The sequence below is a fragment of the Barbus barbus genome (assembly GCF_936440315.1).
Source record: "Barbus barbus genome assembly, chromosome: 16".
In the NCBI taxonomy this organism is placed as follows: Eukaryota; Metazoa; Chordata; class Actinopteri; order Cypriniformes; family Cyprinidae; genus Barbus; species Barbus barbus.
The window spans coordinates 24666587-24738675 of NC_136744.1; the positions used below are offsets into that span (position 1 = coordinate 24666587).

The 72089-nt window shown below is 36.0% G+C and overlaps 1 protein-coding gene and 1 pseudogene across 2 annotated transcripts in view; one reads left to right on the top strand and one right to left on the bottom strand.

Moving 5' to 3' along the window:
- The first annotated feature begins 20787 nt into the window (after window positions 1-20787).
- Window positions 20788-47045, top strand: LOC306882574 (golgin subfamily A member 7B-like; annotated as a pseudogene). Its single transcript has 6 exons — window positions 20788-20795; window positions 25315-25452; window positions 39611-39736; window positions 40554-40706; window positions 43439-43540; window positions 46962-47045. The product of its transcript is annotated as a golgin subfamily A member 7B-like (transcript).
- A 15486-nt stretch (window positions 47046-62531) lies between these two features.
- LOC306882291 (cartilage acidic protein 1-like) overlaps window positions 62532-72089 on the bottom strand; it is a gene marked incomplete at both ends in the record, with an annotated part of 18994 nt that continues 9436 nt past the window's right edge. The window contains 8 exons of the mRNA XM_079436824.1: window positions 62532-62647; window positions 62992-63135; window positions 64393-64435; window positions 64519-64664; window positions 67082-67250; window positions 68413-68513; window positions 69769-69851; window positions 71024-71160. Of these exons, the coding sequence (XP_079292950.1) occupies window positions 62532-62647; window positions 62992-63135; window positions 64393-64435; window positions 64519-64664; window positions 67082-67250; window positions 68413-68513; window positions 69769-69851; window positions 71024-71160 (939 nt within the window). The remainder of the gene's footprint in view (window positions 62648-62991; window positions 63136-64392; window positions 64436-64518; window positions 64665-67081; window positions 67251-68412; window positions 68514-69768; window positions 69852-71023; window positions 71161-72089) is intronic.

The following is a 72089-nucleotide window of genomic DNA, read 5'->3' on the forward strand; positions in this document are numbered from 1 at the left end:
TTTGTACGAGTGAGGTCGTACGAATTAGCCACCTCGTAAAATATGTACAAATTGCCGTGAGATCGGGGTGACAAAGATGTAATAAATCAAAAATAATATATCATTCACTCTTACTCAAGCACGTGCAGAAGTGGGGTCTTTGGGGGCTCGAGCCCCTGCCCTTTTTCAAAACTATTCAAAAGTGCCCCTCTGGGACAAATAGCAATGATATTGTGGTCAATAAAACAAAATGCATTTTAATTCTAATTAACATGACAATTTGTACAAAAAGTAACTAATCGCTCAAAAGTCGGTAGAAAATTACATGGGACCGACGAGCTTATTTGTGGAGCGATCTGGATCTGCGATTTGTCTCATTTTATAAATCAAATTACATCACTGAGAAAATGTATGCTAAATGACTACAAAAGCACTGCACAAAACCGTGCAGCGCCAAAAGTCGCAATAATGGAAATCAGTAGGCTTATTCAATTCACTTATATTTATGTGTGATATACACAGTTTACTATTTGATGAAACTACCATATTTATTTAAGCCCAAGTGCCACCTACAGGCCTATTATGTGAAGTGTAGGCTGGCGAAATGGTGACGTGAAAGGATTTTATTATATTACCATTTTTGATAATTATGCAGCATTATGAAAGTGTCTTATGCTCATCAAGCCTGCATTTATTTGATCAAAAATATAGAAAAAATTGTAGTCTAATATTGTGAAATATTATTACAAATTTAAAAGAATGTTTTTCTATTTGAATATAAATTTATACAAATGTATCACTGTTTCTATCAATTTAACAAATCCTTGCTGAATAAAAATTAATTTCTTTAAAAATAAATAAATAAGCAAAAATACTGACCTCAAGTTTTTGAACGGTAGTGTATATTGTTACAAAAGTTATATATTTTAAATATATGCTGTTGTTATTTAACATTTCATTCATCGAAGAAGTAAATAAAGTAAATTAATAAATTATATTACAATTTTGATCAAATAAATGTAGGCTTGATAAGTGACTTCTTGGAAAAATATAAAATAGTAATGTGTCCAATCTTTTGACCTATATATATCTTTTTTTTTCTCATATTGCCCCTTTTTTACATTTGAGCCTCTGCCCCTGAGGAACTCTCTGCACGTCCCTGCTCTTACTTCACCAAGACAAGGTTGCATGTTTTTTTTTTGTTTTTTTTTTGGCATGCATTCCCTTTTTTACTGCATATGCGATTTTGATTTATTTAATGAATTAGTATATAATGCAATAGCAATTATAATCAACTGGCATTTATTTTCTTTTTCCTTTTTTTAGGGTCAAAGGGATATTTATAAAAACTCAATAGTTTTATGGCTGTAATTTAATTCCAATCTAATAATAAAAAATCCTTAGTTGAATATAGCTCCTTACTATCAGATGTAGTCAGTGGAAACTGCTGTGTGAGCAGGTTCTCATTAGATGGACATGCTTTTCATTGTTGTTCAGTAAAATACAAACTCCTTCAGCAGGCTTCATCAGCATGCAGGGCTGTGTTAATTGGCTATTCAACTCTACACTTCAACTTTCTCCAGCTTTGTGATTGGCTCAGCATTTGGAGATTAAGTTCAAGCACCACTGGAAGTGCACTTTCAGCCAAATGCTTAAAGAAAGGATTTGAAGTGACTATTAAAAGGGTTAGTTTCAGGGTGCTGGAGAGGTGGCCCAATGCCCAGATATGCTCAGTAAATTCTTGATAAACCGGGCAAGGAAACCCTGAAGAATGGACAGAACGCTCTGGTCAAATGAGGGCACGGGATGTTTATTTCTTCATAGTAAATGTTATTTTAAAAGAAAATGTAAATGTTAACACAGTGCACAATAGAAATATGTGTACAAACAGGGCCACATTTGTTTCAGTAGGGAACAATAAAATCCATGGAGATTGTTTTCTGTGTTTTAGATGGAAGTTCTTTGCTCTGAGGTTAAGTTAATGTCATTTGGTTGTGATGGGCAAACAATCAGAATGACTGTGATATGTTAGTTCATATCTGCCATGTCAGTAAAAGCATAAGCTTATAGAGCACTTCAAATGCCACACGTATAGCTGCATGTGCTTTATAGTTTGGTTTGCCTTTACATTCCTTATAAACTGATATAATATATATTTCTTCAAGTGTTAACTGTCACAAATGATCCCATGTGTTTTGTGTATTGCAAAGTATTGTGAACATTTTCATATGCAAATAATAACCATTAAATGTTTATAGGCTACATTTGAAAACTATTGGAGTTTCTGGATTGGACAGATTGTGGGGTCCACGTTGAAAGTCTGTGATACAGAATCTAATTTAAAGCATGAAAATAAACATTTTTGTTTTGTGCTTTTGACAAATTTAAAACAAAGGAGCACTGTGTCATAAAATGAATTAGAAAAATCACTATTTCTAGGTCACTAATCTAATAAGCAAATTTGTAACCATGTGAACTCCTTTGTGCAAAAGGTCAGATTTTCTTGCATCCACTACCTACATGTTCTGCTTAATGATTGTTTTTAATTATCTGCCACATGATCAGGTAAATCCAATGCTTATTTGTATATAGAGTTTCTCAAAGTCTTGTTAAAAAATGGAAGGGTCCATGAATTAAGGCCTTAAAGAGCAAAACATCTTAAATTAATAAAGTCATGGGATTGCAAATGCTGCATGCATTGCTAAAAATGTAAGTCTATCACAGTATTTTTGTCTTGCTATCCAATACAAATATCTAAACAGCTATTTGGTCTTAAAATAAGTCCAAATATCTATCAATGAGGTATGAAAACGTATTCCCTTTGAATTAAGTAGATTTTTATGAGCCCATTGGCAGATCTACAAGACTTATTATCTCATGCCATTGTGTTTCTCAAGTAAATGAATCAAGATTTAAGAATCTCTAGGCATTTGTAGTGGAAAATAAGACAAAACATTCTGAGGAAGAACAGCGCTTTTTTGCAGTGCAGTCAGAATTCACATTAACAGTTGTTTCCATATTAGGAGCAGAGCTGAAGCTTAAGCTTTTTTATTATTAAAATGATTTTGAATTAAAAAGTGATGGAGATCGGTTGGAAGTTGTATTTTCAAACTTTTAAGTGTTCTCTAATATTGTGTGTCCTCTTAACATTTACATTTTGAACTTGACGAATTATGTTCCCTTCAATTTATTCCTTACATTTTCTTTACTTTAAGTCTTATAGAAAGTTGTTTATAAGTGAGAATCAAGATCTAAAAGATGTTTGTTTTCTTGTCTACGAGGCCTCTGACTTCTTATACATGGCTTGACGATGTAAAAAAATTTTTTTGGAGTCTAAAGATTGAATCACAAAATGCATTACCACCGACAGTATATCTAAAGGGAAGTTTGTTAGTCGCTGAAATATGATGAAATACAGGGGTACATTTCTTACCGCAGATTTCACTTCAGATAGACCCAAAATAAGTACTTTCGCTGGCAAATGAGTTCCACAAAAACCACTTGGACACATCGGACTGTGAACCAATTTATTTATTATCCCTGGAAATGCAAGATCACATTTTCACTGTATTAGGCTCACTACCTGGCACGGCTGAAGGGACGCCACACTTGCAAGGCAGCCATGGAGTCAGGCATGCTTGTGGGAAACGCACTTCAGTTTGGATTGCGCTTCTCCCAATCACAGGCGGGTCTTTAAGAGGCCCTTGAAAAGATTGTGGTCATGGAGCAGAATTCAAAGGGACAGATCAGAGAATAAAGGGTCCTCAAAGCCAGGTTCTGCAGAGGATAGAGGGGTCCGGGAGTCCTGGGGGTCTGCAAATGCAGGCGATGATGTGAAACTTCCACTGACATGACCGAGCTGCCACGCGAGAAACAAAACATTAAAAGAGATGAAAATGAAGTATAGTTGAAGTGTATTCAAGATTTATATGTCAAATAATAATAATAAAACGTTTATAAAAAGGCTTAGTTAGACTTGCACAAGAAGGTTTTATGAAGAACCTCCAGAATAGAATAAAATGTGCCATGTTCAGCTTGTATGGAAGCTTGTTTGCCATAGAAAAAAGAAAGAAAAAAGGGAATTGCGACTTTTTATATCACAATTCAGAGTTGTCCTTGCTATTGCTAGTTTGTCTCACAATATGCAATTTTTTCTCAAAATTATGAATTTATATCTTGCAAGTTTTGTGAGGGAACGCAAACATCTTTGCGAGAGAACGCTAAGTTTTGCGAGGGAACGCAAAAGTTTTGCGAGAGAACGCAAAATATTTGAAAAATATTTTTTCCTCCCACCCCGAATTTTTTTCACCCACCTCGAAATCTTTCCCCCACCATGAGCTCTTAGGGGCTCCTTATTTTTCCTCTTGCAATTCAATTTTTTTTTCTTGAAATTCTGAGTTTACATCTCACAGTTCTGTGTTTTTTTATTTGTTATTCTAAGTTTGCATCTTGAGTTTACGTCTCACAATTTTGACTTTTTACTCTAAATTCTGATTTGTGTGTGTTTGTATGTGTTTAATAATTTATGCCACTGAATAAAACATAATAATAAAGGTAAATGTGAATCTTTTTCTCACAATTCTAACTTTTTTTTTTTCAATTGTTTTTTTTCTTTCTCAGATATCTAAAAAAAAAAATCTGAATTGTAAGATATAAAATCAAAATTGCAAGAAAAAAATAAAAAGTGCAAGATAAAGTGATCAATTATGTTCTTTTTTTTCCCATTAGCTTGGCATCTGTGTTACTTTGTCAGCACAGGGTGGAAGAATTGGGGCACTGTAATAAATCACACTACTGCCATTTCCTGTGCACATTTAACATTTATGTAATGTTATCATAATAAAATGGGGTTTCCAAATGACATGCCGTTGGAAGCTGAAGATATTTAGGAAATACACAAAGAGTCCCTACAGATCAATCCATCACTCCTTAATGCTAGTTTGCATGTTGCTTCTGCATATAATAGCAAACTAACTTGGCAAACGAATGACAGTTTGTGTTGGGCAAAATCTCTGATATCTAATAGTCTAGAATGTGTCAATTGATTAATGCCAAACCTAGAGTAATTATGAAGTTTTCAGCCTTCTTTTCACATGGCATGTGTCAGCAGTGTTGAAACAAAATGGGTATTCAGACAATTCCAGACTTTCCTCAACTGTCTCGCTGGCAAAATGTTTCTGCAAAATGTGGCTTTTGAACAGGCAGACTCAAATTCCCTCCAGAGGATTTTTTTTAATCATCTTATATGCCCTGCAAGGATGCCCGTGGCTCAGCTGCCATAACAGTCTACAGCAGAGGAACGGAGAGGGCTTTCAATGTGCTGTAAGCGATGTTAGTTATTCAGGAACTCCACCAAAAGAGGCTTTAACACTAGTCTTAGTACTCCCTTCTCTTCCATTCATAGGCATGTCATTGTGGGAGAGAAGAAATGCAAGCACATGCAGAAAAGTTTTTACTTCTGCTGCATACCAAAGTTTGGTGAACTCTGACTTGAAAATGTGTATGTCGAAACGACATTTGACCAAAGTAGAATGCAAATGTCACAGACTGACCTCTAGGCTCAGTTCTACAGTCCTCAGAGTCCCAAAACCCAGAAACTCAAATAGCTAGACTTGTGACTTGTGATTGTGAGAATTTTTGAACTTCCATTAATAGGCTTCATCAATACCCACTCGTGATTTTAGATGTTTTTGATAAATGGTGCTACAAAAGCTGTTGCTGACATTAAATATTATCCCGCCAAGCATGTAAAATCATTTACTCACTAGTTTTCCTGTGCTGCTATTTAAAATATCCTTACAGAATTGTATAGCTATAAGAAAGCAAAGTGATGAAAAGCCAGTCAACAAGTTTTGGATGGTTCAAGTCTTGTTTTGGCTGCTCGGTTTTTCTTCTATTTCCGCATGCAGTATTCATCTGACCTTAAACTAAATTCTGTTTCTTATGATCAGCAGCTAGCTTCTGCTCTGTTTGCGTTTGCTCAGTATGTGGCGTTACCCATATCGACTCCAAGAGGTGTTAAAGAACTTGGTGACTCGTCTTCATGAATCTCCTCAAGATTCTTCTCATATGACTCCTAGTTTTCCTAATAGTGTTCCAACACAGCAAGAGTAAAAACCATGTGAATTATTTACTCTTGTGCCCTATATCCATACTGATCTACACTGACCAACTTCGCACGTACATACCTACCTCTATTCCAGTAGGCAGATTCTAAAATTATGTAGGGCAAACTATTTTAAAATAAATGTTATAAGTTGGGTTCATTTCTTAATTTCTTCTCTTTTTTTTTGAGGCCCTTGCAAGGTTTTACTGTAAAATTGCTGTAACAGAAGAACTTGAGTTGGCTACTTTATTGTCATAAAGAGTTATTATTATTATTAATAATAATAAAATAATTTATGCTTAGGCAAACACAGCTTCTTTTTGCAGGTGTCAATTTAGAACCAGTTGAAAATATTGTTTCTTAAATATGAAGCTTAGTGTATTCTTATAACAGTTAACCACTATTATGATGCATTTTTGTTAATTGTTGAAGTTACTTTTATAATATGAAAACAGCAGCAGAAGTCATTCTGCAAAATAATTAATTTTGTGTTCCACCAAAGAATTATATCTGTTATTTATTAATAAACTGATGGAATCCTGAACGGAAAATCGTTCTTTTTTATTTTTGGATATGGATAAATTGCTTTTTGATTTTGATAAATCACCTACGGAAATCATTTTGTCCTTGTTGGAAAGGTGTTGGAGCATTTGTTTGAGGGAGACATCCTTGTTCTATACATGGCTGTCATATTCTGTTATGAGCTCAGATGCAATTAAACTTCCCTGTTTGCTAAAAAAATTACAGGTGCCCAGAGGTCTGCCAGATCTCATCTGTTTCCCTTCACCACACAGAATCACCCTCATTCTATTGTATTACTAATGTCGTTGTTTTCCTTTTCTTGAGGTGTTTTGTTATAGCTGCCAGGTGAAGCAAGATCACGCGGTTGCCTGTGGTGCGAGGAGCCAGAAAATGGCAGTGGGGATGATTTCAAGTTGCACTTTCATATTAAGTCACAAGCATTATGCACTCAACACCAGAATAAATAGATTTAGCCCCCAGATGGCACAGCCCACTGTGTGTTCACTAACCATATGATGCATATTTAACAGAAAACTGGCAAGTACTACTAGAAAATAGGCAGTTACAATTTGATTGGCTAGCGTTTATGCAATTTCCAGTCTTAACTGGAAAAGCCATGTTTACAAGGTACTTGGTTTATACAAGTGCTTTTTGATAAATTTGCCAGATTAGCGGAATAAAATATTTGGCCGATGTTTAGTTTTGTTTGAGGCGCTTAGTTGCCAGTTAACTAGACATTCACGAGCGGACATAAATTCTGATCATAATGTTTGCACTCATGTTTGTTAATTAGTTGGGTTTTGAGTACAATTTACTAAAGAGTTCTTTGAAGGTTTTTTTCACTGCTAGTCTATTATTATGGCGTCAACCATATTATATAAATGGAACATAAAAACAAAGTGAACTGTGATTGGTTGCTTTAAACATGGGTAATTTTTGTGCAAGTAAGCTTTTCTTGGACAGAGTAACATGCAGTTTGGACCAAACCTTGTGCCATTAGTCACAAGTCTAGCTATTTGAGATTACAGAATACACGTCCCAACCACAAGAGGGGGTCGACAGCATGAAGGGAAACAGGACGGATATAGCAGACCTTTCTTGACATTACCAGGGGACGGCTGCTCCTTCAAGGCAAGGTTCATGTGCTGGACAGAACTTTTGCATAAATTAAGATTAAATTTGGTCAGGCTCCAGAGCAGGTTACTGCATATGAAGTCATAAACTTCTACTGAATCTATTATGTCCCAAGACTGGCTAAAGCCAGTTTGACATAATCCAGGAGTGTGCAACAGGATCTGTCCCCTTGAACATCAGCATAGGAACTCTGGCGTATAATTACTGAATATGCTTTCATACGGCATTTGATCAGTCACAGCTGCTGTGCAATCATGTGCACCGAGAGCCAGCATTCGGTGTAGTTTTTCTTAAACACCAGCAGGAAACTGGACCCAAACCAAACCAGCCGGTTCTGATGGCTGTTCTAAACTCCATCTTGACAGCTTATATTCAGAAGACACAGGACCTTATTGATGAAAATGTGAATGCTCTTTTATTTTTCCCTTTGCTTTGCTAAACTGGCCACCTTCAGGGTGATGTTTTTGTCTTCAAGATGTGTGGCCTTGTGTTTCAATGATCCTTTTCCTTTTCAAAATGCAACACTTTCCAAGAGCAGCAACTGCAGAGGTTGATGTATGGACTTTTAGACGAGAATACTCTGAGCTATATTTGAAGCTCAGTCATGTTTTATGATCTTTAAAAATATAAAATCATGCTTTTTAGCTATTGTTAGTCAGTTTTGGATGTGCTACTCAAAATATGTAGCTAGCTCTGCCACTAACATGAAAGTTAGCTAAGCTAAAAAATTATCGTTGTGACATTGGTTTTCGTCGGTACCTGAAAGTTTTCAGAAAAGCAAAGGAAAAACTGCATGTGGACCCTTTTGCACCCTCACACAAAACTTCCGTTTGCATGGATTCCTATTGAAATAACTGGATTTCACCAAAAGAAATTAGCCACTAGCTTACATAGTCTAGTTACACTCCAAGCTGAAAGCTACATAGCTTGCTACTTCTACGCTACTTTATTTTTATTTACTATATTTATTAGCAGGGTTGTGTGCCATTCAGAATTCATTTGAGATTGCTTTTTAAATTCTAATTCAAATGTTGAATCTGAAATTTAGAAATTTATAGTCTGTGATTTATTTTTTAATTTCTTTCTATCAAACTTTGAATGTTGGTTTGACAGTCTATTTTCAGTTTGAAGGTCTAAAGATTTTACAAAGACACTTGGTGCTTTAAGAGCTTTTGTGTACTATTAGTATTTATATTCACATTTAGAACTGTTCAGAAGCTTTACATGCATGTGTTCTTCATCGCTGGCAGCCAGAATTCAGGTTTGGATTCACTGACTGTAATATCCTGTTGCTGATTTATGTTTTGCTAACCTATTTGATCACTGAAAAGAACTGACTCAGAAAAAATGAACACATTAGCCTTGCTTCTGAGAAATGCAGTTAAACTAATAACAATTTGAAACAATGCTACTGCCCACACTGTTCTTTTTTAGTCCTTAACCATGTTAAAAAGTATTTTGTTGACATTATTAAATCTACAAGATCAAATTTTGTGTCACAGTTGGAATTCTAGCCCTAACTAGTCTCTGCGCTGAGGCCTTGTACTGTTGTCGCATTAACATGGCTATCCCATACTGCTCGGTCTGAGGTCTTTCGTATCTGATGAAATTTCTAAAATATTCCCAGCAGAATGAAGTGTTTCTGGGATCTGAAACTGTAATGTAATCTCTTATTGTGGAGTGAGAGCATCAGTCAATGTCTCGTATCTCAGCAGGACCATGACTGAGACGGGGTCCTAATTTAGAGCTCTTCGTGAAAAAAATGAGTTGAGCACTGCAATATAACGCAAACACACTTCCCCCCATCAGAGCTGGATCTGTGCCCAACATTGTAATCATCTTCATCCTAGAAGTTCATGTTTGGGACTTGTGCTTATCTTATCAAAGATCTGAACTGTGGGAATGGACACATAGTCCTCCTTAAATCCAATGAAGGCCATGGGATATTCTGAGATAAAGAATTAACTCAGAGACAAAAAAGATCATCCAATGTCCTGGATGACACACTCAGAAGAAGCAGATGTCTCATGTGCTGATGAGTTTTTGTTATTTTGGAATTTCAGAATTGCGTGTAGATATTTTTACATATTTGAACCTTTTTTTTTTTTTTTGGCTATATTGTCTATTGGCGGCAAAGCATATTTTAATTTTGTGGAGTACAAAATTAAATAAACTACATGGATGGATGGCTATAATGGACCAAGAATTACGTTGACGATCAATGCTTTGTTTTGCTTAAGCGTCCAAAATGCATTTTGAAGATTGATTTCTTAAACTTATAATCGCTTGTTTGGATACAAATTGTCCAAAGGTAATCAGGTCTAATACATACTAAAAAGGCCAAAGAGAATAGTTTAGGCCTTAGCTTAAGCCTTTCCAGTATGTTTTTGGACAGTAAAACAAAACTTTTTTCCCTCTAGAAGAGGAGAGTTTATTAAATCTGATGGTGCTGCATTCTGTCAGTATTTTTCTAAAACGCCCCAAGGGTTATTATATAAGCCTTCTGTTTAAAAGAAAAACTCCTTCATTAGAAGGGGATCTGAACTTCTATAAGCACAGTGTTCATCCAGACTTTAGCCCCATATTCATGTTCCACTTCCATTTAGACTTTCAGCTCTTTCTCAGCACTTCATTTGCAATTCCATTTAATAATTGTTCAAAAAACAGGGGATTTACAGTAAGTATGTCATTGAAAAGCTGTCAAATACAATGAAACGTAATGACATGTTTTGTTTCCATGGCAAACTTTCTTCAAGACACATGGTTATGCATTCCAATAATAGTATGTGCTTTGAAAATTAAGAGAGTTAATTATTATTATATAGATTTTGAGTTGATGTCACTATGCTATTTTGCTGTCACAGAATAAAGCGATGACAGTGCCGTGAGGGGAACTGAGTGACACAGGACATTAAATCTTGTTTTAAACAAGACAGACTTTGTGTGCTAACTCTGGGGCCTTGACTAATGGGTTCATTCTACTGTTACAAGCAATTCTAACACCTCAGTCAGTCTCTAACATACACAATTAACTGAGGATTAGAAGAGATATTCCTATGAAAGCAGACGCTTACATAGATCCATATTTCCCTAAATCTGGCTAGTATTGATACTCTTCCAGGTATTCCTTGTGTAAGCCGACACCTGGTAGAACACAAGAGAGGGAGTCATTCTTCTCTAAAGACACATCTTTGTTTTAAGTCAGGAGAATTATGATTGTTTACATTTTAGGCACATTTTTGAGAAATTATTGTTGCTGATGACTGTAATTTATTAGCAGTGATTTTCAATGAGCCACATTTAGAGGTTCTTCAGGAGTCAGATAAGATTCGGTAATTATTGATTAGCGTAAGTAAACCGGGAGTCAACTAGTTCGGTCACCAGTTTGCTAATTCTACTGGTTAGTTAGTTAGTTAATCATTTTTTCCATGTTTGGTAGACTAAAATGTATCACTAGTTGTCTTGCATTGGTTACAGTGTTTCAGTAATCTGATGATTTAGTGTTGTTCTCAATGTTTCAGACTTGCAAAAATTCTGGTGTTTTTCCAATCATCCAGTGTTTTTATCTTTCTGGTGTTCCAGTATTTTATATTTCTAGTGTCATTGATTCAGTATTTTTTTCAGTGTTGAAGTGACTTTGTGTTTCAGGATTTTTGTTTTCAGTTTCCCTAGTGTTTCAATGATCTAATGCATTTCTATCGTTCCGGTAGTCTAGTGTTTTGTTTCATGTGTTTCCAGTGTCTTAGTGATCCATTTTTTTTTAGTTTTGATGTGTTTCAGTGTGTCAGTAACCCAGTGTTGTCATGTTTCCCATGCTCACAATTTTCCAGTGTTTAAGTGACTTAATGTTTCCATCCAAAGTTGCAAATTTAAATGTGCAAAATTGGAATATTGCATAAAACATCTGCAAAAATGACTTCCTGATAAACTGGCACTAAATATTACTAAGAAAAGTAGGAGAAGCCACTCAATTTTATAATTTTCATATAAAATAAATGACTTGCTCCTCAGAGCGCAGATGAAACACAATAAATGTAGTCACTGCTTTCAGAGGTGGATGCCTGTTGTTTGGAAACGCAGTCATGGATGACAGTTCTGGGAGGCAATTATGCAGAAGTACTTTGCTCAGGCATTTCAGAATGACCACAACAACATTTGAGATGCTGTGCAATGAGATCAATCTGCTGGTTAGTCAAGTTATGCTGTCCCATCGCACAAAGTCACTTGACTTTTTCGATGCGCATGTATTTCCATGTGTTTCCATCTCCCATCATTTGTATACACTCTTTTTTTTACACAAGTCAAAAACCACCTCAAGTGAGCCTAAAAACATTTTTGCGAATTAAGGGATTTCCATCACTTGTCTTACTTCAAAATGTGCATTAAAAACAAGGTGATGGAAACTACTAGAGTTTCAGTATTGTTTGTATTTTCAGTGTTTCAATGTTCGTATGTTACCAGTGCTTGCAGTGTTTCAGTCATTTTATGTATTTCTGTTTCCAGTGTGTCACCGTTTCCGTGATTCCGTGATTTTATGCATTTTCCTGTTTCCATTCATAAAAGTGACAGTGTTCCCAGTTTTTCAGTGCTCCAATGATTCAGTAGCCCCTTTTTTCCGTGTTGTGGTGTTCCAGTATTTCAGTATTTCCAGTGATTCTCACCCTCACTCCACACAGAAGACTTTCGCTCCAGTCCTATATAACTGGCCTAGGGTTTGCCTCCGTTAAATCACAAAATAATTCACCTCTGCTCAGGACATTAACTTTCCAGCAAGCAGGACAAACCCTTTGCAAACTTGCTCAGGTAGTCCTGCAGCTATGGAATCTTGGCAATAGTGTTTGAAAACGAAACAACCTGATAACATTTTTTCATGTTTTATTATGCTTTTCCATCCAGAACTTGGCTATTTCCTGCTGAAGGCTAATTTGCTGTGCTGAAGCAGATGTTTAACAGATATAAAAATTGGCAAACCGTTGGATCTTCCCCTCATATTACAGTATGGAGAATCTTAGTCCATTGACATCAGTGAGTGATAGCACTCCTGATATTGATTACTGTGTGGCCTCCAGATGGAAAGACAGCGGCAAAGAGGAAAGTTTAGTCAGAAAATATGTTTTAGATGACAGCATACCTTCAGCATCTTCATTTGTGGGCGTCTCTAGCTGATCAGGAACATAGGACATAGTCGTGTGAGCCCATAGAGCAGGATGAGAGTTTCTTGGTGTTATTTTCCTGCGCTCACATTGCTGTGATTATCAACAATTTCGCCATAATGAGGCCCCACAGATTCTGGCCCATTGTGTGCAGAATAGGGCCAAAGCAGGGTGGGATGTGCTATAACAGTTTGGAAAACAGACATGACTTCAAAGCACCAAGACGTTGTCAGATCTTTCATAAGATGGAGAGAGGGAGAAGGAAAGGGAATGTCTGACAAGTTAATCCAGAGCAGGGGGGAGTTATTATTATTTTGGCTGTTCCTGCAGCACCCCCTCACCACCACCATCGTTCATATGGTGTTGAGGCTCCTTCTTGATTTTTAAAAGCATAAGGAAAGGAGAAATAACGCAGCTTCTTTTGTGCAAAAAGACCAGTAGGAGTGTGCAAAACATATTCAGCTCATGATTAGGTAAAAAAAGAAAAAACTGGTGCTTCCGAGAACAGGGAGGAGATTTGGCCCTTGTGTAACTCTCGCAAGGATTCAGTGTTTAGAATCCATGATGTGAAGTCCAGCTCTGAGTTAATGAACCATGACTTACACCTTTTGTAAGGAATGGATATGACATCTAATTCGAGAGCAAAGCACAAAGTTCTCTTGGTACCTCATTACTGAAAATTTCAACTCACAATTGTCTCATCTGGGTTGGCGTTGAAACGGTGCTGTTTCTGTTTGATGTAAATTCATCCGTGCTCTAGCACAATATATTCCATACGTTTTCAATGAGAGTATCCGGGTGGATCCTTTTGTTTAGATCCATCAGTCTGTGGAACGAATGTCATTTTTCATATTTCAAAATCTACACAAAGCATTCCATTGTTGTGATGCACAAGAATTAAAGTTGTGCTCATATTGTTATAGTTTTGTTTGAGAGGTTTGTATCCCAACTCTTAATATTCTCTGGATTATATAATTTGCATAATTACCAAAAACACTGTGAAATGCATGCAACCTCCAAGCTTTGTCAGCAATCCATTAATCATGTCACTGTGAATAGAATAATTATTGTAATTGCATCGACTTATTATGTGATTTGTAACTAATGAATCACAATTCATTTCATGTATGAACATTTTTTTTAATACAAACACCAAAATTAAATTAATGCATAGACAATGTATATATTATTGTGGCAGATACATTTATGGTAAACGATTACAAAAAGGGGCTTTCGAAGTCAATGTGCTGTGTTTTATTTCCATATTTTTATCACATTTTGGCACAGTAGGTGTGCTTTTATTCATTTTTTTGTTGCATTTTTAAGAAACTATTTCAAGATCTTATGAAAGTTTGTATTATGCATGAATGGTGGAATTTACATATGAGTCAGAAAGAAATGATTAATTATGTGTAGTGTATTTATCACATGATTTATTTTATAATTAATTGCATTAACTCAATTGGTTAAAATGACAGTTCTGATTAGTAAAGATCAAAAACTTGTGCATTTGGTTTGTTCCAGCTGTATATGCAGTTTCTATGGATTTTAAATATATGTTGGTGTTATTTCACTCCCCTGTGAAGGAATATTAATGTTACACTTTTACTTTATACTTGAATAATGAGTGTTTTTTCTTCTTGCGTGAACTCAACCAGCCTGAATGAGATTAATAAGGCCCTGTCTGTTTGTCGCTGCAGGGTAAGCAGCTCGATGTAGGCAGTTTGGATGTGTTCCAGGGCTGGATGTAAACTTTGCAGCTTATCTCAAACAGCCTTGCCTCGAGTTTTCTCTCAGAAGCCTAATTGGGTTTCCTTCAACCTGGTCTCATGCCATGAGGTAGGTTTCCTTCTAATAGTTTAAAATGTACCGTTATCAACAAATATTGTTTTCCCTTAAATTGAAACTGTAATTTTAGTGACTGTGATTAGAAAGTAGACAAATTAATGCTATTCAGTAAGAGACTGTGAATTGAGATTATTTAATGAACCTTAATTAATTACATCATGACCTTCTTATTAACATTGTCAGTCACTCCCTGTATTTATTATAATAAATAGAACATTATTTGAATTAAAACCAGAGCAGAAGTCTAATGCAGTTAAGAAATGTCAAGCTTTTCCAATGTTATATTTAATTTTATTTAATTTTATTTAATTTTATTTTTTAGGACCACAAATAATAACATTTTATTAATTTTTTTTATTATTTTATTTACCACACATATATTTATTTTATTATATTTTTAGGCCCACACATACAATGCAGATAATAAGCTTTTAATTTAATTTTATTTTAATTTAATTTAATTTAATTTAATATAATTTAATTTTATTTTATTTTATTTTATTTTATTTTATTTTATTTTATTTTATTTTATTTTATTTTATTTTATTTTATTTTATTTTATTTTATTTTATTATTTTATTTTATTTTATTTTATTTTATTCTTAGGACCAGTCGTATGATGCAGATAAGAAGCTGCTTTGTTTTATTTTATTTTATTTTTCACACATAAATTTATTTTATTCTATTCTTAGGACCACCCGTATAATGCAGACAATAAGCTGTTTTGTTTTATTTTATTTTATTTGCCACACAAAAAATATCTATCCTTGCTAACAGCTAACAGATATAACTATAGTTATTTTTTTTATTTTAATTTTTTCTCTCTTTTTTCTCATGTCAGCTCATGTCCTTATCTGTGACATCCTTCTGGAAGCAGCAAAAAAAAAAAAAAGAGTTGGGGCCCATGCTATTCTATCAAATCTCGAACGCTCTCTGCCTGTCAATTATTTTACACATTCAATTTAGCTAACATGTCTTCATCTAAATGTTACAGAAGTTATCAAAACTCGCTTATACTGCCTTTAATTCCTGACTAAATGTATAATCAAGTGAAACATTATGAAGCTTCATTCACTGGATCTAAATGTCTCACGATGCCATGATGTTTTTTTAAATGTTCTATAAAATAGACAGCAATACGATATAAAAGTAATATGAGTTATAATGTTAATAGCCTATGTTACAGTAAGATTAGACACAACTTTACTGTGATAGGATATACTCTGTCTAATATAGCCATATATGTTTATAACTATAGTTTTTGTATTGTATAGGCCTACATACAAAGCATACTTGTGTTTATGACTGTAACTAAGCTTCTGTTCGCGAATATCTGCTCTTGTTATTGGCATTCTGTTTTCTCATCAAGTAGGTGTATGCATATACTAAGGAACTGTGAAAAATAAATGCTGACGATTGTTTATAAGATTCTTTTAGGACTGTGAATACATACTCTCGCCTTCACCTGCATCTCAGACAGGAAGGGGACGCAGGCCTCGTTCAGTTTTCATCTTCATTCAGAATCTTACAGAGTAAGTGTGCATTCACTATTTTAAAGATTTTACTTGAATTTGATTTATTTACTGAATAGTAAAATATGTGTGCTATGTGGTAATTGTGTTCTTTTTTTCTATAAATTAGTACTAGTATAAATGACCATCACAATAATGTTAATAATGTAGTTTGTGTAAACAGCATGCTTACTTTTTATTTCAGATGCGAGGATAACAGGTATGTGATGTTCATTTATATATTTCAACCTGACACACTACTTATTATTTAAAATAACTGCTTTCTATTAGAATATATTTTAAAATGTAATTTATTCCTGTGATCAAAGATACATTTTCAGCATCATTACTCCAGTCTTACTCCAAGTGTAACAATATACACTATACAATTCAAAAGCTTTGAGTCAGTATATATATAAATTAAAACTTTTATTTAGCACACAAGTGATGATAGAGACATTTATCATGTTACAAACGATGCTGTTCTTCTGAACTTTCTATTTATCAAAAAAACCTGAAAAAAATCTTCTCAGCTCTTTTCAACATAATAATAATAACGATGATAGTAATATGTTTTTTGAGCAGCAAATCAGAATATTTGAATGATTTCTGAAGGATCATGTGACTGGAGTAATGATGCTAAAAAGTCAGCTTTGATTGTTGCTAATAAACTGTTTAACTGCACTCACAAGTGAATCTCAAGTTATTTTGTGTGATAGCTAAATATATTCTAAATAAACTACAAACAAAAAATATATAAATTTATTTTGTCCTCACATTCTTTCTTGTAACTCTTCCCTCTCAGTCACACACCTGACTGAATGGCTCATTATGTGGGTCTTTGTCTTCTCAGGTGTTAATCACTGCATTAATAATGATAGTTCACGCCTTCTCGCATAGACCCTTTCTACTCAAAAAAGTGTCTTTAGAAAATTTTAATCTATACATTGTTTTCTGTGAGTGAGTATACAAGATGATTTTCATTATGTTGAAGCAAAAACTCTAGACTACAAGGTCCAGTTCTCAAAAGTCTTGTGAACAATGTTTTTATGGCCTTATTTCAGTGACTTCAAAATTTGAGTTTTTCACTAACCACACAACGTTGCTTTCTCAAAAACACAATCGTGTACATAAATGCTTCTAACATATTATTGTAGTCCAGTTTGTGCTGATTACAGTGTTATTATTAGACTTTAGCCATTTATATATTTATAAGCAACTGAAAAAAGCACAAATGTCAGGGCATGTCAAAGCTTCTCCAGGCCCCCAAAACACCCTCAGACTCCAGAGGGGAGCATGCATGTAATTTACTGTTGGCTCTTAAACTTTGCTAAAATACTTTTATTCCACTTGAGGGCGCTGTTCTCACAGACTGTTGTCCGGCCCTCCCTGTGCCCATCCTTTGATCTGCCCCATATTTAGTCACTCCCTGGATTCTGTCATGTTGTGCTTATATCACTGCTGGACAATGGACAAACTGTGGCTCTGACACACTGACTCAGGAAGTATCACTCATGCTAGAGCGTCCACGCGGGATGGTGGAAACCCGCCATTGTGGTGTCAGGATAAGCACAGTCCGTCATTTCTGCCTGGAGGGCATGTCCATCTGCCCTGCCATATGATGACAGGAAATTAATGATGCTATAGTTGACACACTGTGCTCATGTTGAAATTTTGGGCAGGATTTCTTGGAATTGTGCAATTGCGATTTGAGAGACACTACAAATGAAGGGTAAAAATATTTAAAATGGTGGTAAAATATGATATATTCCTATGAAACTCGAGCAATTAAAAGGTATTTTATGGTTGTTGTTTTTTTTTTTTTCATTTTAATTTTGTATTTATTTATTCATTTACATTTATTTACTTATTTTTGGCATTACAAGTCACATATTTTTTTTTTTTTTTTTAAATAATATTAGAGAGAAAATTGTCAAACATCTTTTTTGTGGTCTACAGAATAAAATGGAATAGCAGTAAATAATTTTTTGGGTACATTCTACATTGATTCTGTTGCATTAAAAAGCTCTCATCGGCCAAAAAACACACTCTTTAACAGGTTGGCAGTGATGCCTCAGTGGACATACTCTAGCTTTTGACTGATTTATGACAAGTTCTGCCAAGGGTATTGTTCCGTGGTGTTACATGTGAACTGCATCTGGCACATGACCTCCTGATGAAATAATGATTTCTTAATCTAAAAAGGGTGCACTGGGGTGCACTGGCTTTTAGAAGATCCTACTGAGCCAATTTACAGAACATAATACAGAAAGTTTGGCCAGATATCTGTAAGCGAAATGTCTGTCCTCCAGAGTTGAGACCATACTGTGAAATTGTTTGAACAGATATACCAAATGCCTCATCAAAGACATTGAATATAGATTTTTCTGTTTTAAAAGACTATATCACCTGAAAATGTAATACTGCAATCATTTTCTCATCCTCATGTGTCATGTAATCTGAAACCTAAATGACTTACTTTCTTCTGTATAACACAAAAGGAGAAGTCCTGCTGCTCTTTTACTTGCAATGAAAGCATGTAGTGACCAAACTTAGATGCTGAGCTCCAAAGACTGAGAAGGTCTAGGTCCTTTCTGCTGAGCATTTACTCATACTCAAACCAAAGAAATTTGTCGAAATCTGATGAAAATGTAGCAACATGAAAGTACTTGTATCCTAATAAATCTTTGCTCTTTTTATATAATGGATAAAAAAATGTGTTATACAATGAGGAATAAAAATCAGTCTTGACAAACACGGAGCCATTTCATAAACTTCCATCCTAGAGAAGATTGCGGTCTGAGTTTTCAAATGAACATATAGTTCTGAAGTCATCGGTTTGGATTAAACAGAAACAGACAAGAAGCCGTTTGGCCCGCCAAAAGCTGCAGCAAACACAATAGCGTCCCAGCACAGCTAAACCACGGCTAAACTCATCAAAACAGCATAAGTCATTTCTTTAACCACATTTTTCTCATCTTTCCAGCTATTAGCATGCTCCAAATCACTAAACAGTGTGTGCGTCCACATGTGATTGCTTTTGTAATGTCAATTACAGAAATGATTTGCTCACTGTTCTACTTATGGAAACATTTTTATTTGATTTTTGTACCGGTAGAAATTATTATTTTCACTGAGTTCCAATATCTCAGCAAAAAGATATTTGAGACGCGGTGTCTGTCTGCAAAAGTATGGAGATGTTCTGATCTAAACCCCTTCCTCCGGCCTAATAGATACAGAAACCTGCATGCGAGTTCTGTTAGCCTTTGAGTTCCCTTTTAAATGGGCCGTAGGGGCCTGTGAAAGGCCCTGAGTTTTATGATGCCTCAGCTTTGCCTCACCATCTACAACTCTGATTTTCAGAAGGAATTCACAGTTCATTGAGGTTTTTTTTTTCCCCAGTCACAGCAGATGTAATGATGAATTATTTTTCCTGGTAAAGATGCTTGTCACTGTCTGGTCAGTGCTGATTTTAATAGGTTTACAGCTGCCATATAATATGTTAGCATGTCTGCCAAAGTTCCTCCTAGACCTTTACATGTGTAATTGACTTTTTACATTTTACAATGTGCAACAGGATTGTGCAAAGGACACCGTCAAAGCAAATGATTAAATATTTCTCATTTCTCCTGTATAGACTGGATAAAGCACCCCATGACATCATATAAACACTTTCGCTGTGTGTTTCTTTTTAGTGGTATATGATTCAATGGAAGTTGAAATTTTGTAAATGTTGCAATACAGAAACACGTAATACCTATTGAGTTTGTTGCTTAGTAACTGTGTGTATATATACACAACACTAGTTCAAAAGTTTTGGGTCAGTAGGCTTTTTAATGCTTTTGTGATGTCTCTTACATTTAATTACAATTTAAAATGACTGTTTTTGTATTAAAATAAAATATATTTTAATGTAATTTATTGATGTTACAGCAAAGCTGAATTTTCAGCAATTACTCCAGTCTTCATTGTCACATGATCCTTCAGAAATCATTCTAATTTGTTGTTTTGCTGCATAAAACACACACACACACACAGTTGTGCTTAATATGTTTGCCAGGATTCTTTAAAAGAACAGCATTTATTTCAGATAGAAACCTTTTGTAATACTATATACGTTTATTAACATTTTTATCAATTTAATGTACCTTTGCTAAATGCAAGTATTCATTTATTTGCCAAATTTACTTGTTTATATCCTACTGGCACCAAACTTTTGAAAATTAGTCTTGTATAGTTTGCTCGTAGTTATTTCATGCATGTGTGTGTGTGTGTGTGTGAGAGAGAGTTCATTATGTTAGAATACATTAAGACTAAAAGTTGTATAAAATTGTACTTTGGAATGTTTTTTTTATTCTTAAAAAATAAATAATTGAAACTTTTTTTTAGATCTTGAAGAGGTGAAACGATCTTTTCCATGCAGAGATTACAGTAGAGTTGTATAATCCACCCGCTTCGGATGTTATCACTCTATTGAATATCCCAGCTCTTCTCCTAATGGTAAGAGATCATGTTTGTGATTATTGCTGCTGCAATGACGAGGTAGGCCATTAAAAATATCTAATATCTCATGTAATATCTTTCTACTGCTCCATTTATCTCTAGTGTTTTACTCCTGCCAAATGTCTTCTCTTCATCTTACACTGATACTTTAGCAACAATATATTCTGCCAGACTTGACTTTGACTAATCAAATCAAATCCCATTTATCGAATAAGTGAAGTGAAGTGACATACGGCCAAGTATGGTGACCCATAATCGGAATTTGTGCTCTGCATTTAACCCATCCAACGTGCACACACACAGCAGTGAACACACACACACCGTGAACACACACCCGGAGCAGTGATATAAGGGCTTTAAGTTCACTTGACCCCTGTGTTCTAAAACTATGATAAATGTCTATTTGCTTTTCTAACAATTCCAAGTTAATAATATTTTATTTTTGCATTTTCAGAATTCTCATTTCCTGCAATCCTGGAACAGAACATGATTTTGATCACATTCCAGCTGTCTCCTCCTGTTGTTAAGTCAACATTTAGGCAAAGGACATTTTTGGTGGCAAAGAGCCTGACCAGTCCTGCAGAACACACATACACACACACACATACACACACACACAAATAACAATTGCACAGACTTGCAAAAATCCCTTAATAAATTAAAATCAGAAAATGTGCCCTTGAAGCATATGAGTACTAAGAAATCTGACAAGGCATATGTTTTCAAAGTTGTAAAGAGACAATTTTGAGGTTTTCCTGAACCTTCTAAGGGCAAACAGTAAATGTGCTGGACAGCATAGTTTGAATGGCCACATACGTTTGTGCTGTCTACAATTTTGTTTTTCCATTGTGGAAAATGCCAAAACTGTTGTTATTACCAAATTACAGATGCACAAACTTCACTTTGTATGAAAATAAAACTTGTTTACAGTATTAACTGGCACCACCTTCTGGTTTATTAGTGGGATTCATTTAATTGAAAATGTCAAATATGGTTTTTGAAATAAAATTAAATAAAACACTCCTACACTTACTTAAACCATGCAGTTTACTAGAAATGCTTTATTCGCATGAAAACAATACATGCAAATATAAATGGAATAAAAAAGTAATTCCATTACATTCCATTTTCATATTTAATCAAATAAAATTTGCATTATAAATATATAATTTCATAATCTGATTTATATTAAAGTACAACTTCTCAGGAAGGAGTCAAAGACATTTGGTGAACATTCCCCGGAATAATTGTGCTTTGTCATGATAATATCTTCCGACTAAAAGACAGTAACACTAGCTGTACATGTCAACACCAGTCTAATATTACAAAAAGAAATGCCAGATTTCATAAACAATATGCCAAGAGAATGGAAACAACCTTAGGAATGCACGTCACACACCAAAGTCAATAATTCCATGGTCTGTGAAGTGTTGCAATATGTTTTTCTCACACGTTTCTCCATCTGAATGTGCCTAAGGATCCTACTGAGAGTTTGGTGTGATCCAAAGATCATTCCAGGTGGTCAGATAAAAAAAAGAGGAATCTGTTTTTGTTCTGTTTCCTTAGCAACAGTGACGTTCTCATTGTCCTTAGACACATCTTCCTAGCAAGTATATACAGTGAGCTCCAAAAGGCTGAGTTCACAATGAAAATCTGCATTTAAACCGGGAAATAAACAGATGGTTTGAAAAATGTTATTCTGCTAAATGAATGAGAATGATTTGATGTTCTGTAGTATTTGACTGAATATAAAAATGTATGAACTCCTTAGACTGCCAGATTTTTTTCAGAAATCAGCACGCATCAGATTTCATAATCCATTGCATTATTTCATATTAAAGCAATATTCACAAGAAAGCATGTTGAATAGAGAATAGAAAGAAAAAGAAAGATCTGGAATAGTTCTATAAACATTCACTCAAGCCTAAGTAATAAACATATCAAATTCACACTCTAATGTTTTTGATCTTGTGATTAGTTTAATATATTATCCATTGCATTAAGACATATGATGAAGGCATACAAATGTACTGCATAGTAGGAATGGTTTTGCCGCTATAGAAATCTCTTCTGAAAGGTGCCTGTGTGCATCTATTTAGGGAGTTCTATTTTAGCTCCCTTTCTGCAATGTTAGTAACAAGGCATGGTGAGATTATGCACTTTATTTTTAACACCTCTATAAAAAGACACAATAAACTGAAACGCTTTGTTTTATTTATATCACAGATCAAACCCTCTTTTTTTCTTTCCAGTTCCCTCCTATGAGACAGACGTTTCTGTGCCAAGGGATGGTGGCATCTGCACAAGACATTTTTGGCCTAGATGAAAGACAAAGGAGGAGATTCCCATTCTCCGGCATGCCTGGGATTTTCCTTCACACAATCAAGAGTGATTATCAAGTAAATGCTCTTAGTTCGGCATGCTTTCCGATTCTATTTTCATTCAGGAAAGATTTCTCCTATTTATGAAATCAAAAGTGCCCATTATGAAAAACTGGAGTCATTTATAATCTCCTTTGATATAAGAGAAACAATTATTTTGGAAATTAAATAAAGCAGCTTTGCTTCCCACGTTTTGCATGCTTGTTCAAATTTGACCTTATATTATCTGACATTCCCAAAGGCGTTATGCTGTCTAATCAAATAAGCTGTGATTAGTGTATACGCTTCCTCTGTTTTTTCTCAGATGTATCATCTCTGAACGTGTGCGCGATTGCGTGCATGCCTTGGGCAATAAGCTTTTTTGATTATGTCAGCCCAAGTGGGCCTGTAATGCTAATTGTTTTACTGTTTGGATGCAAGGCGAAGTTCTTTTGCTATGATTATGTAGCATGCAGTTACAGTCTTCAGCCAGAGACAGGAGCAGATGGTATTGTCCTGTGCCCAATATGATTCAGATTAGCTATCTCTAGTTCCAGCTATCGAAAATGACAAATGTTCCTGTTTGGAGAGAGAGTTGTTCAATGATATCTTATTTTCATGTCAAGTCAAGTCAAGGCTGTTAGTTAAGGTGCGCTTTCCAATAGTCTTACACTGGGCATTCCACCAGATTTGTGCTTTGAAATGTTCATTTAGAGCTCACTTTAACACGCATATGCTGCATGCAACTTGCTTGTTTTTACTAGGCATGTTCATGGTTAAAACATGACTACTCTCCGGTCCACGTATTGGTCGAAGCCCATGAGCGTCCAAACATCAGCAGCGCCATCGATACATTTTTAAGAGATTTTGCTTTTCCTGTGAATTATGCAGTCTGTTTCATGCATGTATGACTCAGGCTGAGCCACCTCAATGATCGCCAGAGAAAGATATTTTTGCAACAAACAGACGCAGGGAAATGCCAGCACAACATAAACCTGTCATAATTTAATTTCAGATGGAATGTTAAGTGTTTATTAGGCTAAAATAAAATATTTTTTATACTTGGATTTACATCAGACATCAGTCCATCCAATATGATATGCACACCACTGCCTGTATATCAGTATGTACAGTCCTCCATCCACAAGTACTGTACATTGTGAATACACTCATGGGTCGCCTTCATCGTATACTGCACAACCCATTAGACCAATATTCAATATATATCTCAGTGTTGGAGATCTTAACAGCAAGAATGAATGATTGAACCTGTTTAGCCTTGGGGGAGCCTGCATTTTCTCCAGAAGGTACAGTAGCTGAAACTCACCATGGAAAACATGAATATTGAATCTTGAGTGTCCAGCAATGACACTGTAGTAATATAAAATTTGTAATATGTTATCAGACATTTTGGCTAATGTTCTGGCAAAATTCTCTAGATGTTATGAACAAGTTAACAGAATTGAACATTTCTTCAGTCTTATCTGGTATTTAAAAAAAAATACTTTTACTTTTTTACATTTTACTTGCATGTAATTGTTTTATTTTATTTTTTAACTATATTTCAGAACTTTCAATGAACATTTAAAATTAATGTCCCCATAATGTTTGCAAAATTATTAAATGGAACCTTCTCTTAATGTTTTCTATAACAGTTGCATAACCAAAAAAAAAATGTTTTTAAACATAAAAAGGTTACATTTTGTACATTTAGAGAACATTAATAAGTAAAGCTTTAATTCAGAAATAACTTAAAGAGATGCTATCAAAACATTATTAGAATATGTTTTGTTAGCTGTATACTGTAAACTTGTTTAAATGTATAGAATGTATAAATCTTGCATCTATACTGTAAAAATGCAAACCTTCAGGAGCTCTTTCTACATAATTTGTCTCATAAATAAGGATTTTAATATTTTTTTCACTTGAATAAAACAAGTTAAACACCTTCTGTGTTACATGACTTTATTTTATTTGTTTTATTATTATTATTAGCTATTATTATTACAGTGTAGTCACTGTAAACGTCTCAACATCTAAAAATGGAGGGTCTTTCGTTATTGATTAAGTACTTTTTAACCTCAGTGTTTATGTGGTAATATACTCCTCTGGTGGTCCTGCTCCCTCTCTCAGAGTCTCTAGAAGATCCAGTGTATCTACAGACATGAAGTGAAGCACATCTGTACTTTCTGTACCAGTCACGCCTCCTCCATCAGTAGGACGCTGCTCCACCCTCTCCAGCGCGTTCATCTCTCCGTCCGTTACTGTCCCACGAGTGGAGAGGATTTCAGCACCGGGACAGATCCACCACCGTCTCATGCATCATGGCGACAGAGGTAAGAGTCATTAACGCATTCATTTGAGCTTCGTGCGAGATGAACAGACAGCGGAGAGCGGGTCCGTTTCATTCGCGTGGTTTGGGTGAAGTTGTTTTGACACCTGCTGTGGGGTTGAATCACGATGTTTTCTGTAAACGCTTTAGATGAGACGCGTTCAAGGAAGCCAATTAAGAAATGGAGACGATGTTTCCTTTAAAGGTTGATTTAGTCGATGTGACACAGAGTTTTCCAATGAAACCAGCCAAAAGTGAAGCATTAATATTTTGTGGTCAGAAAAAAAGACGCTCTACCGAAGAAAGTGAATGATACAGACAGACTGATGTGTAAATCAGCACCCTGGACAGAGACACAAATATACAGACTGAATAAAGAACCAACAGATGCTGAAGTAGAAGAATTTATTACGCGGCTCTTTGGAAAACTTGATTCTGATTGGTCAGCTGCGCCATTCATATAATTTCGATTAATGACCGTGGTAACAGTATAAATAACAGTTCATCGGGGAAACCCATGTTTCCTGTGCTCCTGTTTCTCCAAGTAATCTAAATAAGTATTTTTTTGTTGTTGTTGTTTATTTTATTATTTATTTATTTCAGTTTATAATTTAAAATAAAAAGCTATGTAAAAGTTGGACTTCAAAACAAGCACGGATATGTTGATCAGTTTATTTTGCAATAATGACCTGCTAAGTGTATTATGCCTTGCATATAAACCAGTGGCTTTCCTTCACTATAAGCAATTGTGCAATTATTGTAATTATAATAATTAGCAATTATTTTAATGGTCATAGTCTTATGATTATCTGGTGTGAGATTTGTTTCACTGATATATTTTGTGTTGGTGAATGGAGAGATTCTGACAAATCCTTAATTATCAATAATATTTTAAGATCAATCTGACTTGTATTGTTAATACCCGCATAGCAACACCCTGGCAACCATATGCAATACTCTAGCATCATAAATGTTTTAGCAACTTCATAAATTTAAGGTTATTTATTTTATTTTTTTCACCCTTGTTGCCATCATATGCATCATTATTCATAATTAAACATAGAATGCAAGCATGGATGGGCATATTTAATATGCATAAGCATCCACATCTCTTTTCTCTAAAGGCATATGTTCCAAATACCATTTATTTTCTCTATTTAGGAATAATGTTTGTATGGCTGCCCTTTATCCTTAATGCATCATCAACTCCTATCCAAACAGCATAATACATGGTTTATATTTAGGCATCTGTATAGATTGCATGCACTTTCTGTTTAATCATCTTGTTTACAGATTTATTCAGAAGGTAGCAAGACAAATCCCTCCAGTGAGAATACACAATGAGATTCCACGGTTTGTAATGTATTCAGGGAAACAATTGTATCCCTCAGCAACCTAGATTTTACTTTTACTAGGATATTGAAACTGGTTGTTGACTCTCACCTAGCCAACATTCACTGGGCAAAAAAATGTTTTTGCTGTCACAAGAAGAGTTGTCATGCACTTGCTCTAGGCATCTTGTGGTCTTTTTGTCCTGCATCCGGTTAGTTTTCATTAAAATATATTGTAATGAGTCATGGGAATGTTCCAGGAATGCTCCGAGAGTGTTTCCTTCACTTCACTGGTCAATTTAGCATTTGGTGCCATAAACTCTGAGGCTTCTTTAGATGGCTCTCTAGCTTTTTCTTTGACATGCACCTCAAATTAACTGCAGTTAATCCTTAAAATAACTACTGCTGGAAATAAATCAGGTCGTTTTATGTTCTGGGGCTACTGTGACAACTGATGTGTGATGTGTTTCTGTTTTTATGCAGAGCTGCTGCATTAGACAGTCCTTGGAGGTTTGCTTGCTATTTATCTGTCTAGATGAGAATCCAAAGTCAACAGTGTTTTTACCCTTGTGAAGGGGCTCATAGCATGGCTATTAAAGACTCCCACATTGATTTGTTGTGTTTTAAGGGCCTGGTAGCTACACAAACACACACATGTTGGGTGCCATGTGTTATGGGGACATTCCATTCCTTTTATGGTTTTTAGTGTGCAGTATTTTATCTCCAAATCTCCTATTTATCTCCATACCCTAACACTACCCCTAAACCTACCCCTCACACAAAACCTTCTGCTTTCTACTGCTTTGTTTGTTTGTTTTTTATTTTGTTTTTTTTACTTTCTACAAAAAACTTTATTCTGTATGATTTATAAGCTGTTTTCCTCATGGGGACCAAAGAATGTCCCCACAAGGTCAAAACGTACTGGTTTTTCTATCCTTGTGGAGACATTTGGTCCCCATAATGTAGGGAATACCAGGTACGCATACACCACAAGGTTACCGTAGATTTTAGTCATTTTTTATAAAAAGCCAACTATAAACAATGTAGACTAACCATAAACCTACCTAAAGGAATATTTGTGTGTGTGTGTGTGTGTGTGTGTGTGTGTGTGTGTGTGTGTGTGTGTGTGTGTGTGTGTATGCAAATACAGTATATAAGCAACATCACACGAGTAGGCATGAGATATGGCTGTATATCGGCAGGCCAAGTGCTGTAGGTAATCACAGCATGATGATATACAGCTATATTTCACGTCTACGAGTGTGATATTGCATTTATACAACAGTTAGATGGTACAAGTGTGTAAATACATAAACAAAATAACAACGGAGTGTCTTTAAAAGCCCTTTTTTGTGCAGAACTACTTCCTTCCGCCATGGATACAAATCTAAAATTTACAGTTTAACAGCTGAGCCCAAGCCTCCGTCACTAATTGCAAAACGTCACTTTAGAACTAGTAACAAAGGAACATTGAGTTGCTTCATTGTAAGCTTATTGTATTACTGTATTAAAAGCCCACTGTAATATGTAGAGTATTATGACAGCGAGATGGACTGGGCGAGTGTGATTAGCTGCATCTGATACAGGATTCATTCTTCAGATCAGTCTCATATTCACAATAAACATTAGTTTGAATATCTGCTGAGGAAAGCATTATCTTTGTTGTAACGTTAATATCCTTTCATCTGTAAGGGTGATTTTGCTGCTCAGTGCATTTGTTCACTGCATCAAGCTGTTATTGAAACCGAAAATAACTTCCGTTTATAGCATTTATAACTTTTCAATGTTTCTCAATACTAAACACTATTATTAAATACTATTTTTTATATAACATATTATTTATTGAATAATATTTTTAATAAACAACAACAACAGCCATCATAAAAGTTGCTAGGCAATTCAGTCAAATGTACAAAGGTAGCGCTCTGATATACAGCACTGAATTTACATAAACATGAGATTTTGCCAAAACTATCCTCTCTGGAACAAATAATAGATTAAAGGCAGGGTAAGCAATTTCTAGAAGCTAATGTTTATGTTTGAAATCACCAAAACAAACATGCACTATACTCCAAGGGTCTCGCCCCTATTTTCATAGATCCGCCCCACATATACACTCACCTAAAGGATTATTAGGAACACCATACTAATACTGTGTTTGACCCCCTTTCGCCTTCAGAACTGCCTTAATTCTACGTGGCATTGATTCAACAAGGTGCTGAAAGCATTCTTTAGAAATGTTGGCCCATATTGATAGGATAGCATCTTGCAGTTGATGGAGATTTGTGGGATGCACATCCAGGGCACGAAGCTCCCGTTCCACCACATCCCAAAGATGCTCTATTGGGTTGAGATCTGGTGACTGTGGGGGCCATTTTAGTACAGTGAACTCATTGTCATGTTCAAGAAACCAATTTGAAATGATTCGAGCTTTGTGACATGGTGCATTATCCTGCTGGAAGTAGCCATCAGAGGATGGGTACATGGTGGTCATAAAGGGATGGACATGGTCAGAAACAATGCTCAGGTAGGCCGTGGCATTTAAACGATGCCCAATTGGCACTAAGGGGCCTAAAGTGTGCCAAGAAAACATCCCCCACACCATTACATCACCACCACCAGCCTGCACAGTGGTAACAAGGCATGATGGATCCATGTTCTCATTCTGTTTGCGCCGAATTCTGACTCTACCATCTGAATATCTCAACAAAAATCGAGACTCATCAGACCAGGCAACATTTTTCCAGTCTTCAACCGTCCAATTTTGGTGAGCTTCACAAATGCTTTGCTGCATACCTCGGTTGTAACGAGTGGTTATTTCAGTAAAAGTTGCTCTTCTATCAGCTTGAATCAGTCGGCCCATTCTCCTCTGACCTCTAGCATCAACAAGGCATTTTCGCCCACAGGACTGCCGCATACTGGATGTTTTTCCCTTTTCACACCATTCTTTGTAAACCCTAGAAATGGTTGTGCGTGAAAATCCCAGTAACTGAGCAGATTGTGAAATACTCAGACCGGCCCGTCTGGCACCAACAACCATGCCACGCTCAAAATTGCTTAAATCACCTTTCTTTCCCATTCTGACATTCAGTTTGGAGTTCAGGAGATTGTCTTGACCAGGACCACACCCCTAAATGCATTGAAGCAACTGCCATGTGATTGGTTGATTAGATAATTGCATTAATGAGAAATTGAACAGGTGTTCCTAATAATCCTAATAATCCTAAAAAGGTGAGTGTACGTATGTGGCCTACGCAACCCAGGCAACGAAAATTTGGAAAATTTTCCCAGGAATTTTTGTGTTTCCATCGCGGTCTAAAGTACCGAGAAGATTAGGCAAATAGTCTGGTGACGTAACGTTAGGTCAGCGCGCATTTCTTAATACCCAGTACGCACATTTCGGTCTTGCATCCTCTGTAGTTCACGAGTTAGACTCGGGAGTGTGAACTTCCGCGGGCGGAACGACGCAAGTCCAGTAATTCTGCAAAGAGCAGCATACTTGATAACATCAGTCAGCTCCCCTTGGCTGCTGCAATCTTCCTCACTGTATTTACAGACGAAATATATCAAACACCACTGCCTCTTTTCGTTTTCATTTAAACATATTACTAGAACAATAGAATAAAGAGCAAAGATTACCTGTTAGATTTACCCAAAACTAATTATATCTTATGTTTATCCACTACAGAAACATCAGAGCCAGCGGCAAATGTCAGAAGGACTAGCCGAGGTTATGCTCCTCTCTTCGGGATACATGAGCACTGAGCGCCCGGTGATCGCGTGGAGCTCACGTCTACGAAATCGGCGAAGCACATTTTCTAATAGGCTCTGTTTTTTTATAAATATTTTTTATATTTTTTAAATTTGACTTTTAAACAACTACATTCGTGCCTGAAATACACACGTCCAGTGTATTCAGACTTAAGCTGTTGCATCAAAGCGCATCCGGTGTAGATACGGTGTTACTCACCTATCGAGAAGAAACAAGGCAACCTCGGCGCCCGATCGCAGGGCTTCCGCTCTCTTTGAGTTCTCTCCAGCACTGGAAAGCTGATCCGATATTTACACGGATCCTACTTCTTGCCTTATCGTTCCGCCGTTGTTTTCCTCTTTTGTTTTTTTATCTGCCATCTCTATCTTTCTGTTCACTGAACGCTCTCTCCTCCAGATCACGAGTAGACACACCCCTTACTGCTGATTGGCTACAAGATTGTTTTGGTACTCAGCCCCGACTCAGTTTTCTAAAACATTTTTGAAAGATTACATACCCTGCCTTTAATGAGACCGAAGACCACCGTTAGGTTGACCCATAACAAATTATATCTCATGTGTAACCACTACAGATCTGATATATATATATATATATATATAAATGTGTGTGTGTGTGTGTGTGTGTGTATATATATATATATATATATATACAGTGCCCTCCATAAGTATTGGAACAGTAAAGACAAAATTGCTTTGTTGGTTGTGGAGTCAAGACATTTGCAAATATGATTAAAAGATGAATATGAGACAAAACTACAGAATGTCACATTTTATTATTAGCCGTTTCAACACATATATGTTTTACCAAATAAAAAGAACAGCACTTTTAGAGTTCATCCCACTCTGATGTGAGCATAAGTATTGGGACAGTTGAACATAAGGCAGATGTAAAAGATTAAAAGATATTATTTAGTTGCAGATCCCTTGTGCACAATCACAGCAGTGAGTCTGTGACCCATAGACATCACCAGACTCTTGGTCTCATCCTTTGAAATGCTTTTGTGGAAATGGAATGCCTTTAATGCAGCCAATTCCAATTGTTGCTTGTTTTGGGGAGTTTCTGCCTTTACTCTCCTCTCCAGCTGGTGAAATTCATGTTCAATCAGATTTAAATCTGGAGATTGACTTGGGCAATCTAAGACTTTCCATTTCTTTGCCCTTATAAATTCCTTGACTGAATTGGCAAGGTGTTTTGGGTCATTGTCCTGATGCAATATGAAGCACTTCCCAATGAATCTGGTGGCATTTTCTTGACTATTGGTAGGCAAGATGGTTTTGTACCCTTCCAAATTCATTCTGCTACTGTCATCAGTAAAGTTGAGAGGGCCTGTTCCAGAGGCAGCCATGCATGCCCATGCCATGACACCACCTCCACCATGCTTTACAGATGAGGCTGTATGCTTGGGATCATTGCAGTTCCCTTTTTTTCTCCACATTTTTGCTTTCTCATCACTTAGATAAAGGTTCATCTTTGTCTCATCGGTCCATAAAGAAAGTTCCAAAACTCTTCTGGCTCACCTTTGTGCTTTTTTGCAAACTCTAATCTTGCCTTTCTATTTTTGGTGCTGGTCAGAGGTTTGCATCTTGCTGTGTAGCATCTGTAATTCTGTGTCAAAGTCTCCTCAGGACAGTAAATTGTCAGAGCATCACCCCAGCTTTCTGGAAGTTGTTGGTGATTTTACAGACACGTCTTTTAGGGTTCATTTTCACAGCTTTTATGATTTGTCTGTCATGAACTACTGTTGTTTTCTCAGCCGATCGGGTAGTTGTTGGTTGCTGGTGTCGCTGGTGGTTTCCAAACTCTTGATTTCTCCATGCCCTTTGTTTTTGCTAGCGCTCTAACTGACTTCCTCTTTTCTTTTAGCATCCAAATTGCTTGTTTTTCTCTCAAAGTCAGCTCCCTCATCTTCATCCAGGTTTGTGTGTGTCATCATCGAATACAAGATTCAGAATACAGAAGTAATGGATATAACTGATACGACACATTCCCTGCTTTTAATATCTGAAGAATTAATGCAACAGAACACAGCTGATCACTTAGAAAGACCTGTGAGGCAACTGTTCCAATACTTATGCTCACATCAGATAGAGGGATGAAACTCTAAAAGTGATGAACTTCTTAACTGGTAAAACATCTGTGTTGAATCACCCAATAATAAAATGTGACATTCTGTAGTTTTGTCTCATATTCATCTTTTAATCATATTTGTAAATGTCTTGACTCCACAGCCAACAGAGCAATTTTGTCTTTACTGTTCCAATACTTTTGGAGGGCACTGTATATATATATATATATATATATACAGTGGGGGGAACAAATGATTTGATCCCCTGCTGATTTTGTACGTTCGCCCACTGACAAAGAAATGATCAGTCTATAATTTTAATGGTAAGTTTATTTGAACAGTGAGAGAAAGAATAACAACAAAAAAATCCAGACAAACGCATTTCAAAAAAGTTGTAAATCGATTAGCATTTTAATGAGTCAAATAAGTAATTGATCCCCTATCAATCAGCAAGATTTCTGGCTCCCAGGTGTCTTTTATACAGGTAAAGAGCTGAGATTAGGAGCACTCTCTTAAAGGGACAACCTGTATAAAAGACAACTTGTCCACAGAAACAATCAATCAGAATCAGAATGAGCTTTATTGGCCTAGTATGTTTACACATATGAGGAATTTCTTATAGTGACAGAAGCTCCACAGTGCAACAGAAAGACAGCAACAGGACAGGACACAGATAATAAAGAATAATACAAATATCCAAATAGGCAATGTACAAAACAGCAAAAACACAATATATAATATAGACAATTATGGTGTACAATCAATCAGATTCCAAACTCTCCACCATGGCCAAGACCAAAGAGCTGTCCAAGGATGTCAGGGACAAGATTGTAGACCTACACAAGGCTGAAATGGGCTACAAGACCATCACCAAGCAGCTTGGTGAGAAGGAGACAACAGTTGGTGCGATTATTCGCAAATGGAAGAAACACAAAATAACTGTCAATCGTCTGGGGCTCCATGCAAGATCTCACCTCGTGGAGTGTCAATGATCATGAGAACGGTGAGCAATCAGCCCAGAACTACACAAGAGGATCTTGTCAATGATCTCAAGGAAGCTGGGACCATAGTCACCAAGAAAAGAATTGGTAACACACTACGCCGTGAATGACTGAAATCCTTCAGCGTCCGCAAGGTCCCCCTGCTCAAGAAAGCACATGTACAGGCCCGTCTGATGTTTGCCAATGAACACCTGAATGATTCAGAGGAGAACAGGGTGAAAGTGTTGTGGTCAGATGAGACCAAAATCAAGCTCTTTGGCATCAACTCAACTCGCCGTGTTTGGAGGAGGAGGAATACTGCCTATGAACCCAAGAACACCATCCCCACTGTCAAACATGGAGGTGGAAACATTATGCTTTGGGGGTGTTTTTCTGTTAATGGGACAGGACAACTGCACCGCATCAAAGGGATGATGGACGGGGCCATATACCGTCAGGGCCAGGGCATTGAAGCTTTTTTATAATAATAAAAAAAAGCAATAATAATAATAATAATAATAATAATTTGCTTATTTGCTACACTAAACATATTCTTTACTTATATACTTTTTGCACTTTTGTAATATAATATTAAAATATAGTTGTTGTGCATTTTTGCATGTATATCATTCTCAAAAAGTGAAAAATCATCTAAATGATATGGTTAGAATGGCAAAAGGATGGTTTTATTAAGATTTAGCAAATGTCCTGGGACTGTTTTATCCCCTATAGCTAAGTAAACCCAAACACAGCCATCTCCTTTTGGATACTTACACTCTGTGCCAAAAATAATTAATTCTATACAACAAAATAAACTGTTTTTGATTTATGTTACTTGTTAACTGTGATCTCCAGAATATCTTGAGATCATTAGAAGCGAATGACAAAACAAGATTGTAAAACAACAACATTTTAATAATGCAGTCATATTGCTCGTACTGAACTGAACGGACCTAACTAGAAAATGTAAGCTGATCTGAAACACATTTAAAATAAGACAGGCTGAATGTTTAGTGAAAAGATATTTGCATCTAGAAAGAAGGGAGTGAGAGAGGGTGGACAAGCGAAGCAATGAACTAGCACGACAGAAAGCAGTTCTACTGTGTAACAGCCCTCTTAAAGTGTCACAGCTAAAGCAACCTGTAATTTGTTTCATGTGACCCTGAGGCCATGTGCACTCAGCATCTCTGCTAGCGGTTAGAAAACGACATGCTTCCCTTTCAAGAGCTGCTTCATTTTCTAAAGCCATGGCATCCATGCACTGTTTACACTCAATGAATCTTACATATCTGCTGAATCGTTCTGAAGTTCTCCTTCTGTTCAGTCTCTAGTAGGTGGCAGATGTTTAGCACATGTGAGGTCAGTTACAAGGTAACAATCTGAATGTAACCTGTACAATTATGCAATGATAGCTTTTCATAATGGTGCTTAGAATAGAATCAAGAATATCAGGAATAGTTTCGGATACAGATATTTAATTTTGAGCATAATATCAGTTATATCATTTAATAAATAAGTATTTATGAACTTGTGCTAAAATTTTATACTGCTTGGTTTAATATTTAATGCAAAGAGATTCAGATATTTTTAAATGTGATTAAGCATCCTAATACATTTCTGTACTTAATGCTAAATACAAATTCAAAGCAATTCCTATGAGTTTATTTTTGCTTGAGCTGATTTTCTGTGAAAATCTATTTGGTATGAGAATTATTCACTTATAAACAAGCTTCAAAAGGCAGCCACATTCTATTTAAAAGCAAATGAGTTATTGGGGGACAGGAAAGTCAGTTTATAATCTCCTGGTATTTAATTAACATGGATAACAAAATGTGCTCAAGATCAGCAGTGTTATATTATAAAGGCATCTGTGCACAGGATGGGTATCAAATGCTTATTGATCTGTTTGTGAGTAAAAAAAACAAAAAAAAACACTTAAACCATTTGAGTTAAACTTGAGGAGAACAGATAAGTAAAAAAACAGAGTTTCTTTTTAGTAGAATTTTTAACAGTATTAATTTAATGAAAATATTAATTTCTTTAGCAAAACATAACTGTCTATTGTATCATTGTATCCATCTTTTGAAAAAAAAACATCTATCATAAAAAAATAAATAAAAAATGTTTAGGATATTATTATTATTATTAATCAGCCGTACCTTTCAGTAGCCTATACAAAGCATATATTTATAAATTTATTTATTTATTGCCAAGGTTATGAGTTGTTGTTTTTTTGTTTGTTTGTTTGTTTTTGTATGTTTTTCACAATGCTAAAATTTATAATTGTCCTAGGCTTCATTGAATTTTTTTTTAGGGGGATGGGTGTCTTGTGTACATATAGTAGAGTATAGATAATTAAGTTAAAAAGCTCCATACAGTATTACAGTAGCTAGTTGTGAGGAGCTCAGTGACATTGGGCAGCTGGCCTGTGCATCAGTCCTAACATATGATTGATATATATTTCATTTGAATGGTTTTAGTCTCTTTTATGTGCTGCTTAAAACTGAGCTCATAAGCTGGCTCACTTACTTGTAATGAGTCCAATATTGTTAAACACCCAGCCCTCCAAGGCAGAAAAGAGGTATTTTTGCTCTCTTAGTCGATTGGACTCATTCACTTATAACATGTAGGTCTATAAACCACCATTAAACTGAAGCGAGTCTATCTTTTGCTTCCTCTTCAGTGTCTCTCAAGGGTTTGAGAGCGTATCAGCATTTCTCTTTTTCTGTGGGAAGAAACCCGAGAGCTGTAAATGTTCTGCCTCTGTCACATCTGTTTAAAATCATCTTCCCCATTCACAAGGGAAGGAAGAGGAAATGCCCTGAGAGTCTGTGAAGTTTTGAATGGACACATCTTTCTTCCTAATATGCCTCTGCAGATCTGCTCAGCTACTTGAAATGCAGCTCAATATTGGCAGCATCTAGAATCAACCTCTGACCCCTCAGATGTTCCTGCTGGACAGACCGTTTCATTAAAATTCATAACCTTTTCCTCAACTGATGAATTTAATTGGCCGTGACCATCTCACTGCTGAGAGTTGTGATTGCCGATGATGCTAATGGTCTCACTTCAGGAATGTCACTGTACCCTCATTCACCTTTCAGACTTACTCACCAATTACAGCCATGCTGACTTTGACAGTTCAGGATTTAGAGAAATCGGATGGTTACTCTTTTTATAGCCAATCCGTTTACTGACCGTCTGATGCAAATTAGACACAAAAATGGCAAGAGCTTATAGAAATTGCCACTTCCAGTGTCATTGGCTGATAAAACTTGTACACAAAAATGGTGTAAATACAGTTTTTACTCTGAAATTGTTAGTAACTTTTACAATTGATTAAAAGTAACATTTTAAAAGTGAAATTTTGAAAGACTGAAATTGTATTTTCTTGTGAATTGTACTTCAGTAATCTTTTGTTTTATTTTTAACAACTTATTTTTTACAGTATATACAAAGCTATACAATTAATCAATCAATCAATACAAAAAACAACAACAACAAAAATGCCAGCATTTTCTCATCTTCCAAAACTGTAGGACTTACTTTCATATTTGGATCACAGAAAAAGATATTTCGAAAAAAAGAAAAGAAAAAAAGTCTAAACATCTATAGGTCTAATGTTGTTTAAACCTCTACGTTCTTTAAAGGAATAGTCCAAACAGCTGATAAAAGCACCACAGTAGTCCTTGAGTAATCCACATGACTCCAGTCCTTCAATTAACGTCTTATGAAGTGAAAAGCTGCTTGTTTGTAATAAACAAATCAATCAATAAGACATTTTAATTTTAAACTATCACTTCTGGACAACATATGAGTCTATAATCCATAATATTGCCTCCTCCGGCACCCATTCACTACAGAGGATCCATAGGTAAGCAGATGGTTTTGTGCTAAATTTCTTAAAATCTTTGCCCATGAAGAATCATACTACATCTTGGATGGCCTGAGGGTGAGTCAGTTTTCACCAAATTTCCATTTTTGGTTGAACTATTCTTTTAAATTGTCTTCTGTTTTTGTTCTGCACAATAAATGAAGTCATACAGGTTTGGAACAACATACCTAACTTGCAGATGTCTTCTGGGAGAAATCCAACTGTGGACAGTCATGTGGCCAAATAAGCCACTTGCTTGTGGATATGCTAACAGCTGCTGAGGGATTTCAGACAGCAAAACAGCTATTATGAGCGTCCTCAACCTGAGTCTCCCTGAGCGATGCCTCCGTGGAGGAGTGCAGGGATAATTAGGCTCGTCTCATTTGGCGTGAACTAAAAGGCATTGTGTATCGTGGCAACAGTGAAGACTAATTATCATTCACGTCCATCCTTTGGTTGCTAATTCTGACTTTCTTTGTATTTGTTCCAGTGCTGGATAGTGTGAAGTCATAATGACAACATGTAGTTGACTTTATTGCTATATTCTTGAAATCTTGCTCAGGGGTGGCTCTTTTAGTTGTGCCTGATTTAATGATCAACTTTTGTCTGAGATGTTTCTCCTAAAACACTACAATGTCTGACTTTGATTGCAGACTTAGCCAATTTGAGCACAGTTTAAAATATTGTTAAGGTTTCTAAAGCAGTGGTTCTATGTCTTTTTAATTAAAACTAAAAACCATTAAAAAACATTTTTGTTAACAAATATGAAAAATGACTTATTTTATAACTTATTTTACTTCAGGCAGAATGTTTATTAATTTCATTTAGTTTGACTTGATTTTCTAAAATAACTAAAACTAAATATAAAAGTAAAACAAAAATTATAGACATATAAAGAAATTAATAAAATGGGTAAAAAGTAAAGAAGAGAGTTATATAGACCTGGCTTGAGGGTGAGTAAATGGGGTAATTTTCATTTTTGGGTGAACTATCCCTTTAATCTCATTGCTTTCTAGGATAAACAATGGCAGTATTAAAAATATTTAATTTGTGTTGTTTTTTCCCTGTCATTTACAGCCCATAAAGTCATATTTCACACCTTTAAAGAATCATTAAATCTGTATCATTCTTTCTGTATGTTTCAGCACTGGCCTTGCAAAGTAACTTTACCATGTTAGCAACAGAGAGAATTAACAATAGACTTATTTTTGGCATCAAAGCTTTCAGCAATTACACTAATGAGACCACAGCTGTGAGACCAATTAATTTTTTTGCTGAAAATAAAGCTGTGAGCCTTGTCTTATGTCTTGATCTGTTAAAATATGGATTTGTTTACAAGGGGGAAACAAGGTCTCAAAAGAAAGAAACTGATGCATTGCTTACAATGTGTTAAGTGATATGCTCAGACAGAAAACTACAATCTGTTCTTAATTCATGCAGTTGTTACTATTTGAAAATGAAATTTATGAAACAGACTTTTGCCGGCAGCCACTGTAGACAGACTGAGTGCTGCAATATGTCTGTCTGATTGTCAATTAGAGAATCAGGAGAAATGGGACACAGCAAATGGTCATTAGAGATGGATTTGGATCAGGTTTCATTCTCTCTCTTGGCTCATTTCTTGATGTTTCCAGAGCTGGTGAAGATGGTTTTTACACATAAAGTCTTAAAACAACTCATTGAGTGTTTCTTTTCCTTCTTTTGATTGATGCTCTGTCTTCTTTCTGGCCTGGATTTTATAAACATGCATACATATTACTTCGCATTTTTAAATATTATTGCTTCAGAGGCCCCTGTCCGTTTTTCATTTTGATAGACTCTTGATAGGGCCAGTCTCTATCATCTTATATCTTTTCTGTTTGTCTTGGAAGAGATAGAAATCGTAAAACATTAAATTAATTGACACATTGTCATACTGTCAGGACCCTCTCAAATGTAATCACAAATTCTTATCCACATGTACAATGATTTAACAGTGCAAGTAATGATTTACATGAAAAATGTGTAAAATGGTGTACACACAAGGCGCTAGTTATATCACTGGCCTGGTGACTGTGCCATTTGTCATTTTAAGTTTCAGAAGTGTGCTCATGAGCGCCACCTTTGAGACAGTCCTGATGTATTTTGCACCTCTTTTTAGTTTCACAACCTTCAGGAGCTGCGTCACAGTGCATCTCTGGCCACCAAGGTCTTCATTCAGAGAGAGTACAGTGACGGCACCCTCTGCAAATTCCAGACCAAGTTCCCTGCAGAACTGGACAGCAGGGTGAGTTTAATTTATGTGGTCACACATCCCATGATGCATTGTTTTCTTCTAAAAACTGTTGATTGCCTCAATCTTAAAGGAATAGTTTACTAAAAAAATTAAATTTGCTAGCTATTTACTCCCCTCAGGCTGTTCAAGATGTGGATAAGTTTGTTTCTTCATTTGAAGAAGTTTACCCTTACATCACTTGCTCACCAAGAGATCTCCCCTAGTGAATGGGTGCCATCAGAATGAGTCCAAACATCTGATAAAAAACATCACAATAATCCACAAGTAATCCATATGACTCCAGTCCATACAATTAACATGTTTTGTAGTCAAAAACTGTTTTTGAGAAACAAATCCATCATCAAGGCATTTTGACTTCAAACCATCACTGTTCTAGCTAAAATACCATAATCCTTATATAGTCCATAATCAATAATAATGCTTCCTCCAATGAAAAACTCCACCCTTTGTAGTCCACACAAATCAAAATACACTGACATATTTGTTTAGAATCGTTTTGGACTGTTTTTTGCTAGTAAACAATGCTTGATCTGTGCAGATTTCTCTCCTGATTCAAACCAGACAACTTTTCATTGTGGTAAGTAAGCAGTATTATGGATAGAGGACCAAGCAATGGTTTGCAGTTTTAACATCTTAATGATGGATTTGTTTCTTGCAAAATGCAGCTTTTTGCTTCACAAGACGTTAATAGATGGACTGGATTTGTGTGAGTTATTTGTGGATTATTGGGATGTTTGCTCTCGTTCTGATGGCACCCATTCACTGCAGAGGATCCATTGAATGAGTTTAACCTAATTGTTGTGTGCAGATCGAGAGGAGCCTGTTCGAAGAAACAGTGAAGACGCTCAACCACTATTATGCAGAGGCTGAAAAGATTGGCGGTCAGTCCTACCTGGAAGGCTGCCTGGCTTGTGCTACGGCCTACATCATCTTCCTGTGCATGGAGACACGCTATGAAAAGGTATCAAGATAAAGTCTTCTCCTGTTTCATTTGCAATACACTCAACATTCATCAAGAAGCCAGTTCTGAGATGTAAGATTGAGAACAGCTCCAACCCATGGATGCCTCTGAAGATCAAAGACGAGCATTCAGGGCTGGTCACCCAAGGATTCACACAGAACCAAAACATTAGAAAGTTTGAACATTTTGATGTGCCAGCCCATTTGAATCTGACCACACACATTCGCAGAGGCAGATGGAAATCAGTTTTTTTGAATAGCAGGCAAACAAAGTTTGATATGCGTAGATACGCCCTACTTAGACAATAGTTCCCTTGTGGTGAGCACCTGTCCACCAGTGGGCATATCTGACCAAATCATAACACGGCATTCAGTGCTGTGATATACTTCCAAAGGCCAGCAAATTACTCCATACAGGTGTGCTTCACCTGCACTGAGATAGAGCGGACGTAAAGTTGAAAGTCTCTCTCTCGCACTATATTCATCTTCATGCTTTAACATGTTTGAAAAGTGACGTCGTTCATGCCTGAACTTCGAGGTCACATCAGGCTTTTCGAGAGAGTTATTTGTAAACTCCAGACTGTAAAAATGCCCACTTTAATGGCAAACTCTGATAAACTGCACCCACTCATGATGAGCACTTTTGTTTGCCGCTCCAGCTGACAGGAGGCCACACATGAGTGGATACGGATGAGTTCTCTCATGCCCTGGGCTAGCATGATAAGCATCTTCCTCATCAAAGACGAGTGATTACACACACACAAGTCAGGGCACAGGAGACAAAGATTTAGAGTGTGCTGCACTATGTCACTCGTCAAGGCCTGAGACTGTAAATCACAAAATGACCTTTCGTTCTGTTGAGCTGCAGCAGTTCTCAACCTGTGGTACACGAGTTCAATGTCAAATCTGAATAAATCGATAAAAGAATCAATATATTATTATAATTATTAAAAAGTGAGCAGTCATTATTTCAAATATATGTACAGGAATCACAAGACAATGTTTAAGTTGCCTTGCCTCCAGTGATTTATTTGACATTCATTTCTTAGGCATTTAAAAAAATTCAAAAGACATAATGACTTCATGCCATCTCAATGCTTTATGGGAATAGACAGTTACCATTGAGCTCTTTTGGCTTCTCCAAAAGCATAAATCATTGCTTAACAACTTCGGATCTCATTGTGCATCTCTTTTTGAATGGTTATACCACTAAAAATCAGTTTCTTAATGGAGAAAATGAGATGAGACTTTTACTTTTCTGGAATCTGACTGTTGCGCTCCGTTGACAATTTTACTTTACCTAAATGAAAAATAAATAAATAAATAAAACACTGTGAGACCCACAATGCCACAGCTAGCACCAGCTCTGTTGCTGACAATCATAAGAAATACATAAGATATAAATATATACATATACAGTGTGTTTCGGAAATCTAAGACGGTACTGAAAATCTGGAATTCATTCATCTTATTTAAATCTGTAAATAAACAGGTTGTAAATAAACAATAAATAGAGGTTTTAGGATTTAAATTTTCTTTATTATTTTTCAAATTATGTTAAAAAGTTAGCATGTCAGTAACTAATGTCATGGTTAAAATCCAAGTGAATGCATGAACCAATACAGCGTTTACCTTAAATGCAATGCAAGTTACTTTGCACAAAAGAGTCTGATAAATGAATCAATGTAAATGTAAGTGCATTAAAGCTAAAGGTCGACATACGATATTCATGTTAATTTTTCAGTTCAACTTTCCACTCATTATATTATGCTGATATATAAGTTGTAATGAAAAGGCATTTAAACTGGTGGTCTCAGGCCTTTGGAGCTCATTGCATATTTACATGAACTTTTTATCATGATAAATGAATGTAAGTTTTTGGATAAAATTGTGCTTGTACACTTTGTTCTGGAAAAACATATTTCATTTTGGGTTGCACCAAGTAGCATATTAACAGCATGTGTTGGATTTACTCCTGTGAGTCATTGCTCATCCTGAAGTTTGTTCATGGCCACTGAACTCAGAACAGATCCGTTTTCTTCCCTTATTACAAACATCTCCTCCCTTTTCACGGCCGGTTCTGTAGAGTGGAAAGCAAAGCGAAGCAAAGTGATGCACAGTTTCATCCCACTGGGGTAGAGAAACACAGGCTGCCTTTGCAATGCTCACTTGAAAAGTCAAACAAATAAACTTGAGTAATTTAAATAAACTAATGTTATACAGCTTTGATGTTTTCACAAATGGCTCTGACAATATACAATGTAATAATGCACATTTATTTAGCTTTATAATACTATAGACTTGTATTGTTTTTAGATAAGCTATATTATAGTTGTTTTTTATAATAATTAAAATATTACTAAAATATATTTTTAAATGCACAGTAAAAAATATCCTAATTTTAATGGTAAAAGGCTGCAAAAATCGTTATATGGTTAAAAACAGTAATACTGTTTTATGTTACATCTTATGTTTTTAAATTGATGTTTATTGCATTGTTTTTAGTGTCATGCATGTTACCATGATGGTATTTTGTGTTTGTTTGTATGACACCATCTATTTATTAGTATTCACCTCAACTTATAGAACAACTTTGATGTATAAAGTGGCTTTTTTATTCCTTTTTATGCATTAGTTTAGTTTTTATCTTATGCTTACTTCAATGGATCGCTAGGGGAATCATAATAACCTTTCATTTTCCTCCTCACTGTGTCTCTTCTGTGACCCCCACAGATCCTGAAAAAGATCAGCATGTACATTCAGGAGCAGAATGAGAAGATCTATGCACCCCGAGGTTTGCTCCTCACAGACCCCATTGAGAGAGGCATGAGAGTGGTATCCTTTGCAAACACTCGGGATGTTTTTTTTTTTGTTGGCACCAGCTTGAAAAAGCTATGTACGCTCTATAACTTTAATGACTTATCTTATTTGCTTACTGATTTTTTTTTTCAGCTGTCACTTTAGGGTAAAATACTTTCCAATGGCCATGATTTTCTTTCTGATATTCAAAAAAAAATGAATAAATAAAGTTTATAATTGGTTTGGCAAAGCATGATACAAGTCAGTACTGTTGTGATTGTGTGTCTGCTGTTCTTTCCAAAATGAGAAGTCACACTTTCATACGAGTCGCAATCTATACAAAGAATATCACTTCACCTTTAGCTGTTCTGCTGGGGTGAAACTTTGACATGTTGATATAAAGCAGAATGGAAAATCAGCCTTATTTGTAGGCGTTTCTTTCCATTTTCCAGCACTGTGGTTGTAGATAGGAAACTGTGTGAGGCCAGACCTAGAAAAGGAGTGTTTGTCAAGATGATTAAAAGACACTTGCAAGTTAAAGACACTTGAACTGTTTGACAGCTGGAGTTTGAAGCCATTAATATTCAAAGTCAGACTGAACATCCATCAATGGGATTTTATATAGAAGAGGAGAAAATAAAATATCAAAAAGGGAACAATCTAGTTCTGTTACATCACAATACACCATTTGCTTCCAGTACACATTTAACCCAATTAAACATTATTAAAAATTCAAAGTTTGGAAGCATAACTCAAATATCTACATTGTTTGAACTGTGTTAATAGCTCAAAATAATTAAGTACAGTCTCAGAAATAAAGGTACAAAAGCTGTGACAGTGGTGGTATCTTTTCAAAAGATACACCTTTGTACATAAATTCTCCATCTTAAAGGAACATATAGTACCTAAAACGTACAAAACTGTAACTTTTAAAAGGTGCAGAGAGTGTATAAAGTTGAGGGAATCCCCATGAGCCATGCTAAAATAAAATAGTTGCACTACCGTTTCTAAACACCGGGCCGGTAAGATTCTTTTCATTTTATTTTTATTTTTTTATTAATAATTGTATTCTACAAATATGCATTCTGAAAAAAAGTGTCAGCGTTCCCAAAAAGATATAAAGCAGCACAACCATTTTTGACATTCCTATAAGAAATGTTTCTTGAGCACAAACTCCGCTGTACTGTGTAAAAAACACACACACACATTTGAAATTGTAAATAAACTAAAAATTATATATATTATTTAAGATGTTCTGCCAAAAACAAATTCATGTTTAATTACTAGACCTTACTTTGTAGCTATTTACTAGTAATTTCTGACAAAAAAATAGTTTTTGCACAAATAAGCCTGGAGTAATGACTACTAAAAATTCATTTTAAACCATATAAAAATAGAAAACAATTATTTTAAATTGTAATTACATTTCTTTGTATTATTGTTGTTACTGTATTTTTGTTGTTACAGCTTTGGGACTAGTTCAAACTGTTTTCCAACAAATTACAATCAAATTAGACCCAATTGCAACAGTTTGTTGGGTCATTGTGTAATCATTTTGAAAATGCTGTTTATGTTTCTCACGTTATAAATCCAACATGCATCTGTAGAAGTTTAAAATGTTGGCGTTTGTTGGGTCAGCGTGAAATAGACTAATTGTTTCTAAGCAGCTCACCTAATGAGATGTTGCTGCATTGCTCCTGTCAAGTCTTTTGATGCCTGGCTGAATGCTTGTCGCTTTGCAGAAATCAGGCTCAATGCACTGCATGTACCCCAGTAGTCTGCTAGTTGCCTTGGCAACCCGTTTCCTTTTTGATTATTATTTTGGTTTCCTTTTTTTTCACATTATATATTAAATTGTCATACGTAATCAAATTTCAGCATCTTTCAAGAAACTATTGTGTGTTTCTTTTCTCTCAAAGTCTATTGTCTATGTCTTCAGGTATGCCAGTAAATGCACTCCCAAAAGATCCTCCAGGAACATATTATTCTTTGGATCCCATAATTCTGGGTGATTCCTTTTGGGAAATCTATCCAGTGAACCATCAAGCTAGTTTGGCAATCCCAATCCTCCCTCTTCCCGCTGACTGCAGGCCCGGCTGGCTTTGGCAACCCGTCGTCAGCTCACAGTCCTGTGCAATCCAACCAGCTGTCACCTTAGGAGCAATGGGCAAACAATAGCTGCCATTCAGTTCCTACCACACTGACCACCAGTAACTCATCACAGAACTTTGGTTTAGCTCATAGGAAAGACATTTTCAACTTAAATTAAATCAATCGGTTGATGGGTTAAATTCCATTATTGCTATGCTACCACGTTTGCAAAATATTGCATATTCTCCACATCTGATTAGGTCTAAGTTTCTTGTTAGAAGGGAATGCCTTTAATAGCTGTCCAACTCTCATCTAGAACCTTTTTTAGGGTCCAAATTTGGGTTTTGTGGCTTTCAGAGCATGTCTATGAACGTTGGCCATCTAAATGTTATGTGTACTTTACAAAACAAACATTTATCGTACTTACACCACTGTTGAAAAGTTTGGCATAAGCAAGATTTTTTTAATGCCTTTGAAAGAAGTCACTTGTGCTCACCAAGGCTGCATTTATTTGATCAAAAATACAGTAAAAACTGTAATATTGTGAAATATTATTACAATTAAATATATGTAATTTATTCATGCGATGCATGGCTGAATTTTCAGCATCATTACTTTAGTCTTCAGTGTCACGTGATCCTTCATACATTATTCTAATATGCTTATTTGGTGCTCAACAAACATTTATTGTTATTATTATTTACAATGTTGAAAACAATTTGTTCTGCTTAATATTTTTGTGGAAACTGTTATTTGTCTTTGAATAGAGAGGTCAAAAGACCAGCATTTATTTGAAATATAAATAATTTGTCTTTGTCACCTTTGATCAATTATCAATTTAATGAATACTTGCTAAATAAAAGTATATATTCCAGTATTTTAAAGAATAAAATAAAATCTTACTGACCTCAAACTTTTATATTTTTAACGACTTCTGGGATAAAAGACCAACAATATTAATGAATATTGATCTTGAACTCATGTTTGTATATTTTTATTTAAAAAAAAAAGGAAAAATATAATCAAAATGATTCTAAATTATATATAAACTATTTTGATTAATCTAATTTTTTAAAAATAATAAAATGTTATGAAGCAAACAGTAGGGTGCAAGAAACTAATTTATTGTTTTGATTGCATGAAATAATAAAATGTGTAACTTGAATACAATATAAATCACTTTAGATTAAATCATTTTCCAAATGCATTTATATGTAAATATGACACCTCCTATTGTCCTCCTCCTATATATGACATCACAAGAAACAAGGCTCATTAAACAACTGAATGAGGTCTTTACATTTCTCATACACTGTTTGTTATATTTCAGCATCACAGCATTTAACCCTTGACTGTGGCTGTCTAGATTGAAATCTCCATCTTTGAAGACAGTGGCTCCACCAGCTCCAGCTCCACTGGAAGTTCTCCATCCAGTAGCACAGCTCAATGACTGGAGGAACAGCACCAGGGGTACGGGTACAGGGGGGCCAGTACGCTCCCCAAAATCCGCATGTTGAAACATGAGAGCACCAGATTTTAAAGAAAGAGAGAGAGAGAGAGAAAGTACAGGTACTGCTCGCTCGCTCGCTTCTTCCAAACAACAAGCACAAAGCCAGGAGCTTTAACTCACAAACACACCTCCCCTTCTCCACCTCATTTAATTCAGCCTCCTCTGCATTTCCATTAGTGACGGACACATTTTGATCAGATGCCCTCGATACTGAAATAAAAAGGACTAGCAGACAGGTACAATGGACAGAGTGCTTCCTACAGATTTCTCAGTGAGTTAGCTCTGGAAAATCCAGATTAAGATGGTTTTGAAACATGATACTATTATAGTTTTTGTTAAAAGTGCAGTATTTAATAATAACAGCTAGTGGTTGAATGGGTTGGCATGGGTTCAGATTCAAAATATTGGAGGGAGTTGTTTCTCCCATGCCTCTTTTTCAGACTTTACGCTCACGAGGGTTGCCACATTGAGGTTCACACAACAAGCAACTGACAACGAAAGGTGATGAGCCTGACACTGTAAGTTGATGAGCTGATTTATCCTCATTTTAATGTACCTCTGGTCATAGAGGTTTGAAGATTAATGCTGAGGCTTTTTAGGTTGAGTAGGATTGATGCTAATGCGATCTATGACCCAGATCTTTTGCAATACACAGTTTTTTCAACCAACTGGCAACCCAGGGAGTCAAAATACTATTGGGTAAATTGGCAGTGGGTGGAATCACAAAAACAAAAACAGACTTTCTGACACTGAACACACATTTCACAAGAATAACTGGCTTGTAGCATTGTTTTTTCATTGATATAAGTATGTGAAATATCTGCAAATATATTAAAGAATATTTGCAAATAATTTTGGGTATTTTTATGCTTTAGCACAGTCAAACAAATTACATACAGCACCTTAAATATTTTGAATTAGATTTTATTTTTATATTTCCTGCTTTCCTTTTTTAGTTAATGTTTTAATAATTGTGTTGTGTTTTGTATTATATATATATATATATATATATATATATATATATATATATATGTCTCTTTGTGTTTTTATTTTTAGGACAGTTTATATTCAATTTTAAGTATGTAGTACATCAAATTAAATTAAATCAAAATGAGAAATGTTGCCCTGGAAACTAGCTAAAATAAAAAAAACAATTTTTATTATTTTTATATTTGACACTATTTCACTTTACATTTATTTTATTTCAAATAATTTTTTAATGGTTGTAGTTTTAGTTAATTATAGCCTTGGTCAATAATAGCCTTGGTCTAGTGACCTTTATTTATGTCATGCTTTATAAATAACATTGTTTCAAAGTAGCTCTGTAAACAGCTTCGTAAACAGGGAAATAACAGAATCAATCGATAGTGCCATTATTCAGCTCCAGTTGGTTCAGTGTTGATTTAGTTCTGTACAATAACTGCAAAATCCTTCAGCTATAAGCAGCTCTACAGAAGTCAGTATTGTCATTATTGAGCTCAAGTCAGTTCAGTGTTGTTTCAGTTCAATAACAATATTGAAGATTTCAAATTTGTCCATTTTGAAACATTTGATTCAGTTAAAAAGCTGGCAATTAGCTGGCTTACCAGCTACCAAGTTCCATAAGCAACCAGCTTAAGCTGGAGTTTCCAGCAGGGCTTTGGTGCTTATTTAGTTTGGACAGTGACTGAGCTCTCTCTATTCATCCCTATGATGTACCGCAGGGGCCAAATTCAGCAGTGCCTCAGTTCACTGGCAGGCTTGACCCTTTGCAGCGCTCTAGGCTCATATTCCTTCTGTTAGTTCCACCACATACCTGAACCTCAGAGGTTCAGTGTTTGGTGTCATGGACAATATGCCCAAAGATCTCCTCTGCTCATGGAGGATAATCGAAAATTGTAGCCCTTCTGGCATCATGTTTCTGTATTGTATTTCTTTATTTATTTTTTACGTTTTGTTTTTTTTTGGACAATAAACGCTACCTCTGGTTTGTGCTTGTGCAGGGAGTCAAGGGAGCCAATGTAGACAGGAGCAAGTCCAACATGTAAATACACCTTAGATAAAGTTTATTTTGACTTACGTGGTTCAGAGAAGATTGACTCACCAGCGGTTTGGAATGAGCTGTGAGATTTTTCATTGCTCTTGTTGGTTTCATGTTAAGCATATTTGCTAGACTCTCAGACATAATTCATGCAAGAATGCATACTCGTTATTTTCTTAAAAGAAATAACAACCCTTTTCATAGTCTGCTATGACTGACTTAGGAGTTTATGTAAAAAGTGGGCAGTAATAGTGCAGTATTAACTATGCCAGGAAAGTAGTGATGAGCTTTCTATATAAGGCAATACTTGTATATATTAAGACTAACATATGAATGAGGTATCATATGCAAATTATTATTTTTAGGGAATCAAATGAAGGATTTTGCACTGAAATACCACATACACAAGTGGCACAACTGTTGTATGATGTAATCTTTTAACATTCATTCACTATAGGACTAAAGGTAACCATAACCATCAACCATATTGATTGAGGACAAGCCCCTCTAATATCGAGATTAGCAGTCAGTGTCTGTGGTGATTATGGCTCTGGAATAAAGAGAAAATGCTCAGTTTAAAGGAAAGCAGGCATGCTTGTATTGTGAATGCAGGCCACATTTGCTTTTCCATTGTTTTATTAATGCATTATATGGGGCAGTCGTGGCCTAATGGATAGATAATTGGCCCTGTAACCCGAAGGCCATGGGTTCGAGTCTCGGGTCTGGCAGGGATTGTTGGTGGGGAAGTGAATAACCAGCCCTCTCTCCACCCTCAATACCACGACTGAGGTAAGACCCTTTAGCAAGGCACCGAACCCCCAACTGTTCCCCGGGCGCCGCAGCATTGGCTGCCCACTGCTCCGGGTGTATGTTCACTACTGAGTGTACACTTGGATGGGTTAAATGCAGAGCACAAATTCTGAGTATTGGTCATCATACTTGGCCACACACCACTTCCCTTCCTTATTAAAATTGTATTATGAATATTGTTTGAAACAGTTTTTTTTCATGTTTTCCATCAACTCAACACCCTGGAAATGGCTGTATTTCTTTTTTTTATTATTATTATTTTGTCAAAAAGACAGTAAAACTGTAATATTCTGAAATATTATTACAATTTAAAACAACTTGTCGCCTAATTTGATATATTTTAAAATGTAATTTATTCCTGTGGGTAAAGCTTCATTTTTAGCAGCCATTACTGTAATCTTCAGTGTCACAAGTCTTTACTTTTCATTTTGATCAATTTAATACATAGTTGCTGAAAAACATTATGAATTTATTTCTCAATCAGACAATAAACCATATTACTGACCCCAAACTATACAGTATGAGAGGCCAAAAAAACATGATCAGGGCAACTGAGAGTGTATGTTGCACACGTGCCCACTTTTCTTTTCAAACAAGCACTGTTGATTCAATTTATTTATTTGTTTGTTAAAGTACATTCTTCTTCCTGTCCCCCCCACCCCACCACGTTTTGTCATAATGTATCTGTCCATATTTTCCACCATTTCTGACCTATAAAATTAAATTGGCTGTTTGTTTGTTTGTTTTTGTTTTGCTGCCGTGCCTTTAAGACATGCAAATTCACATTTGCATGTAAAACGAGCAACAACAATTTGCTGCAAGCTTGTGGATTTTGCTGTCTAATTTATACTGTAGTTTTTAACTGTCGCATCCTTCAGTAACAGCCTCTTCGTAAAATACATTACATAAACAATCAGAGCAAAATTAGACTGAAATTATTGGGGACCTTGTTAAAAAAAAAAGACGAATAACTGCCATTGAAATAAACAACCTCCTTGAGCCATCCTACTTTATCCATCATTCCTCACTGTGACTGGACAGGCAACTTTCTCAATGCTCAATGAGTAACGTTACCATTTCAAAGTGAGTGTTGATGTTTAAGAAGGTTTCATAATGGTGTGTTTTCCACTGCATTTTCAGTGAAACCAATTTTTTAAAGGTACATTACAACAACTTTAACTCTCTGTTCATCGTCATTTGTTTCCCCATTTTATTTGCAGTTCCCCACTTGTCCAAACTTACTGTAACCCACCTGTGAGCTTCTCAGCTCAGTTCTGAATCCACTCATCTGATCTGTAATATGGTATAGATCTCCTGTGCTGCTGCCTTCATGTTTCACTGCTGTGGCGATACCCACCCTGGCGCTGATCCATCAGGACTGTGGACTTCTGTAAATTGTACATGACTTGCACTAATAATGCATGAGCATCTTTTTGTCTACATGTGGATTTCAGGCTTTAGTGAGTGAATGTCTGTAGTTGTCCTATTACAATGATGCTGTTGGGAGTTGGGAAGGTGATTATGAAGAAATGTGTGTTTAAGTCATCATGAACCTGTTCCTAACCCTTTTGTTTTGTGTCATATGATATATTTTTGAGAACAATTTACAGTGGGACCTAATTTTAATCCATTGAATGGATTATGAAAAATTTGATTTTCTAGATTAGAGTTGGTTCGGTTTTCCAGCAATTTTTTTATTATTTGGAATTTGCAAGCAGCAATGAATTGCTAATGAATTGCACAATAACACTAGGAACATGTTTTAAGAAAGTATATTTTGATTTTGAGTTCATGATTGTTTGTTGGGGTGGAAAGTGACAAGTTGTTCAGGAAAGATTTTACAAGTAAATCTGCCAAACCTCTTTCACCCACAGCCAGAACGGTTTGACAAAACGGACTTCAAATCTGAAATATTTCTTGGCTTGGTTTGACTGACTGATTTCAAGACTAATGATGGAGTATGAGGGGCCCTTCAACATTTACAATATTTAGTCTGAAAGGGCCCCGGGCTGATCCATACAAATCAGTAAAACATGACATAAAAATGTAAGTTACATTAAAAAGACATATTTTACCATTTGTTTATATGGACAAGCCTGCTATTTTAGACCGGTCGTATATAATTAATATAAAGTGTCAGGCAGAGAGTGTCTAGCGTTATTCCATGAGTTTTCCACAATACTTACTTTTCATTTACATCAACAAATATTGGACGTGTATGACTGAATAGGAAAGATGGAAAATCCTACATGTCTCCTATAGGAAAAACATTACGTGTGTTTTAAAAAGTACTTTGATATGGCAAAATGTAAATACTAGTTTTGTATTATAGATTATATTGTTTTGATCCAATTGTATAGAAGAAACACTGGAGTATGATTTAAAAAAAAAAAAAAAAAGTTAAATACTCATGTCTTCCTAATTCAGAATCATAACTTTCTATTAACTGTTTATTACTTACTTTAGGAACATTATAAAATCTCGGGCTCATTGCTGCTAAAGAGACAAATGTGTTTTATTATATGTACTAATATACCTTGAAATGGAGAATATATAACAAAGCAGCAAATATTTGGTTTGCTGTTTGTTTATTACTGTTATGTTGCATTCAAATAATGTATCAAAAAAGAGTTTTATACTATTTATATAAAAAATAGATGTATCCCCAAAATGTCTGGATGTGAGCAGGTTTCTGAAAGATCTAATGTCTTCTGTTTTTATCCAGAATGCCAACAGGAATAAAATGTTTTGTTGTTCCTCTGGAAACGGAGATCTGCCAAGTTTTTTCCCCTTCACATTCACAGACGGCGCTAAAATGAAAACAGACTGATTTCTGGGCATGTGTGAGCCTCGGTTCACAAACACGGCAGGTTCATCATTTTGCGCAATCTCAACAGGCTAATTCAAGGCACAGCTCACACACTCTCCAAAAAGTCATTCTCTCCCAAAAGACATTAAACAGCATTACTGGCTAGTGAAGAAGTCATATATTCTTATTTGAGAGGAAATGGTATTGCCCTTGATGTGACAGACGAGTATTCTGCGCCAGAGACGGGGGATTAGAGTTATGACTTTGGCAACCCCGGGCTGCGTTAGGTTCTGCAGTTTTATGGGGCATTTGCATTGGGTCTGTTCTTCCTTCAGGATATTAGTTCAGAGGAACAGAATCACCAGCTGATAAACCAAGCTTTGTGACTTTCAAATGGCAACAATGAATAAAAATGATTTGCTACATGAGGATTGTTCAGAAAAAATGCTACAAATTAAATCACTCAGTAAATGCTTTGTTTCAGGATTTAGCTTTCTAAATCCAGAAAAACTGTGGCAACGTCTCCAAGATGCTTCAAGAAACCTACCAAGCCTCCTGAAAAAAAATTAAATAAACTTTTACCATTTCTGTCAGGACCACTATCGTCAAAGATGATTGACAATCAGCATACAGTTTGGATTGGCGGTATGGTTCTGTTCTGGGCAAGAACTCATCCAACGCATCCATGCAGCCTAGGATGGATGAGAGCAGGGAGAGCAGTGATAACCGTCCAGGGTAAACAGAACAGAACCAACAAAAGTATTCCAGATAATGTTAAAGTTCAGTAATTTTATGTACACATTTTAAAATGAGTCTGATTCAAAAGAGAAACAGAAGGCCGGATACTGACTGACAGAGGAGGAGTTGGGGATGGAGGAGGATAATTAGCTATTGAGCAATGCGAAAACTGCTGATAATACTGACGGACCTTATAAATGGATGCTTAGATGGGTGTCGTATTCCTATAGGTAGATGGGGATCAGCTGAGAGTCAGCTGATGCGAGACTAATGTGATCTGCCAGAACTAACGCTATGCTTGATTTTTCTTTGATGATGCTAATAGTGCAGAAATGAAACATCAATGAATTGTGAATTGTATAAATTCACAAATGTTCATCAAACATCTTTGTTATTGCTGCAACATCTCCAGGGAAAAGCAGATAGTATGGTCATTTAAAGAAAGGTTACCCTGGAGTTATATCGTTTTGGACAATGATAGGCTGCTCTGTAAATTCTTCGTCATCAGTTAGGAACCTAGGCGTACTTTTTGATAGCAATCTTTCCTTTGAAAAACATGTTTCTAGCATTTGTAAAACTGCATTTTTCCATCTTAAAAATATATATCTAAATTACGACCTACGCTCTCAATGTCAAATGCAGAAACATTAATTCATGCATTCATAACCTCGAGGCTAGATTATTGTAATGTTTTATTGGGTGGTTGTTCTGTACGTTTAATAAACAAACTCCAGCTGGTTCAAAATGCAGCAGCTAGAGTTCTTACTAGAACCAGGAAGTATGACCACATTACCCCGGTTCTGTCAACACTGCACTGGCTCACTATTAAACATCGTATAGATTTCAAGATCTTGCTAATTACCTATAAGGCCCTGAATGGTTTGGCACCTCAGTATTTGAGTGAGCTCTTATCGCATTATAGTCCTTCACGTCCGCTGCGATCTCAAAACTCTGGCCATTTGATAATACCTAGAATATCAAAATCAACTGCGGGCGGGAGATCGTTTTCCTATTTAGCGCCCAAACTCTGGAACAATCTACCTAACACTGTTTGGGAAGCAGACACACTCTGTCAGTTTAAATCTAGATTAAAGACCCATCTCTTTAACCTGGCTTGCACATAATACACTATCACATTTCTATAATTCAAATCCGTTAAAGGATTGTTAGGCTGCATTAATTAGGTCAACCGGAACCCAGAACACTTCCCAAAACACCTGATGTACTTGTTACATTGTTAGAAGAATGGCATCTACGCTAATATTAGTCTGTTTCTTTCTTATTCCGAGGTCACCGTAGCCACCCAGATCCAGACTGTATCCAGATCAGATGGTGGATCAGCACCTAGAGATGACCTCTACATCCAGGACACCTAGATGAGCCCCATAGACTGATCCCCAGGGAAGACCCTGTCTCCAAGACGGCCATCGGGACAAGACCACAGGAACCAGACGAGTCCTTTGCACAATCTGATTCTGCTTTAGCCTAGATTTAAACTGCTGATTTTGTCTGGCCAGAGGAGAATGACACTATTTCGACAAACTAGTTCCCCGTCTAAATACTGTAAAGCTGATATAAAGCCACCCAGCTTTATATCAAGCCGATGTAAAGCTGCTTTGACACAATTTGCATTGTTAAAAGCGCTATACAAATAATATTGACTTGACTTGACTAAAAGAAAACAAAATAAGCAGCTATAACGAATTCAAGGCCTAAGTGTGAGCAAGAGTTTTTCCATGAGCGCATTTACTTATATTCCCCACAGCGGTAAACACGCAGGTCAGGGTCAGCAGATGAGAGACTTATTGAAATGCCGTTGATTTCCCATTTAAAAAGCAAACGTCATCCTCTTTGTCAACCAAGGGAAAAATTAAAATCAATCCAGCATTAGAACACAAGCCAGCTTGGCTTTCTGGACTTTTAAAAACAAAGAGGAATGAAATAACAGGACTACAGCAAGCGGAGGCTGAAAGACTTATTGTTGTCTGAGAAGCAGACGTCATCATATATGCTAAATAGATCAAATTTTGTTATACATTCTTGTAAGGTCACTTTACATAAAGTGGCAATCATTTTGAAACTTCCAGGAAATGTTGCTCTAAAATGATTTTTCTGACTGGAACAGAGATGTATGGGCCAGTGAAGTGCATTGAAATTTTTGTTGTTGTTTTCCAATATAAATGATAGATTATCTAATTTCGGTTTCAATATATACAAAACTGCCCTGACTAAATTCATTAAGATCAAGAAATCATCCTGTCACATTAAAAATACAAAATCTTACAATATTTTACTGAACCGACTTTAAATAACACAATTTATTAAATGAGATAAAATCTTGCTCACACTTGTCAGTCATCCATAATTCTGATTCTTTAAATATGAAAACTTCATAAAATATTTTATAATTAACAATATAATATTATTTAGATATATTATTATAAATATTTATATTTAAATAGTTATTATGCTTTTTTATATTTATATTTAACATAAAAATATTATAATGACTATTTATAGCTCAACACTACACGCGTATGTATTTACACCATCTTCAAATCCAGTGATCTGAGCACAATATGTCTCCGTTTAATTTTCCGGTAACACTTTATTTCGATAGTCCACTTTAGACATTCTACTAACAGTAAGTAACTTTGCAACTACATGTCAACTAGCAGTCATTAGAGTATTAGTATACTGTCTGCTTAATAACTTCTAACACTTTATTTTGATGGGTCCACAACATACAACATACTGACTATGAGAAACTTTGCAAGTATATGTCAACTTATTCTACTAACCCTAAACCTACCCTAAGTCTACTCTGAGAGTTAGACATGTAGTTGCAAATTAATGAGAATTAGTTGGCATGTAGTTGACATGTAGTTACAAAGTTTCTTATAGTTAGTAGAATGTCTAAAGTGGACTATCAAAATAAAGTGTAACCAATGTTCCCCCTTTAATGTGGCTGATTTTGATCTGATCACATTAACATGTGCAGAACATTCAGTACGGAGTGTGAATGAGATCTTAACAGAGGGAAAACTCCAATTCTTCATGCTTCTGATTGTTACATGGCAGTTTAATTGTGAACATGATCCTTTCAATCTTCATGGCAAATTTCATTTATTTAAACACTCAGCCTGCAGAGCTTTCATAAGACAGGATGAATACAATACAGTCTCCATGACGTTTCTTTCATTTCTGGCTGGATTTAGTGTCATGCAAATATTATGGTTTGGCTGAATTTGGATCAGTCCTTTCAAAAACCGTCCATGTTGGCTTTGGCTAACGGTGTTCGACTTCAAAGACTAGCGCCGAATGTGTTGTGTCTGTTATAGGATGCAACATCTAGTGTACACTGAATCTAAATATGTGCTTTTGCAATAAGCTCTGTTGTCAGATACATTTAGCAATGTTATGAAAGGGAGGGTTTAATTCAAGGCTACAACATGTTGTGTGTTTCTGAGGAAGACGCTGACCTGTTCAATGCCTTTGACTTCCATTCAAAAACAATCTTTCGCCCACACAACAAGACTGAAAAACATTGCACAAACTGCTTAAAACATTCCTAACCCCTCCTGTAATTCACAACGTTCATGTTAACCAGATAATAATGTGAATATTGCTCAAAAAATAATGAATGAATAATATCCAAAAACATCAAGCAAGAGTATTACATGAAAACTGACCAAAACTATTCTTGAATTATTTTAATCAGTCCAATGTGTTTCATAAATGCCCAAACATATCAACAGAGATCAGAAGAAAAAGTCCAGAAGATTTAATTCTTTAATCCATCATAGCCAAGTGTCCTTAAGGGCTTCATTTATGAGAAGGAGCCATTTTGGTTTGGCCTATTTACAATGTGAGGAACGCCAATGGCAGCAAACAATGGCAGTCAGTGATGTGCAGACCTCCCAAACCGAGTTACTGCATTCCTCCATCTACGTAGAATACAAGCTATCAGTACCAGTTTTATTCCCATTCTCTTCAACATCTAAGTGGTCGTTCTCTTTCTCTTTTTCAACTGCATCAATAGTTTATCAGTGCAGCACAGTAGTGAAGCAGAAGAGAACAGCGAGAGAGAACTGAAGAACTGGCCAGGAGATGAATAATAGATTTTAATTTGACTGAATCTATTCTTGCCTCCACCAAATACAGTATATGGCCAAAAGTATGTGGACACCCAAAGAGCACACCCATATTTGCTTTTAAACATTAAATCATAGCATGGTTGGTTATTAATATAAAAACTTGTTTTCAGTGGAATTAAAGTGCTATTCCCGTTTATTTTTGAAGATGGTGTTCTTATAACTTTGGCACTGTGGTGTATTTTATGCTTTTCTGCAACATAGGCTTGTTTGAAAAACAAAATTTTCTCTACAGAACTAACATTTTTCTGCAAAACTCCTAAAATGTTGCTATACATACAATTCTCCAGCTGAAATGAACACTAGTGCCAGTAACACACCAACAAGTTTTCACACAAATTATAACTACGGGGCACATTATCAATAAATAAAGATGGTATGACCTTAAAACATTTTTAACATAGTGAATGATTTGTTAACTAATAGCCAGCTCCATATTTATGGCTTTTCTGATATTAGTAAACTTGCTCGGTAGCTCACCCGGTACAGCACTGCACTTCCAATAGTGCTCGGGTACAAATTTTGTGAAACACAAGTCACAACACTCAATAAAAGAGCTCAAAGATTTGCAAATGTGTTTTGATCTTATGTTGCTTTTGTTCACACTTTTGAAATGGTTTAAGGTGGGTTTAGTGTAGCTGGTTAGTTATTTTCAAACACAGTAGAGCATTAACCTTTTAGCACAAATCACCTGCCACGATATGTACAACAACCAACGTAATAAAATGTTGCCACATTCACGTTTATGTTTCTAAAAAAAAAACTTTAAGTGCTTTTAGTGCCTCTCACTGGACACTGGTCTTTGAAAGGGCTGTGAAATGTGCGAAAAGCAACGCAATATCATTTTGTAGTAATGTCAACTACAGGTCAAACTCACTTTTGATAGTGTCACAGAACCATTCTTTACAATGTGGAGAAAAAATAGCACAGAGCGATATTATATTCATCTCTCTCTGTAACATTAAGTCTTGAGAAACCATGTGTACCTTCAATAAATGGAAAGCACATAAATTGGATGAGAAGAGACCTGAGTGAGATGCCTTTCAGCATTGTGTCTGGTACCAAGTCTCCCATCTACCTTGCTGGCTGGTCGCCCAGTAATGGCCAGAGGAGAGCACCTGGGTAAACAGGTACGTCAGTGGTATGAGTTCCGCTAGTACTGAACCGTGAGACCCATGGCCCAGTGCTGCCCGCCATACACGTCACCCTTTTAAACCCAGACCCAGGCTTTGGGATCTAATGTAGCATTCAAACACAACAAACACACAGCGATCTCACATCTCAACAGACTGTTTGCTTTCCTCTCACAGATTTGATCTTGCTCCATTTTTTTTTTCGCTTTCACTCTCTTTCTTTATCTGTTTGTCTCTCAGGCTAACTGGGAGGCTGAAATCTGAAATATGTCTTGAATACTTGAGTGAGCCCATGCAAGAAAGCAAGCTGTAACAGCCTCGGGTAACACGTGTGCCCAAAGTGCCCTGCTCTTCTTAAAGTGACCCCTCCATACACCTGCTGAAGTTTGTGTTTGCTTTGGAGATGTTGAGACACTGAATACACATTCAAATAACTTAGTTCATGAATGCATATATTTGTTTTGCTAAAAATTTATGGTTTTGTGAGAATCATAACAAATAAAGCTGTTCTTATAAAACAAGGTTTTCAAGCAGGTTAAGGTCATTTTTTACGGCTATACCATTCAAAAGATTTTATTTGATCAAATAAATTAAAATAAAATTCTGTTTGAATATATTTTAAAAAGTGATTTATTCCTGTGATAGCAATAGCATTACTCCAGTCTTCAGCGTCACATGATCCTTCAGTAAGCATTTTAATATGCTGATTTGATCAAGAAACATTTTATCATCAGAAACTACATTCGTCTTCTTATCAATGTTGAAAATAGTTTTTTTTTTTTTTTTTGATGAATCCATGTTCAAAAGAAAATAATTTGTTTGATTATTTTGTATCAATAATGTAAAAGTTTTTACTGTCACTATTGATAAATTTAATGTGAACTTACTGAATTAAAAAAAAATTAATTTTTAAACAGTAGTGTGGATGATTCAAACTAGCATTTATGATGTCTAACAAGTAACTCATTTTGAACTTTCTAATAAGCTGTTAAGTTATATTTTAATATATCAATATTAGTTAATATTTGTAATTATGGTTACAAAGTGTTACAGAGAAAATCTAGCCTTGTATAGAGGGAGAATGGAAGCCCCTTTCTGCCTCATGTATAAATTATTATTTTATTATTATTTATTATTTTTCTTTCTTTTTTTTTACTTTAAGGTGGTAGTAGGCTTCAGGAGGCTCATAGATGTTGAACATTGCTGCAACAAAAACAAGACAATAAACAAAACAGAAAAAGGTCTTGACTTTATTTTACACATGGATCCCAAATTATAGTGAATTCTGCAAAAGAAAATGAGCAAATATTCATTCAAAAACCAGATGGGATCAAGTCAACATTGCCATCTTTTCACTGAAAGTATAGACTTATGTGCTATTTCCATATAAATCATTTCGACACAAAAGTGGAGATTAGATCTTCATCGGGAGCAACTCATCATATAATCTGATTAATCATTCGGTACTTCAGTATTCATCCCTGTTGAAAACACCAGTTTATGTTGTGTTTTGCATGCTTGTCTGCTGCCCAGCAAGCTTCCACACTGTGCCTTTCCTTGTACCCATGACACTGAGGTAAACTTGATTTAATCTGCTCTCTAACTACATGTATCATTTAAATAATAATTGTAGGTGGCATCTGTCAGTTCTTGTGAGAGCTGACATTTTTCCCGAAGCAGTTGGCACATGTTTCGTCTGAGTCATGACATGGAAAATTAGAACAGTGTAATAAAATAAAGAGAATCTATTCGCCCCTGGAGACTGAGGGGTCTTTAGCCAATGCACACATCATGAGTCAGTTCAGAAGTTATTTAACACCTCCATCAAAGACCACAGTGAATTCATATGAAATGTTACTGGTGCGACTGTTCAAAAGCATCGAGTCCAGTTATGACAATACACAATGTTTCAAAAATGCAGCGAATGTGGATTCTGAGCTCTGTAGCAACACAGATGCACTGAAATGGGTGATCCTGTATAAGCAGTCTCATTTCAGTCAAGGACATTCTGTAGGAAATAATATTTACATCCAAAGCAAACAGAGCTCGTACCGCATTTTAAAACGCCTTTTTCTTTGAGCCACACACGGGTCATTAACCTTTGGTGAATATTCTGCATAGCAATCTGTAATATTCCCAATAACTAGGGTTGAAAAGGCTGAATTAAATCAATTTATAAAAATTTATTAAAAAAAAACATCTACAATACATAGTAAAGCATTTACCAAGCTGACCGGTTTAGAATAAGGGGGGAAATCCAAAGCAATTACCAGTGAATAATGACTTAAAAGGTTAGTTCACCCACAAATAAAATTCTGTCATTATGTATTTTCTCATCCTCTAAAAGGACCAAAACAAAACACAATAAAAGTGGTCCATATGATTTGTGTGCTTTCTTTCCAGACTTCTGAAGCCACTGGCAAGCTTTGTGTGAGAAACAGACCATCATTTTCATTGAAACATGACCTAAACTTTGGTCGGTTATTCATACAAAACGACTCTTAAAAAGACTGCATTGATTATAGACGCTCAACTATCTTAGTTTTTTTTTTTTTTAGCATTTTGGGAACAGGTATGGTCATGTCTATGTATGAGGGGGGAAAAAATATTATGTGAAGATTCTTTTCTAAATGCTCTGTAAAAATAAATAGCATACAAGCCTAAAAATAAATTGTGACCATTTTCATATTTGCATGAAACATTCGATTTTACAATGAGTAGTTCACGTGAGAAAAAAAAAAAAAAAGTAATTTAAATTTGAATTCAGTGAGGGTTTTTTTTTGGTGAAATTTACTAGCAATATCTGAGTGAAAACTGTTTCAAATAAATCCTACACCAAATTCTTTTCATTGTATTTACATATTTCCAACTTATATTCTACAATATGCATGAACCATTCCTTTAAATTTCTTCTTATTTCTCACACAAAACTATTATTTGTCTTAACTGCACAAGACCTACTTTTAAGGTGTTTTTTTCCCTCCATTTTTGCTTATGGTAAATTATTAAATAACAAGACATCATATCCCATCAAAGCAACAACCAACACTCAAATGAATCCTTGACATATTTCTATTGTAGTATTTAAAGCTGAGAAAGTCTATTAAAATATGATTAAAAATAAATGTTTTACTTCACAATGTGGTATTGGTCTATGTTTCTGCAGCTAGATCACTGTGAAACCCCACATGTATAAATCTGAACAACATTTTGCTAAAAGAAACTGTGTTTTGCAATACTCATCCATGCCAAAAACATGCACCGATCCCAAGGGCAGTCGTGAGTACTGGTGAGGGTCAAAAGTGTACAGTACGAATCTCTTGTGAATGTATTATTCAGAGCACAAGGAATGTAACCTCGCATGAAACAGATGGCCGGGCATATGCTCTCCTGGAAAACCTGCTAACACGCTGCTGCCGATTTGAGACTGAATGCGCTAGAACTCATAATGGCCTGTAACACGCTGGGACACGGCCTTTCATAAAGATCATTACAATCACAATCTTATCCCACATCACAGTTGATGAACATGAAGATCTTTGTATGGGAATACTTGTTTTATCTTAAAAACAGAGATCTTTTGTGGTTCCCAACTGGAAAGCGAAGCATTATTTATACAGGTCTGTTAATGACGACATTGCAAGAGTGACAGGTCCATGGAGAGTTCATTTTACAGCTGACTCTCAAACACCTCAGTGTGAAAACGAAAGGAAAGCAGACCAAACAGGGTGAAAGATGTCAGGAGAGGGGAGGCACTGCCCTTCATGCCCCCAAGCAAGCAGTAAAGACAGCAAGAAGAGTTAGTATGAGAGGCCAAAGATGGGAAGCCAAGAACTTGGAGGCTGAGGATCTGTTTCCTCCAAAATAAGCCACCTGGGCTGCAGAGATAAAGGAAAGAGAAGCAAACTACACTGTAAAACATTTTTTGATGTAAAGATTATTGAAGCATGTTTTACCAAAAAATTAGTTGCTTTTCTTTGAATTTGTTTAAGCAATCATTGAGAGAAATGAAAACAGAATGATATTACACAACAGTTGATAAACTCTGCATTTGGTCTTGGAAGTGAGAAATGTTTGTGAGTGAAAGTGAGCACAGTTTAAGACATTGTCCCAAAGCCCAAAAGTGAAACTCTACCTTAGTGAAGTGAGGGCAAACAGCTTTTCTCAGGGGCTCCTTATTGCATCAATCCACTATAATTATCTGGCTTTAGTCTCAACTCACCTACACATGCTGTCCCTTCGTCATTAGGCTCGTATCCCTGGTTACACCTCTTGTTTGCACGGCACTTGAAGCTCCCGTAGGTGTTGGTGCAGACGGGTCGCTCAGAGGGACAGACAGATGGAAACTGTGTGCACTCATCTTGGTCTAGACAATGAAGAGGAGTGGAATAAACATGCAAAGTTTAAGAAGTGACAACAACATTTATTTGTGGGAGTGAAAACTTTTAGATATCTTTATACTGAATGTGTGCATGGAACTATACCCCAAACTCATGATGACTGACACAGCTTCTTTTCCAAAACCTGCTGAGTAGCCATGCTGTCTACTGCCTATATAGGAAGAATCCTATAAAAGGCAAAATCCTAACTGAAATGGAACCTCACAAGCGACTGATTTGGACTGCTTTGCACCACGTTATCAAACAGGATAAAATATGTGAATCACAAAGGAGACTTGACTCACAGTTTTCCATTAGCATGTTTCCAAAGTAATGACCCAATGCCTTTATTTTATTTTAGGATTTTTTTTTTGTTTTCATTCTTGCATGAGACTATACTATAGATGGGACACATCTATAGTATCCAGGCCGGACTCAAAATTATGTCCCTGAGAGCCAACAACTTACATATGTCCTGAGCATGGGCACAGTCTACAGCTCATAGTGATACTGGGTAAAACAGATCATAATATTATTCATATATTGTACGTATATATTATTTATATATAGTAATATTCATATATAATTGTTATTTATTTATTTATTTCTCTCTCTCTCTCTATATATATATATATATATATATTTATTTATTCATTTATTTGTTAAGTATTTGTTATTTATATACAAATCTACATATAAGTCATATGTATTTGTTATAAATATTGATTTTTATATTTAATACATATATATGTGTGTGTGTGTGTGTGTGTGTGTGTGTGTGTGTGTGTGTGTGTGTGTGTGTGTGTGTGTGTGTGTGTGTGAAGTGAAGTGACATTCAGCCAAGTATGGCGACCCATACTCGGAATTCGTGCTCTGCATTTAACCCATCCAACGTGCACACACACAGCAGTGAACACACACACACCGTGAACACACACCCGGAGCAGTGGGCAGCCATTTTATGCTGCAGCGCCCGGGGAGCAGTTGGGGGTTCGGTGCCTTGCTCAAGGGCACCTCAGTCGTGGTATTGAGGGTGGAGAGAGCGCTGGACATTCACTCCCCCCACCTACAATCCCTGCCGGCCGGGGACTCGAACCCGCAACCTTCAGATTACAAGTCCGACTCTCTAACCATTAGGCCACGACTTCCCCCCTTTGTGTGTGTGTGTGTGTGCGTGCGCGCGCATATGTTTATGGGATTTAGGCCTATGGGAGGTTAAAGGTCACGTCGCTCAAAAAACTTACCAGTGCAACGGCCATTTTCATTGACCTCAAATCCTGGTCCACACTGTGAAAAGAAAGAGCATTTGTACAACAATTAAACCCCTCAAATAAAGAAGAACACGTGAGTATGACAGGCAGGGTATGTACCTCGATCTCCACCACTTGGGTCGCCTCTTCCTCATTCTCAGGGTAATAGATCTCCATCACTTTGTTCATATCGCTGGGCTCCAGAGCTCTCGCCACAGAACGTCCATCTGGCCAGAACACTTCCACACTGGTGGCCACATCTTTCCCTGTCAGGGCGGCAAAGCAGCAATCCTTTCAGTACTTCACGAACAGTCCATCTTTATAACTTCCCCTCAGGCTTAGGAGACATAATGAATGATTTTTTTTCTTAATGTACAGCTCTCCATGGAAAAATACCATTCTGGAGAAAGGGCCCTCCCAAGACGTTTCTCGACAAAAGCCAGGTTGGAATAGGCTCTGGTTTGGCACAGACCACGTAGACTCTTAAAAAGAATGCTTTCAGTCTCAGCTGTGGGCAGCGTCGTGAGCAGCGAGGCCTGAACACGTCTCATTTGATGTCGGCAAAACCGGTTTCTCATGACTGCCGGTGTGTGGGGTTCACAGGCCAGAGAGTTTCTGGCATAGCAGTCACTGAGGCATTAAAGCAATGAGGTTCTCATCCGCCAGACCAATGAAATCTGTCTGTTGTTCAGTTGCTGAAATAAGGAGCCATATAAATGGCATGGTGGTTGGAAAGCACTTCATTTAAGAAGGTTTACAGAAGCATCCATTTACTACCTTCAATCTGATTGCCAGAGACACTTTCTCACAGACAGCGGGGACAGTAATTAACATGACCGTTAGAGGAGACTGTCGTAGTGATAATGAACGGAGAGATCATCCATTGGAAATGAATGTGGTGGAGGAGGAAGGCAGAACTTCAAAGGAGTTAAAATGAGGAGGGACAGGGTGGGCGCTACACTTTCTTTCCATTATAGCCTTTGGTCAAGCAGGAGAGAAGCCTGACTGCCTTCCCAGTTCTTAATTAAAGCAACATTTCTTAGGTAAACAGATCCACAGGGCTCCTGGCAGGACCAAGGCTGGCTCAGGTGCCTCGCAAGACAAAAAGCATGACATTTCACCAGCGGTTACTGAAAAACGCAATTTAGTTGGAGAGGACAACTGAGCATCTGCTGGGGTTTTTTATTTAATAAAGGCAATCTTCAAATTCAGCATGTGGAAAATGATTGATGATTGCAGGGTTTAGGTAACTCCATGTAATACTGATAATATTCAAAAAGTACCATAGTACACTAACAATTTTTTTTTAAATAATAATATATTTGTATATATTATATTTAATATATTGTTTTTTAATTTAGATTTTACCATCACATCTTTTCTTTTGTCTGAGAAATCAAAATACTCCAAATATTAAAAAAAATAAAAAATATATTTAATTAATAAAAAAAATATATTTTTGTATAAAGGTTTATTTTTTCTGAAAAATTAAAAATTAAAATGGGAAAAAAATTATTCATTTTTTTTATTCCATATTTTATGAAACACCTCTGTCTGAGAAATCAAAAAAAAATTATATATATATATATATATAAAAATTAAAAAATAATTGATTAGTCTAAAAATATAAAAATAAAGATAAATGTTTTTGGCATGATCAATTGTTAAATTTTATTTATTTATTTTTATATACCATAGCATGTTTTTGTTCAAGAAATCTAAAAATGCTTAACTCCTCTACAAAATTAATTTATTAATTTAAACAAAAAAAATCTAAATCTGAAAGTCTGAATTTTGAAGAATTAAGATTCTGTTCTATTTAACTAATTATGTCACTAAGCAAACTTTATTAAAAACTAAAGTCGCATTATGAGATATAAACTCACAAAAGTGAAATGTACAGTCACAACTGTGAGAAATAAAAATGCACTTGTGAGATATAAGTTAGCCAACCATTGTTAGATATCATGTCATAAAGTATTTTGAGACAAAGTCACCATTACAAGAAATAAAGCTACAAATTGGACTTCCATTATCTGATAATATAAATTGTACTATGGATTTATTTTGTAGAGCAGATATTTTATATCAATTTGCAAACACTCTTACCGAAAGAAACATTGTTGAGAGGCCTGAACACGTACGCACATATTTACGAGTCCTCAGGGTGATCCAGTGACCACTGATGGCTATCGTTTTGTTTTTCACAGCACATTCAGAACAATCCGAGCTTCCAGCTGGCAGCCTATTCCTGCCACAAATCTGTCCGATAGCTCCCAGATGAAGCCATGTGCCTCCAAGCATCTGTAACACGGCCGAGCCATGGGGAAAAGGTCCCGGTCTGCTGCCACCGGCTGCTGCACCTGCAGGCTTCTCTCCGGGCCTTCATTCTATGAGGATATTCAAGGAACCGGCCTCCACGCGGAGGATTATGTTACTGAGACCCGAAGCCCCCCGCTGAACATGACCTGGAGTTACATCATAACTGTTTCTCTGTAATGAGTTAGCAGAGCGAACGCTTGTTTTCCCACTGCTCGGCGACCCTGAACATTTCCGAGATGGTGGATACACTTATCAAATAGATATTTTACAGGTCTGGTCAATTTCATAGCTGTTCCTTTCTTAATGTGATTTTCCCGCAAATATTTTTGTAGTCAGGCTTTTTAGGGAAAGAAATACATACCGAGTCCAAAGTGAGCCACTGGCTCCATCTCGCACAAGTACCCTGATCCTCCATCTATAATGCGCATGTGAGGGCCGTTTCGCTTGGTGTAGACTATCACCTTTGCCCCACGAGCAAAAGCCCCAAACTGTGTGCGTGGAATCACTCGGAGCCATTTATTAGATGAGCCCTGTAATGAGAAACCAACACCTTAAAACTATGTCAGAACAGCACTTTCAGTTGTTAAACTTTAACCAGAAATGCAAAATACTCTGCATCCAGACTCTTTTTGTTTATGCCCTGGTCTGGAATTGCCTGCAATGTCTAGCTTCGACTTTGTTTTCATACTTGCTGAAGGTAATGACTAAAAAGTAATTCGACCAATAGCGTTCAAGCATTGTACACAATCAACCAGTAGTGGTGTATGAGAAGGTGGGATCTACGGAGAACGGTCAAAGCAATGCAATTATGCGTACATGTAATATATGAGCATGTCAATAGGAAAATGAAGCCAAAACCTGGACATTTTAGGAAATTTTGGAAGCATGGTCACCCTACTGTTTCTAAGCTATCATGATGCATGCCTAAAAATTGCAAATTAGATCTATTAATTAATTAATTTTCTTCTAGACAGCAATGAGATTAAAAGGAGATTTTTTCCACTCAAAAATAATTCCAAGATAATTCACCAAATGTATATGAAATTAACTCAATTATATTTCTTCAAATTCTTCCCAGACCATATTATCTGATCTATACTATCCACATTCATTTTTCTACTGTATTCCTATAATTTTTTGTTTTATTTCTAATAATCCTTGAAACGTGGAGGTACTATTTTCTTTGAGACTTCCGATTTATTAAGTTGCCATTAGAAATAACTAGAAGAACATAAAAGTTAAAGGGATAGTTCACCCAAAAATGAAAATCATGTGTCACCCTCAAGTAGTTCCAAACCTGTATGAATTTCTTTGTTCTGCTGAACACAAAAGAAGATATTCTGAAGAAAGTTTGTAACCAGGCTGTTTTGGGGCACCATTGACTTCCATAGTAGGAACAAAAATACTATGGAAGTCAATGGTGCCCCAGAACTGCTCGGTTTCCCACATTCTTCAGAATATCTTCCTTTGTGTTCAGCAGAACAAAGACATTCATTCAGGTTTGGCCGTGGCCAATTTTACGTTATACAGTTGTCTCATTTGTAAATACTGCATTTTTACTTCTCTTAAGGAATTGTAAGGAGGGGGGGGGGGGGGGGCAAGTTGATACTAAATCCAAGCGTAGCTTATTTTTCCAAGAAACCTTTAACATTTTGCCTAAAAGTGGCTGACAGGCCTAAAACACGTCCTCACCTGAGTGACTCGATACACTGAGATGGGTTGAGCTGCACTTTCCCCGTGCGTCACCAGAAGGTCTAGCTGTCCATCTCCATCAAAATCAGTCACAGCTGCCCCTGAAATACAGATCATTCTGCTCAAACACAGCTGTAACAAATGTTTCTGGTTCTCAACATTAATACCAAAAAAAATAAAATAAATCTTTAACTTTAGACCAGTTCTACATTAATACAGTGGATTTCTAATGATGATGATGATAATTCAGATTGAGTGGTGACTGCACTCGATTCTAAATGTCAGTAAATGACCCAAGATGCAGGTACACACAAACCTGGATTTATAATGCCATCTAGTGGTAGAGAGGAGAAAACTAGGATTAAGGTTTGAAGATAAACTCAACCATCCCATCACTGCACAGTTTAGTTGTTTGTTCATCTACACCAAAAACTCATCATTCCTATACTATACGTGTGCCCAATTAACAATACATTACTTTCCGATACTGTATTTACACTAAAAGTTTGGGGTCAGTAAGTTTTTTAAATGTTTTTTTTAAATACATGAAACAATAAAGTGAATATTATTACAATTTAACAATTGTTTTAATATATCTTCAAAATGTTATTTATTTATGTGATGTAAAGCTGAATTTTCAGCATCCATTCCTCCAGTCTTCAGTGTCACGTGATCCTTCAGAAATCATTCTAATATGCTGATTTGCTGCTCAAAAAACATTTCTTATTATTAACAATTTTTAAAACAGTTGTACTGCTAAATATTTTGTGAAAACCATCACACCTTTTTCAGGATTTTTTGATGAATAGGAAGTTCAAAAATATGTGAAATATAATGTTCAGTTTAATGCTGAATACAAATATTAATTTCTTTCAAAAAAAAATAAAAAATCTTAATGACCTCAAACATTTGAACAATAGTATACATTAGTGTAAACAATAGTGTTTTTACAATAGTAAACAATAGTGTTTTTTCACTAGCCATGTCAAAAAAGAGAGGATGCACACTGGAGACTATCATAGGATTAACTAAAGTTAGTTTTAAATTTATCCCCCAAAAAAGTTTAAGCACAGTGGATGATTGACAAGCAAGTATGGTACTTTAATGCATCAGGACATACTAGCCTTTACACGATGAATGTGATGTTGTTTCAAAGCAAGTCACCACATGAAGTTGAGAACATTGAGTCCTTCATAACTAAAAAAAATATAATAATAATAAATGAAAAGCTTTGGTTCATTTTGAAGTACTTTTAAGGGGAAAATCTTAATATATAATTTGTAAAACTCATGAAATGGATTTGCAAAATAAACAGTCCTACATTTTAATGGAATGAACCAGCCAAACCCTTCGTACCGGTTCCCCGTCCCTCTGGTTCGGCGGCCTCCCCGACGTTCAGCTCCTCGATCTGTGGATCTCCGTGTTCTCTCCGAGAAACTCTGCCATGGTAAAGATTAATTACTTACTCGCTTTGCCTTTTGGCTTGAGAGAGCTCCACACAAAGGAACAGTCAAAGACAAATGTACCTTGTCAGCTGCATGTTATACAACAGGTCTCAAAGGAGATATTCATTTACGGGCTCATGAAACCCCCCCAATATTGATTCAGCTAAAACATTTCTAGGGCTGGAAGTTCATACTTTATATTTTGATGACTAATAATGCTAACTAAAAGGTTTCTTTACATAAAAAGCTTAAATCTTTGCTTTCGGAGAACCGAGGTCCAGACTGTTTGAGTATGGGATTAGAAACTAATTTGAAACAATGTTCTGTTTAATGCTACATCCAGTCTTCTCATTAGAAAGCCATCGTGTAACGGGTGAGGTCGGATGTTGGGGGAATTTCCCATCAGGTAGAGTTGTGGTTGGATTGGGTTTGTTTGTGGTCTGGCAGTTGGACTTGCTGGCTTGTCGTGCCACCTGGGCTTACCACCAAATCCCCAAAATAGAGAGAGAGTTTCCATAATTATTTCCTACCTTACAATGTAAATGTTAAAGAAATAACTCTGTTACATAATGATAATACAGGTCATTTTGATCAAGTAGGCAATTGTATAAATGTGTAAAAAGATCCAAGACAGGTTACTGTTCATTCATTTTTTAATTGTTATTATTTTTAATAAAACAATATCATTTGTTTATATCCTACTGATATCTTGTATGGGACAAAGGTTTTATCAGAAAGTTGTTGTTCTTTTCCATTCAGTGGAAGTGAATAGTGACCAGCAGTTGTTATTGGTAAATAAAACTATAAGAATCGTTTACATCATTAAAATTATAGCTGAAATAAAATAAAATATTAATATTAATATTAGATTTAAAAAAAACTAACTGTATAAAATGAGCAAAATTAAAATAATTTATCAAACTAAAATTGACATGAAAATCAATTCAAGCTAAGCAAAAATATTACAAATACAAATAAAAAAAGCACAAAACGAAATTAAACAAAATTAAAATAAAATATAAATTTAAATTAAAATAAAAGCAAAATATTACTAAATGCTGTTAAAAAAAATAAAACTCAGTGTGAACAACATCCTGCTAAATATCTCCTTTATGTGTTCTGCAGCACTCTAAGATGTAGCCTATGCATATCCGTACAGTACACACCTGAAAAGTCTGTTGGCTGATGGTCCTCTGTAGGCAATGTTGTTGAAAAAAACCTCCAGTTCATTGTCATTATCAAAGTCGGCTGTGATGACAGTGCGAACAGGAGATGGCATGGAAAACTTCTGTGTGGCAATGTCCTGGCACAGAGAATATCAGCATATCAAAATTTGAAACACCACAGTGTTGACACTCTTTACACTTGGGAAAATCACCTGAAGAACGTCTTCCTTATAATACAGTTGTCCCTACAGATTAAACTGGGACGGGAAGGTATTTTTTCCTTTGCTGACAGAAGAGCATCAGATTTAAGATTTGGAGTGTCAGATGCATGATATCTACGACACAAAGATCTAAGCTGCAGGTAAATCTCAGTCTAAAAGCTTCAGGGAGTGGGAGCAGAGGAAAGTAACTGCTATCATCATGCTTCAATAGTGCAGCAACGAGTCATGGAAGAGTTATTGAGCATGCTGGCACTCTCTCAAGTATTAACCCCAATTTTAATTATAGGGCTCATAAAATCTGCAGGTGAAAGCCCATGAAGTGACCTTCTGCTGTCTGGTTGAAGGAGAGGTGATGGCCATTTCTGGACAGGAACCAGCAGAGGAGGTACAGTTGAGCATGAGAAAATACTGATCATCTCAGATGGAAAGATGAGTGGATAGACAGAATGAAAGATAGATAGATGGATAGAGATCCACACTCTGAATTTGCAAAATTTTGTCCCTTATTATGACTCACACGTGATCTTCTACTAGCTGGTGTGCTTGTTCAGCCAAAGTTTAATTAACTCACAAAATAACAGAGCATCTTAATCACAATGCAATTATATATGGCAAAGGTCACAATGCCCTACACTGATGCATAAATCCATCTGCAAGGTCTCCCATGAGACATTAACCCAATAATTGACCCCCATAAAACAGCTTCCTGCTGACATTTATCTCTGTGCTAAAGAAGCCAATCACTGCCACTAACACTGCATCAAACTAAAGCTGAGAAAACCTACATACACAGCGCTGATCCATCCATCCAGACCAAACACAATTACCTGATACACTCTGGTGAT